Source organism: Dasypus novemcinctus, chromosome 30, assembly GCF_030445035.2.
Source record: "Dasypus novemcinctus isolate mDasNov1 chromosome 30, mDasNov1.1.hap2, whole genome shotgun sequence".
Lineage (NCBI taxonomy): Eukaryota > Metazoa > Chordata > Mammalia > Cingulata > Dasypodidae > Dasypus > Dasypus novemcinctus.
The window spans coordinates 32245260-32317348 of NC_080702.1; the positions used below are offsets into that span (position 1 = coordinate 32245260).

General features: G+C 39.1%; 1 pseudogene; it reads left to right on the forward strand.

The window, feature by feature from the left end:
• The first annotated feature begins 29502 nt into the window (after positions 1-29502).
• On the forward strand, positions 29503-42839 carry LOC101445928 (vomeronasal type-2 receptor 116-like; annotated as a pseudogene).
• The last annotated feature ends 29250 nt before the right edge of the window (positions 42840-72089 follow it).

The window sequence follows — 72089 nt, forward strand, 5'->3', positions numbered from 1 at the left end:
CACCTTTAATTGGGGCTCTGCAGGCTTGAGGGGACTAGGAATGGGAGGATGGGTAATATTGCCCAATAAATTAGGGGGAGGGTGGGGCAACATGCAAACAGAGATTGTCAGGTATTTGGTTGAGAGTATAATGCTGAGAAAACCTTTTCAAAAATATAATAAGGAAAGTTGCCTGTTAAGATACTTAAAGGGGTTAATCTGACTCAGGACAGACCCCTAGGGAATATGTGAATGCTCATTTTGCCAGAGTTGGTTATATCATGGGTAGAGACCATATAATGAGAGTAAAGGTATACCCACATCTTGGGGAGGACTGAGGCCATCAAATAGAGGGAACTATATATCTCAAGAGAAATGGTGGCTCCCAGGGCATTCGGGCACTTGAGCATGTCAAACCCTCAACACTGGTCCAAGTATCTCTGAACATGGCTCTTCAAGAAATGAACATTAACTGTCACTGTGGGCCCTAAAGGGAGGGGGAAATAGGTATTGAATAGATGGAATCAATGTAACTGTGAGGGCAAAAGGAAGTGTTTCACAAGAGTATGCAAGGATGGATATAAGGCATGTAAAATTACACCAAAAATATATAGGGGCTAATAAGCTAAAATGTAAATCATAATGTAAAACATAACTTAAAAATTTAGAAAATTATATAGTCTAAAATATAAACCACAATGTAAACAAATGTTACCTTGTTTGAAAGCTATTGTCTCAATATCTGTACATCAGGTTCAGTAAATATGGTATGAATATGTTTAAAGATTATTGCTGTGGAAGGGAAAAGGTTTTATGTTGGATATGTGGGAGTACTGTATATTGTATACATGAATTACTGTGATTTACGACTCTTGTGAAGATAAGCTTAATAATTAGAAAAAAGAAAGAAAAAAAGGATGTAGAATTTTTCCAAATTAATATGTATTCTATATCTAACCTTTAAACTCATCGCTATATTCCATTTTACTCTTAAGGGAACCTGGCAATATATTGGGCTTCACCTTTCAGGAAGTTTTGGATCACAGAGAGGTTCAACAATGGCAGTGGAGGAATATAGGTGGGGGATGTTATTGACAGGGGACACATGGTTGGCAGGGAGATCTACAGGGCATATATCCAGGGTACATAAAAATGTTTGGAAATTTTCATAGTGGAAACAATTAAAAAAACTGAGGGAGTTCTGAGATCCTAACCAGGGGAGCTCTATCACAGTCCCTAAAGGAACAACAATAATCCCCCAAGTGCAATGGCAAAGACCAAAAAAGAATGAAGGTCCAACAATGAGCCCCTGATACTAATGGCTATGCTTGTGAGCCTGTGCACCGCACCTGAAATAAGAACAAGGCCTAGAGTTGCAATGTGCCTAAGAGTTCCCTCCTGAGAGCCTCTGTTTTGCTTAAATGTGGCCAGTCTCGAAGTAAAACTCAGCATGTAATGCATTGCCTTTCCCCCAGCTTGGGACATGACTCCAGGGGATGAGCCTCCCTGGGCCAAGGGATCACTACCAAGTACCATCTGATGACATAACTAGAAAACGACCTTGAATAAAAGGTTCAATTTTTATTTGGACCAGGAGAATATCTCTATCTACATATAATAAGAGGAGTTAAAAATGCTTTTTGACCTAAATCAAGGGGAAAATGGAAGGAAAAATGAGTTTATGTGGCTATGAGTCCCTAAAAAAATTCAGGAGGTTAACAGAGGGGTTGCCCTTATGCACTCCTAAGCAGAGTCCCAGAGACAGATAAAGTAGATACAACCCCAGTTATTGGTTCTTCTGAGGGCTACAGAGACCCACAGGATTTATGGTCATGGCAGATGGAGTTCATTGCCATGTCAGTTGGCCCTTCTTTGGAGTTGGTGTTTCTGTGTGATAGAGCTGGCCTCAGATGTGATCTCTTTTCACAAGCCTTTCCTGTTTCTTTACCAGAATTGTAGTTGGTGCTGGGGTTTGACATATACTCAGGGGATCTGAATCTCTGTACTGACCATATGATAGCCGGGCCCTGGACCTCAACAGACATCAGCTCCTACACTCTGGTTTATTGAACTTACCCCACTTAGCTAATATGGAGTTGAAGAATGTCAACCACCACACCATGGAGCCAAGAGTGCCTACAACTTAAAGCAGGAGGATTGCAAAGAGCATCCATGTGGAATCTAAGCCCCCTCTTGACATAGATGTGGAGTGGACACAACCAATCCAAGATCCACAGGATGGAAGAATAGAATATGCATTAGAGTGGACTTACTGATATTCTATTCATGAAATAGTGTGGTTAGTAATTGAAGAAAATGTGATATTGGTGTGGGAAAAGTGGCCATGGTGGTTGCTGGGTGTGGGGAATGCGAGGAAGAGATGATATGTGGAAGCATTTTCGTGACTTGGAGTTATCCTGGGTGGTGCTGCAGGGACAATTACCGGGCATTGTAGATCCTCCCATGGCCCACTGGATGGAACGTGGGAGAGTGTGGGCGATGACATGGACCATTGACCATGAGGTGCAGCGATGCTCAGATACGTATTCACCAAATGCAAAGAATGTTTCATGATGACAGAGGAGAATGTTGCTATGGGGGGAATAGTGGGGTGAGGGGGTTGTGGGGTATATTGGGACCTCATATTTTTTAATATTATATTAAAAATGAATTAAAAAATAAGTAAATAAAAAATAAAAAATTGCAACTCAAAGAGAAACTTAGACATTGTGTTGTGCATTAAATAATATTAAGTATTGTACTTATATACTTGATGATTATGATAGTATTTTGTCTATTCTAAATAATATGCAAGGGGAAATTGAACATGTTAAATGTTCTAGTAATCTTCATTTTCTAAGTAGTTAATAAACATGCTTGTAAGATAGAGGAAGAGCCACCTTGCCTGAGAGCAGTAGGGGGAAAAATCCTTTAATTAGTAAGACCACCAAATTAATTCAGGGGTGACCTCTCACAGTCTTCACCCCACACCAGGTGAAAGACATGTTTAACCCAGGTCTCCTTCTTAGCTCTTATTCCTAAACCTGCCCACTCCATACCCTGGGAAGCAATGGCAGACCTACAAAACTAAGTGTTTTTTCCTACTACAACAGAAACAGCAAATGAGGTTGCTAGGACGCACTTCAGCTTTGTCCTTTAAGGTGGTCTATGTGTAATCTTCCCTCACCCAGTACCTGGAAACCAGGTTAAGATCAAATCCTAGGAGGAGAACAGACCTCAAGCTCAATGAGAGCCAAAATAGAAGGGAACTGATGTGACAGAGGAAGAGCTTTGCTAACACTTTGATATAATAACTCTTTGATATAATAACTCAACAATATGAAAGCAATACAAAGACATATTTATTTTATTAACATTTTATTAATAATTGGAAGAATATAAAATGAGGAAAGGATTGTCTACAAATAGGGGTGCAACTGCTACATCATAATTCTTTATGACATACATACATATAGTTATAAGCTCACCAAACTGGGAGACACAATGACATACTTGGCCCACTTGTGACCAGAGTCCTGTTTGGATGAAATGTAAATATATATAGCTAGATCTAGATAGTGAATCTTTGTTCATTGAAAGTATACAAAGTAAGTGAAGGATTTTCTATAAACAAGGGTTTAACTGCAATATCCCAGTCCCTCACGATATGCATACAAACATTCCTAAGCCCACCAAACTGGGGGACACATTGACATACCTAGCCCACCTCTGGCCAAATTCCCAATTGGATGCAGTATAAATAAATACATAAATAAGTAAATAAACAAACAAACATATCTAGCTTAAAAAGACTTTACTGATAATTAGTGTGAGAAACAAGAATTATATAATCATTTGGATGATTAAAGCAATATTGATCAGTCACAAAATGACATAAAAATAGAATAGTTGTATGTGCAAACTCACCACCATTCAGCTCACAGCTAGGAAGACCAGAAGAAGCAGCCAATGCCAATGTCTTGATTGGAAATAACACCTGTGCAGAGCATGCTCTCCCTGGGTGGGACTTCAACCTGCTCCATCAGAGATTAACTCCTTTACTGAGGTCATAATTAATGAACTGGATAATATGGATACCAACTTGAAAGTACTCCATCAATTCCCAAGGAAGTGGCCAGTCTCCTCAGGGAAGAACACAACACTCCCAGGGAGCACATTCCAAGGTTTATGCTTCATCCCCAAGATATGGCCAACCTTCCCAGGGAGGAGCACAATATTCCCCGAACGCATCTGTTCTTATCTGTTAGAGACATTCCCCAAATATGCCCACTACTTTAGTTCACATTATGCCTTCTGAAATATGAAAATTGCTGACCAGTAAAACATTGCTAATTAACAAAGTGTCATGCATGATATTTCACTTTTAGTTTTGAGCAATACTCTACTAATTTTTCCCAATATACATCTATCTCTCTATCTAGCCACCTATCTATCTATCTATCTATCTATCTATCTATCTATCTATCTATCTATCTATTATCTATCTATCTAATCTTCCTACTAGCTATCAGAAGAAATTATTAGCAAAATGTCATTACAAATCAGAGCATTTATGATAATTTGGAGACCACTGATTGTGGCTAAATTTGCATTGCTTTGGTCCCTTTTCCAGCTGTTTCATTAGCTACGTGGCGCCAGAAGGCCAAACAAAAACAAATGCTTCAGAATTTATCTTCCCAGACCTCTCAGAAGACACTGAAGTGCAGTGCCTCCTGCCCATGTACCTGGTCACCTTCATGGAGAACCTGCTCATCATCTTGGCCACCATCTCAGACTCCCACCTCCACGTTTCCACATATTTCTTCCTGTCTCACCTGTTTTTTACAGATATCATCACCTCCTTTACTGTCCCCAAAATGCTGCTGAATATCAAGAGAGAAAGAAAAATCATGGCTTATAAAAACTACCTCCACTAGATGTATTTTTATCTGTCACCCCCTGCACTACACAGTCACCATGAACCGCTGTCTCTGTGACCTCCTGCTGCTGGCATGCCTATTATTCAGAGTTCTGGACTCTCTTTTACATTGATTAATAGTTTTAAGATTGTCTTTTTCTGAAGATTTGGAATTCCCCCACTTTTTCTGTGAACTTAATCAAGTATTCCAATGTGCTTATTTTGACCGTTTCCACAATGACCAAGTGAGGTATTTTGCAGCTGGATTTCTTGGTGTTATCCAACTCATAAGGATCCTTTTCTCTTACTCTAAAGTTGTGTCTTTCCTTTTGAGAATTTCATCATTTGGGGGCCAGAATAAAGTATTTTCTACTTGTGGGTCTCATTTCTCAGTAGTCACCTTATTTTATGATACATGTTTTGGAGTGTATCTTAGTTCTGCTGCTACCCAAAACTCAAGGGCAAGTACAATACCCTCACTGACATATTGTGTGAACACTCCCATGCTGAATCCCTTAATCTACAGTCTTAGAAACAAGGATATAAAGCAGACCTTAAACAATCTCTCCTGCTGAGACAAGTTCTCTTTATAAAAGGATCATTTGCCTCCAAATTAGAAATTTTCTCATGATTAACAGAAATCAAATACTGAGAGAGATAAATCTAGATACTTTTATTCGTGCATAGAAAGATAATCTGCTACAGATCAAATTTCCAGAATTATTTCCCTTTAATTTTTGTCCATCAAAACACCTCTTTTTATGTAATTTCTTTTGAATAATTTGAATTTTCAGTTTTATTCCCTAATACAGTATTGGAGTGGAAATCTTCAGCCTTAAATTTCAGCAGTAAAATATTTACTACAGGTAATTGATATATTTAGAATTACAGTACGTGTTGGAGGAATGAATACAAACTGCAATATCAGCCAGATGAAAGCTATAGGTCATTTACTACATGAATTTGTTGAAAAAATCTGTTATATCAAAGTCTTTACAATTGTTGCTAGAATTTCTGTTAGTTGGTTCCAGAAAGAGATCACATACGGAACGTGACTTAGGATCTGATTATGTTTGCAACAATTCATATTGCATAAGCCACATGTGCCTTCTCCTGCACATTCAGCAAATGTTAGGTTAGGCTATACTAATACCTGATTATTCAAACCCTGATAATATCACTAATCACATTTTTATTCCAGAGATGCAGTTTTGATGTGTAACAATTTTTTGATAGGCAGGAAGTTTTCTGGAAAATTCTCTTGGTGCTTCCTGCAATAATTGTCCTCATTTCATTGTCATAAAAGGCAATGTGAGGGAATCAGACATTGCTCAACTGACAGAGTGTCCACCTACCATATGGAGGGTCCAGGGTTTGATACCCAGGGTCTCCTGTTCCATGTGGTAAGCTGGCCCTTGTGAACACTGCTGTGGGTAAGGAATACTGTGCCATGTATTAGAGCCCCATATGCAAAGAGTGCACTTTACAAGGAGAACAGCCCCACGTGATAAAAGGGCTGCCCCCTACCCCCCACGAGTGGCACCACGCAGATGGAGAGCAGACACAGCAAAATGATACAACAGAAAGAGACACAGATTCCTGGTGCTGCCTGACAAAAATGCAAGCAGACACAGAAGAGCACATAGTTAATAAGCACAGAGAGCAGACAATGGAGAGAAAGGAGAGAGAAATAAATAAAAATAAATAAATCTAAAAAAAGGCAATGTGAAAAGAAATCAAAGAAGACCTTAGCAATTAGTAGTATGTTCTTTGTTCATGGATTAGAGGATAAATACCATGAAGATATCAATTCTACCAAAACTGATTTATAGTTTCAACATAATCATATTAAAAAATTCCAACAGCATACTTTAAATAAATATAAAAGTCAATTACCAAATTTATTTAGAAGGAACAGTGGCACCAAAGAGCCAGGGACTTCCTAAAACAGAAGAATGAAGTAGGAGGGCTCATGCTTCTTGATGATGAATTGCATCACAAGGCTACAGGGGTCAGAACAGCATGGCATTGGCATAAAGACAGAAAAAATGATCACTGGAATAGAATTGATCATTCAGAAATAGGCTCCCTGCTTTATGTTCAACTGATTTTTGATAATCCTACCAAGTTCATGTTACTAAGAGAGAACAGGTTCTCCAGCCAGTGGTCATGGAAGAAATGACTATTACTAACAAAAATAATGAAACAGGAACCCTAAATCACTCCCCACAAAAGAATCAACTCAAAATGAATGAAATATCTAAATATAAAGTTCAGGAAATTTCCTGAAGATAATATAGGGAAACATCTTCAAGTCTTTAGGTATGTGAAGTTCTCTTAACCCTTTCTCCCCAAGCTGAGCAATGAGAGAAAATATAAATAAATGAGTCTTCCTCAAAACTAAACATGTTTGCACCTGAAGGACTTTGTGAGGGAGGTCAAAAGTCAGCCTGCTTAATGTGAGAAAATATTTGGAAGCCACACTTATGACAAGGCTTTAATATCCATGACATATAAAAACATCTGACAGCTCAACAATAAAAAGATAAATGGACACAAATTTTAAAAAGGGGGCAAATGACTTAAATGGACAGTTTTCTAAAGAAGAGATCCAATAGTGATAAAACATGAGAAAATGTTCAGTATCACTAGTTTTTTTGAAATGCTAATCAAAACTACAACAAGATGTCATTTCACACTTAATAGAAAGTCTTGATTTAAAAAAAAAAGGATTCCACCATTGTTGGAGAGAATTTGGAGAGATAAGAATGCTTATTCACTATTGATGGAACTGTAGCATGGCACAGCTCCTCTGTAATTCCATTTGCAAGTTTTTAAGGAGGTCAGATATAGATCTGCCATGTGACCTGACATTGCCATTACTAGGTTTATGACCCGGCCTGCAGGTCAAATGATCCAGCACCTGAAAGAGGGAGTGGGAATTGGGGGACAAGAGGTGAGAGAAATGGAGACAAGACAGGATTCTGATCAAGTCTCCATTTATTGAGGGCAGAGCATCAGAATATATACTAAGGGGAGGGTATTAGCAGGGGGTGTTAGGCTGATGAAGCGGCTCTTCCATATAAGGCAATAAAATGCTGTTACACCACTTGCTCTAGGTTGCGAGTCTTCAATGCTGGTCATGGCTTCAACATCTTGTTGTGCAGGTGTGACACTTTTTGCCCGGGAAACTGGGGAAAGGGGAAGAAGAAGGCGGAAGCACAGGGGTGGAGTAGGCGTACTTATGAAAACCGCCATGTTACTGGAGACCGCAAATGCACATAGCTCTGGGCGACTCCCCACAGGTTTATACCCAGAGGAACTGAGAGCTAGGATATGAACATATATCTGCACTGCAGTGTTCATAGCATCATTATTCACAATTATGGTAAGCAACTCATAAAAATATTGTGGTATATACACCTGATGGAATATTATTCAACTCTGAAAAGAAAGAAATCCTGAAGTATATTACAGCCTAGAGGAACCAAGGAAACATAATGCAGAGTAAAGCAAGTCAGACACAAAAACTGAAACATTATATGAGTTTGATATTATGAACTGAGCCTAAAGAGCAAATTCATGGAGTTAAAAAATAGAATATAAGTCATTAGAAAATAGAATGAGTTTATATATTTGAAAGGTGAGTTTTAATATGTGCAGACTTGGTAAAAGTGTATTTGTTAACATTTGGAAATGCATAAAAATGGTGAAAGCACATCATAGTGTTTGTAATTAGCAGCCCTGGTATATGAGTAAAGTAGTGTTTGAAAGGGAATTCCAAGGTCAATTATGTCAACTGAAGAAAATATAAAACTTAGAACTTTGTAGCATAGAGAACCTTCTTGTGAAAAATTAATATTGCTAGTAGTGCATATATAAGGATGTTTTCTATGAAATGTAAAAAATATATGTTGATGTTCTGAGATGTTTGTATCAGGATGATTTGGGGAAAAACAGAATAAAAAACCTATGAACTGTAAAGTATAATAATATATTTTATATTAATATTAATGATAAGTGAAAGAATGTAGGCAGAAATTACTACCTATTGTTACATTTGGTCTAAACAAAATGAAAATTCAAATAAAATCTAGTGACAGAAATAGAATAGCAATTATGTATGGCAGGAGATGGATAACATGATTGAGAGGTGACTACCAAGGGGTAGGCTTTTTGTGTGTTCTTTTGCTTGATTCTTTTGTGTGTTTTTTTGTAGTTGTTTATAGATATTTTTCTTTTTGGAGAAACAAAAAATCACTAAAATTGATTGAAGTGATGAATGCACAACTCTGTAATTATACCAAAGTCCATTGTAAATTTTAGAGGGATTTTATGTTTTATGGATATGTTTCATTAAAATTGATTTAGCAGAGCCATGTGTTAATTTTGTCCACTGCCAACCATTAGTTTTCCCTGATATTATGAAATAATACCAGAGTTTTTATATAACCAACTGTGTTCTCTGTGAACTAGAAAAAGGCCAATAACCCCTTCATCACCTGACTCCAGAGCCATCCATTCCTTTGACTTGAAAACCAGAGTGGCATTTTGAGATTAATAATTGCTGTGAGCTAGTGTCTAATCTTGATAAAAAATGTGATCTGCCTATTATTTAGTACTCACTTCACGTTCTTTGGCAAAGTTTGACTTCATCTTATTTTTTAATTTATCATCCCACATGATCAGACCCTGATTTTGAGTCATTCCCACAGTGAAATGTACTTTTCAGAGATTTTACATAGGAGAACTTTGGACTTCAACCCTTTATGAAACCACTTCACTAATATAGAATCTCAAGGACTTCAGTGTTGACAGTTCACTAGAACTGCAGCTGGCATATGAACTCCTCTACCCATCATGATCCTTACTATTATTTATTTTTCAGGTGATGAATTCCTTATGCTAGGTCATTCTAGGGGTGGATTTAAAAGTTGAAAGGAAATTTATAGCTATCAGTGTCTACATTTAAAAATAGAAAAGAACAGTCATTAGTCTTTCTACAGATCTGGGGGAACTATGAAAAGAAGGGAATACAGAAACTAAAGCTTGTAGATGGAAGGAAATAAGAAATACTTGAGTGGAGACACATGAAATGGAAAAACAATTGAGAGATCAAATAAAATAAAAAGTTGGTTCTTGGGAGAGATCAATAAAATTTCAAAGTGTTAGATACATTGAAAAAGAAAAAGGGAAGAGGCAAATTAATAAAATCTAAATAGAAACTGAGGACATTGCTAGAAATTGCAGATATTAAAGGATTATAAGTGAAAGCTTAGAAAATGGTATGGGAATAATCTAGAAAAAGAAATGTACAACTTCCTATCAACATACAACTTATGTAAACATACTCAAGAAGAAATAGGTCTCCACAGACTTATAACAAGTTAAGGGATTGCATCAGTAAGTAAAAACATTCCATAAAAGAAAAGTCCAGGATCAGCCAGCTTCAAAGATGAATTCTATCAAATATTCAAAGAAGAGGGAGGGGCCAAGATGGTGGCTGAGTGAACTTGCCTTGCGGTCTCTCATGGGAAAAGGAGGCTGGGCACCACTGGAGATTCTCCGAGGCCGGGCTTTTTCAGGATTTTTGCAGGGCAGGAAGTGTCTGGACATCGATTTGGTGGAAAGGTAATGGAGAGGATTGGTCTGTAAGATATAATTTGGCTTCTATTGCCCAGAGGTGAGACCGGGCTGACAGTTGCTCACTCCTTGGGGGGGCGGGGGAACCGCGGTATCGGCACTCCGGCTGCGCTTTTGGCGGCTCTGTGGTGCTAGGGAATTCACGAATCCTGGGTGGGCTGTTGGGAGGTTGAGGTAACGGACGCCTTTGCAAATCGATTTGGGGAGACAGACGGTGTTTTGTGAAGTGGGGGAATTTTTGATTGCGGACACAAATAATAGCGCTTCTGCCTGGAGCCCCAGCCCCCAGGCCCGGCTGCTGATATGCAACGAAATTAGATTCTTAGTAATTGGGATGTAGTTTCAGGGTGCGGTGAGGGAGGGGACACGTCAGGAAGTCGATAGGGGAATATTTCATGAAGCTTGGGAATTCTGGTTTTGGAATCCGTTTTTGGCATTTCCAACCGGAACCCAACCCACGGCGGGCTTCGGATCTGCTTCAGTAAATTGACTGTGGTGTAGAGGCTCCCTCAACTGGCCATTTTTTGGAATCACAGGGTGGGAGCTGTCCAAAAGCTGAATTGTTGATTTACCTACTTAAAAAAAACCCTACTGAGTAAGTGAATTGCAGGGTTCAGACATAATATAGAGTTTGCAGATCTGACTTCTCCTATAGGGCTGACACCCAGCTGTGGGGTTCCCTGAGGGCTGTGTTACACTGCAGGGATCCTAGGCTTCCTGTTGACCAGATTTGACGTTGCCAGGTCTGAATCCCCTAAATTTTGGTGGCCCATACCTGAGACTCACACCTCTTGAGTCTTCAATAACTCAGACTTTCCACCCCTGAATCCATCACGCCCTGAGGTCCATCTGAGATCCCTGAATGCCCTAGCCTTCAACGTTTGCGTTTTTTCTTTATTGTTTCATTTTGTTTTGTTTTTATTTTCATTTTACCTTATTTTTTTATTGTTTTTGATTGTCCTGATTGCTACTATTGCATTATCCCCTAGACTTTTCTCCCACCGTATCCCGTAAAGTCTTTTTCTATTCAGTTATTTAGGGTTTATAAATTTTTTTTTCTACTTATTTCATTTTAACTCAATTATACAATAAGTGCTGCAGGGAACACCTCACATTTGCTGGGTTTTCACATGCTCCACTGCCTCAATGCTGTGTGAACTGACTTAGGCTGCCAACACTATCCCCTTTCCCCTATATCTTGATATCAGCCATCATCTACTGTCTCTGCTATATTCCACCTCCCACCTCCCTTTCTTCGATCCACAAAGTGTCTAACTCTTAATTTCTAATACCTCTGTTTTGTGTTCTGTCTGTTATCCACTCTTGAAACTATTACCTTTCTTTTCTCTTTCCCTCTCTCACAAAAACAATAGCCTTTTAGCGCATACCATATTCCTCCCATATTCAGTCATCTACCTCATAATAGGTACTCTGCCTACTGCTATAACTCTACACAATTTACACGAATCTAACCTCCACCCTTCCAGATCTCATATTCTTGCTTTGTTAACAGATATCACCTTGCTTACACAATTGCCTTTCCCTGGCATTAACACTTTCCTCTAAAGTGAACTTAACCAGCAACAAGAAATTAGAATAAGAAGAACAAAGTGAAAAAGAGAAGATATAACGCTTACACAGAAACAACAGCTAACTAATCTCCAAGAGTAGACAAAGAAGCTAAGGAACTGAATAAACCCATCAAGATAACATGATGACCAGACAGCAAAAAAAACTACAAATCAAACCAGTAATCAGGAAAACATGGCTGAATCCAATCAACAAACTAAAAATCAGGAAGGGGAGCAAAAATTCGCACAAGCAATGAAAGATCCCAGAACATTTATGACTGACAAATTTGATGATGTAATGAAAGAGGTTAACAAAATGAAGACAACACTTGGAGGGGAAATTGCAGACATATGCAAAAAGATAACAGATATGATGGCAATGAACACCACAGTTCAAGAAATCAAAAATACACTTGCAGCCAATATCAGCAGACTAGAAGAGGCAGAGCAGAGAATTAGTGACATGGAAGACAGTATATCAGAAATCAGACAATGGAAGGAGTCAATAAAAAGATAGAAAAAATCCAGCTAGGACTCAGAGACCTGAATGACAATGCAAAACGCTCAAACATACGTATTATAGGCATTCCAGATGGAGAAGAGAATGGAAAGGGGTCAGAAGGAGTGTTGGAGGAAATAATGGCTGAGAACTTCCCAAATCTACTGAAAGAGACAGATGTACATGACCAAGAAGCACAGCGCACTCCACTAGTCATAAACCCCAACAGGCCCACCCCAAGACATATACTTGTCAATTTATCCAATGCTCAAGACAAAGAGAAAATCCTAAAAGCAGCAAGAGAAAAGAAAACCATCACATACAAGGGAAGCTCCATAAGATTAAGTGCTGATTTCTCATCTGAAACGATGGAGGCAAGAAGGTAGTGGTAAGATATAGTCAAGGTACTAAAGGAAAAAATTTCCAACCAAGAATACTCTATCCAGCTAAACTAGCATTCAAACATGATGGAGAATTCAAAATATTCGCAGATAAACAGAAACTGAAAGAGTATATCAACAAGAAACCTCCCCTTCAAGAAATTCTAAAGGGAGTTCTGCAGGAAGAATGGAAAAAACAGGACAGGCAGAGTTGGAGGAGAGTATAAGAGCAACAAAAAAAGACAAAAATAGAGGGAAAAAATACAAAATATGACAAACACAAATACAATCAAAATATGGCTAACACAAACAATTCCTTGAGAGTAATAACACTGAATGTCAATGGATTAAACTCACTTATCAAAAGATTCAGACTGCGACATTGGATAACGAAATATGACCCATCCGTATGCTGTCTACAAGAGACACATCTTAGACCCAGAGACTCATGGAGGTTGAAAGTGAATGGCTGGAAAACAATCATACAAGCAAATAATAACCAAAAAAAGGCAGAAGTAGCTATATTAATATCAGACAAAATAGACTTTAAATGTGAAACAATTGTGAGAGACAAAGAAGGATACTACATTTTAGTGAAAGGGAAAATCTGTCAAGAAGATCGAACAATCATAAATATTTATGTTCCTAACAAGGGCGCCTCTAAATACGTGAGGCAAATGCTGGAAAAAATAAGTGAAACAATAGATGCATCTACAATTATAGTGGGGGATTTTATTACACCACTTACAACTCTGGACAGAACATTTCAAAAGAGAAGCACTAAAGAAACAAAACATTTGAACAGTATATTAGAGGAGCTGGATCTAATAGACATATATAGATCATTACACCCAAACACAGCAGGATATACATTTTTCTCAAGTGCACATGGATCATTCTCAAAGATAGACCATATGCTAGGCCACAAAGAAAGGCTGAATGAATTCAGAAATATTGAAATCATACAAAAGAATATCTCTGACCACAGTGGAGTCAAGCTGGAAATTTGCAAGGGACAGAGGCCAAGATTTCACACCATGATTTGGAAATTAAACAGCACACTCTTAGAAAAACAATGGGTGAAAGAGGAAGTCTGAAAAGAAATCATTGACTACCTTGAAACAAATGATAATGATAACACAGCATACCAAAATTTATGGGATGCAGCAAAAGCAGTACTGAGAGGTAAATTTATAGCCATAAACTCATATGTCAAAAAAGAAGAAAGAGCAAAAATTGAAGAACTAACTGCACATTTGAAGGAATTAGCAAAACAACAACAAAGTAATCCAACAGGAAGAAGAAGGAGGGAAATAACAAAGATAAGAGCAGAACTAAATGAAAGAGAAAATAAGAAAGCACTTGAAAAAATTAACAAGACCAAGAGCTGGTTTTTTGAGAAGATCAACAAAATTGACAAACCATTAGCTAGACTAACAAAGAAAAAAAGAGAGAAGATGCAAATACACAAAATAAGAAATGAGAAAGACGATATCACCACTGACCCCACAGAAATAAGGACTATCATAAGAGGATACTTTGAAAAAATATATTCCAACAAAAATGACAATTTAGAGGAAATGGACAAATTCCTAGAAACACATAAGCAACCCATATTGATGAAAGAAGAAATTGATGATCTTAACAAACCAATCACAAGCAGAGATATAGATTCAGTCATTAAAAACCTTCCAACTAAGCAGAGCCTAGGGCCAGAGGGCTTCACAGGTGAATTCTACAAAACATTCCGGAAAGAACTAACACCAATCCTGCTGAAACTATTTAAAAAAATCGAAACAGAAGGAACATTGTCGAACTCTTTCTATGATGCCAAAATTATCCTAGTTTCAAATCCAAACAAAGACAGCACAATAAAGGAAAATTACAGACCGATTTCTCTAATGAACCTAAATGCAAAAATACTTAACAAAATACTTGCTAATCGTATTTCATAACACAGTAAATGAATTATACACCACGACCAAGTGGGATTTATTCCAGGTATGCAAGGATGGTTCAACATAAGAAAATCAATCAATGTAATACACCATATAAACAGACTGAAGGAAGAAAATCATGTGATTATATCTATAGATGCAGAAAAAGCATTTGACTAAATACAGCATCCTTTCTTGATAAAAACAGTTCAAAAGATCAGAATACAAGGAAATTTTTTAAACATGATAAAGAGTATATATGAACAACCCACAGCCAACATTGTTTACAATGGAGAAATCCTAAAATCCTTCCCTCTAAACTCAGGAACAAGACAAGGATGCCCATTGTCTCCACTCCTATTTAACATTGCCTTAGAAGTACTTGGTCGAACACTGAGGCAAGAACCAGATATAAAAGGCATTCAAATTGGAAAGGAAGAAGTCAAAATTTCATTATTTGCAGATGACATGATCCTATACATAGAAAATCCTGAGAGATCTACAACAAAGCTTCTAAAACTCATAAATGAGTTTAGTAAAGTCACAGGTTATAAGATCAATGCGCAAAAATCAGTAGCATTTCTGTACACCAATAATGAGCAAGATCAGGAGGAAATCAAGAAACAAATACCATTCACAATAGTAAGTAAAAAAATCTAATACTTAGGAATAAATTTAACTAAAGAGGTAAAAAACTTATACACCGAGAACTATACAAGACTATTCAAGGAAATCAAAGAAGACCTAAGTAAATGGAAGAATATTTCTTGTTCATGGATAGGAAGACTGAATATTATTAAGATGTCTATCCTACCAAAACTGATCTACACATTCAATGCAATCCCAATAAAAATCAACAGAGCCTTTTTAAGGAACTAGAAAAACTAACTATGAAATTTATTTGCAAATGAAAGAGGCCCCAAATAGCCAAAGACATACTGAAAAAGAAAAACGAAATTGGAGGAATCACACTACCTGACTTCAAAACATACTACAAAGCTATGGTCGTGAAAACAGCATGGTATTGGCATAAGGATAGACACACAGACCAATGGAATCAAATTGAAAGCACTGATATAGAACCTCACATATATAGCCACATAATATTCGATAAAGCCACCAAACCCTCTCAACTGGGAGAGAGTGGTCTATTCAACAAATGGTGTCTGGAGAACTGGATATCCATATGTAGAAGAATGAAAGAGGATTACGGTCTCACACCTTATACAAAGATCAACTCAAGATGGATCAAAGACCTAAATATGAGAGCCAAGACCATAAAAACCTTAGAAAGCAGTGTAGGGAAACATCTACAGGACCTTGTAATAGGAAATGGATTCATGAATATCACACCAAAAGCACGAGCAGCAAAAGAACTAATAGATAAATGGGACTTCCTCAAAATTAAAGCCTTCTGCACCTCAAAGGAGTTTGTCAAGAAAGTAAAAAGGGAGCCCACACAGTGGGAGAAAATATTTGGCAACCATATATCTGATAAGAAACTTATAATTTACATATATAAAGAACTCCTATATCTTGAAAATAAAAAGATAAACAACCCATTTAAAAAAATGGGAAAAAGATTTAAACAGACACTTCTCCAAAGAAGAAATACAAATGGCTAAAAAGCACATGAAAAAGTGCTCCAAATTTCTAGCTATCAAGGAAATACAAATCAAAATTACAATGAGATATCATCTTACATCCATAAGATTGGCAGCTATGGAAAAAAAAGAAGAATGCAAATGCTGGAGAGGACGTGAAGAAAGGGGAACACTCATCCACTGCTGGTGGGAATGAAGAAGGAGCCAACCATTCTGGAGGACAGTATGGCTGTTTCTCAAAAAACTAGCCATAGATTTGCCATATGACCCAGCAATACCACTGCTGGGTATATTCCTAGCAGAACTGAAAACAAGGACACAAACCGATATATGTACACCAATGTTCATAGCAGCATTGTTCACTGTTGCCAAAAGTTGGAATCAACCCAACTGCCCATCAACAGATGAGTGGATCAATAAAATGTGGTATACACACACAATGGAATACTACTCGGCTATAAGAACAAATACACTACAAACACACGTGATAACATGGATGAATCTTGAGAACCTTATGTTGAGTGAAGCAACCCAGGCATTGAAGGACAAATACTACATGACCTCAATGATATGAAATAAGCAAGCTGCCTCAGAGAGCAAGAGACTGAACGATAGGCTTACAGGAAATCGGGGGTGGAGGAAGGAAGTGAGCCGACGTCTGCAGGGGTGGAATTTATGATGAGCTGCTGGTAAGTATGAACACATAGAAGAGATAAAATGGGGGCAAGGGGTTGCCTTTCGGAGGGGCTTTGCGGGTTTGAGGGTGGCTGGGGATGGGCAGATGGGTAATATTGCCCAAAAGTGGGGGGAGAGAGGGGTAGCATACGACCATAGGAGAGTGTCAGGTGTTGGTGGAGAGTAAAATGGTGAGAAAATCATACCAAAATATAATTAAGAGGTTTACCTATTTAGAATGCTCGGAGGGGGTGATCCAATGTGGGACGGGCTCCTGGGGAATGTCTGAATGCTCATTTTGCCAGAGTGGGTGGCACCATTGGGTAGAGACCCAAGTAGTGAGAGTGGGGGTGGACCCACATCCTGGGGAGGACTAATGCCATCAAATAGAGGGAACTGTATCTCTCGAGAGAAAGGGTGGCTCCCAGGGCTTTGGGACAGTTGAGCAAGTTAGGCCCTGAACACTATTCCAACTATCTCTGGACATGGCTTCTCGGGAAACGGAGGTTGGCTGTCACCATGGGCACCAAGGTGGATGGGAAAATGGATGTTAAATGTGTGGAACCAAGGTAAATGGCGGGTAAGAGAGGAGTTTCGCGAGAGTACACAAGGATGGATATAAAACATGTAATATTACACCATAACATATAGGAGACAACAGACTGATAATGTAAACCATAATGTAAAACATAGGATAACTAAAAAATTAGAAAACTGTGTATCCTAAAGTATGCACCACAATGTAAGCAAAGATGTCACCTTGTTTGAAAGCTATTGTGTCAGACTCTGTACATCAATTTAAGTAAATATGATGTGAATAGGGTGTAAGAGTATCGCTGTGGAAGGGAAAAGGTTTTGTGATGGATGTGTGGGAGTGCTGTATATTATATATATGAATTGCTGTGGTCTAGGGCTCTTGTTAAGAGAAGTTCAATAATTGGGCGGGGAAAGAAAAAGATAGGATGTAGAATTTTTTCCAAGTCAACACGTATTCTATATCTAACCTTTAAACCCATTGCTATATGCCATTTTGCTACTAAGGGATCCTGACATTATATTGGGCTTCAATTTTCAGGAAGTTCTAGATCACAGAGTGGTTCAACGATGGCAATGGAGGAATACTGGTATAGGATACTATTGACAGATGATATATGGCTGACAGGGAGCTATACAGGACATATGTCCAGGGTGCATGGTAATGTTTGGATATACTCGTAGTGGCAACAATTAAAAACTACAGCTGGGGGGGGTACTGGGTTCCTGGCCGGTGGTGCTCTCTCATGGTCCCTATGGGAGCAGCAACAGTCTCCCAGGTGCAGCAGCAAGGACCGGGAAGGAATGAGTGTCCAACAGTGAGCCCCTGATGCTAATGACTATGCTTGTGAGCTGATATGCTTGAAATAAGAACAAGGCCTAGAGCAGCATTGTGCCAGGGAATTTCCTCCTGACAGCCTTCATGTTACTCAAATGTGGCCAGTCTCGAAGCCTAACTCAGCATCTAAATGCAATGCCTTCACCCCAGTGTGGGGCATGACACACGGGGATGAGCCTCCCTGGCACCGAGGGATCACTATCAACTATCAACTGATGATGCAACTGGAAAATGACCTGGAAAGGAAAGTTCAATGCAGATCAGCAGAATATCCCTGTCTACATAAAATAACATGTCTTTAAAATGCTGCTTGACCTAATGTAAGGGGGAAATGGAAAGGAGAAATGAATTTATATGGCTACGAGTCTCTAAAAAAAAAGATTCTGGAGGCTGTCAAAAGGATTGCCCTTATGCACAACTGAGCAGAGTCTAAGAGACAGATAAAGTAGATACAACCCCCAGGTATTGGTTCCTTTGAGGGCTAAAGAGATCCATCGGTGCTATGGTCATGGCAGATGGGGTTAACTGCCATGTCAGATGGCCCTTCTTTGGAGCTGGTGTTTATGCGTGATGAATCTGGACTCAGATGGGATCTCTCTTCATAAGACTTTCATGCTACTGTGCTGGAGTTGTATTTGGTATTGGGGTTTAAGATATATTTAGGGGATCTGAATCTCTGGACTGAAAATGTGATAGCCAGGTCCTGAGCCTCAACAGACTCCAGCACCTACAATCTGATTTATTGGACTCATCTCACTCAGCTAAGATGGAGTTGAAGAAGGACAACCACCACACCATGGAGCCTAGAGTGCCTACAACTGAAAGCGGGAGGATTGCATCCAGTATCCATGTGGAATCTGAGCCTCCTCTTGACATAGAGGTGCAATGGACACAACCAATCCAATGTCCACAGAGAAAAGGTGGCATTGGAGTGGGAAAAGTGGACATGGTGGCTAATGGGTATGGGGAATGGCAGGAAGAGACGAGATGTGGAGGCGTCTTTGAGACTTGGAGCTGCCCTGGATGGTGCTTCAGGGGCAATCACCGGACATTGTAAATCCTCACAGGGCCCACTGGATGTAATGGGGGAGAGTATGGGCAATGAAGTGGACCATTGACCATGAGGTGCAGAGGTGCCCAGAGATGTATTTACCAAATGCAATGGATGTGTCATGATGATGGGAATGAGTGTTGCTGGGGGGGGGGGGCAATGGTGGGGTGAGGGGGTGAGGGTGGGGGGGTTGAATGGGTCCTCATATATTTTTTTAATGTAATATTTTTACAGAATCAATAATAAAATAAATAAAAAAACAAACAAACAAAGACGAATTATTTCCAATACTTCACAAACTCTTCTAAATTGGGATCTCTTCATAATTTATTCTAAAGGCTAAAGTTATTGTGAACCCAAAGCTACTTTAAGATCTCACAAGTAAAGAAAACCAAGGGACAATTTCCCATTTGAATATAGATGCAAAAACCCTCAAAAAAAGCTAGCTTATCAAATTCAACAGATGATAAAAAGAATTATCCTTCATGAGCATGTGGTATTTATTCCAGGATGCATGATTGCTTAACATAAGAAAATTATTCAGACTTGCAAAGCCTACCCTCTGGTTTATTGGACTTACCGTGGTAAGTAGGCACTTATAAGAGTGTCTGCAACTGCAAACAGGAGAATTGCATCCATCATATATGTGGAATCTAAGACCCCTCCTGATATAGAAGTGGAGTGAACATAAACATCCCAGGGTCCACAGGATGGAGGAATAGAGTATGGGCTAGAGTGGACTTACTGATATTGTACTATGGAACTATTGTTATTAGTAATGTAAGAAATTGTAGCATCGATGTGGAGAAAGTGGCCATGGTAGCTGCTGAGGGTAGGGAGAAGAAGAAGAGATATGATGTGGGGACATTTTCCGAACTTGAAGTTGACCTGGGTACATGCAGGGTAAGAAAGGCATATTTGGAATCTGCATAGATGTTAACCTTGGCCACAGCCACAAGTTGTAGGGCTCAGGTAAGGGCAATTATTTTGGCTTTTTGTGCTGATGTGTTAGACGGGAGAAGCTGGGCCTCTACTGTGGTCTCAGATGTTATTACAGCATATCCCGCTTACTGATCACTGCTGTGAGTAAAACTACTCCCATCCATGAAGAACTCCATGTTGGCATTTGGTAGTGGCTGGTCTTGAATGTCCAGCTGGCTGAAATAAACTTCTCGCAATGTTTTCAAACAGTTTTCGGTTGGAATTCCCGGCTTGATGTGTAGCAGAATAGCAGAGTTCAGGGTTTTTACAAGTTCCAATTGGATGGATAGATTTTCACAAAATAGGGTTTGATATTTAATCAGGCCACTGTTGGTCAGCCAGTGTGTTCCTTTGGCTTATAAGTTTGTGATTAATGCATGTGGAAACTAAAAAAGTATAGGTTGCCCAAGAGTTAATTTTATGACTTCTAGTGTTAGTATTGCTGCAGCTGCTAAGCTTGCAGGCATGAGGGCCATCCTTGGGCTCCAGTGTCCAGTTGTTTGGATAGATAACCTACAGGTCTTTGCCAGGAACCCGAGTACTGAGTGAGTACTAGTGCAATTCTTCGGAGGTTATGAACATATATGTAGAAAGGTTTTCTGAGATCTGGAAGTCCAATGCTCGGTGCTTCCATCAGAGCTTGTTTAAGAGCATGGAAAGCATCCTTCTGTGGGATTAGTGAGAGCAGGTAGTCATTATCGCCCCCTCTTTTGGCTTCATATAAAGGGCATGTGAGGATCCCAAATTTGGGGATCCAAATGCGGCAGAATCCGGTTACTCCAAGGAATTCTTACAACTCTTGGTGGTTGTTGCATTCAGGGAGGCAACAGATTGATTACTTTCTTTCAAGTCCCCATTCATGGAGCCGCTGCACTCTTTTATAACCTAGATATTTGACCTGAGTTAGGCAGATTTGGGCTTTTTTCTTGGACACCTGATAGCCCTTTTGTTGCAGATGTTTTAAAAAGACATGGGTTCCACCAGCACAGTCTTCGTAGTTGGCACTTCCAAGGATGAGGTCATCTACATATTGGAGGAGAAAACAATTATGGCCTTCTGGTTTAAAGGATTTGAGATGACTGGCCAGGGCTTGTCCAAAAATAGTGGGTGCATTTTAAAATCCCTGAGGGAGTTGTGTGCAACTTAGGTGCTGGTTTTTGCTGGAGTTCAGATTGTCCCAGGTAAAGATGAAAATCATTTGACTCTGGAGCACTATCTGAATGCAGAAGAAGGTATCTTCAAGATTCAGTCATCAAAAGTAGATTTCCTTTGAGCATATCAAGCTGGGGAGAGTGTATGGATTAGGGACTGCAAGATATAGAGTTATTACTGCTGAGTTGACTGCTCACAAGTCCTGGACTGGGCAGTAATCCCCATCAGCCTTTTTAACTGGGAAGAGTGGAGTATTCCATGGAGATTTGCATGGTCTTAGGATGCCTTCATTCAGCAATCTCTAAATATGTACCAGACTTTTTCTTGCCCTTCAGGTGAAACTGGATATTTTTTTATGCCAATTGGACTGTGTGTGGGCTTTGTTTCAATAATAATTGGAGGAATGTCATGTGCCAACCACTTTGGGTTGCCCTCTGCCCATGTTTTGGACACATCTTTGAAGGGGAGCTGTGTGGCCATAGATTGGCGAGCTTCCCTGAGGCCAAACAGTCTCATTCCTCCTGCAGAGGGTGGGTTAGCACTATTTTTGGAGGGTTTGGTGGTCCAGTGTTACTGTGGATTGCCCCATGGCATTAAAGATAATTTGAGCCTGTAGCTTAGACAGCAAGTCTCAACACAGGAGGGGGCACTCTGGGAGATATAAGAATTCATGAATGATGTCCTAACCGCCAATGTTGCAGGTCCTGGTATGGAGAAATGGTTGCTGGGAACTTTTACCAATTGCCCCTATGATAGTGGCTTGTCTTTTTTATAATGCCTGGACTAGGTTGGGCATTACAGAGTGCTCAGTCCCAGGGTTGACCATCATATGTATGGAGAAATCCCCAATTTGTACTCCAACCATAGGCTCTGTGGGGCAGAGAAAATAGGAGCGTGGTCTGTCCTAATAATCACAATCAGAGTCTTGTATTCCTGCAAGTCCAATGAAGTGATTTGCAGGTCTTCCTTCTGAATTTTTGCTAACCGAATATTGTGACATTCCCCTAGCTCTCCTGGCTAATGCTTTGGCTGCTTATTTTTCAACAATGTGGTAGAGTGGCCAGCTTGGACATTCCTGCTACCAATCCCCCCTCCCCACAGTATGCACAGTGATTTCACCCTAGGGGTGGGCGCCTCTCTCTTCTTGAGGTAGGGGTTTCCCAGTTTATTTCGCTTGACACAGGATTGCATCCATTGACGATTGTTGCTGGGAGAAAGCCTACTTTGTTTTCATCATCCGGTTCACTTCCCTCCTGGTCTCTACATCACGGTTGATGCAAACCTTGGTGGCTATTTCCAAGAACTCAGAAATATTCTTTCCAGTGAAGCCATCCAACTTTTGTAGCTTCCTGGGATGGCAGCCAGTGATTGTGCAACAAATGATGCATTGACCATTGTTTGGCTTTTGGGAGCATCTGGGTTAAAGGCTGTGTAGACACAAAATGCCTACCACAGTCTCTCATAGATTTGAGCCAGACTTTCATTGAAAGTTTGTAGGACTTCAGTGGTTTTTGCCATGTTTACTGCTTTTTGACTCCCAGCTTTAAAAACTTCAACTATGGTCCTATGGAAAGTTTCTAGTCAGTTGAGGCCAGTCGTGTGATTGGGATCCCATTGGTGGTCCTTGACTGGGAACTGGGTGTGGGCATTTTGGTCACTGTCCAAGGTTCCCTCAGGTGGGTGCTCTTTGAGGCAGGTTATAGCCCCTTGTGTGACCCACATTCTTTGTTCAAAGTTAAGTAAGGTCATAATGAGTTGTTTACAATCAGCACAGGTGGGTTTGATGGACTGGACAAGGTCAGCCCTGAACTGAGGCTTCTCCAAGTATGGTGGGGTATGGCTTTTCCAGTTAAATTAGTCCATTGTAGTCCAGAGCTGGTACACATATATATGGTTTCCCCCTTGAATCTGGCCATCTGCATCATAATAAAAATGAGTTTGGGCTTCATGGAGTAGGAATGACCTTCTCCCTGCTCCTCCTTCCTCTGAGGCTCCCCATGATCTGAGTTGTTGTTTTTCAGGTACTCCTTCCTGACTGATGGTCAGCACTGGGCTGCCAGGGACAAATGTCTGTGTGGGCAGCTGTGCTGCATTTCTCAGTGCAGATGATGACAAAGACAGCTGTGATGATGGAGTGGGTGCACCTCCTGATGCAGATTGCAATAAAGGCGGCTGTGGGGATGGTGTAGGTGCATTCCCTGGTGTGGGTGGCGATAAAGGCACCTGTGGGAATGGTGTGGGGGGTGCACTTCTGAGCACAGATGAAAACAGGGGAGCATTACTTAGGGAAATTGGCTCACCTCATTCCTTATCATGGCCCATGTAGGAGCAATTGCATAGGGTGGCAGGAGGTAATTTTCATTTGGCCCTTCTAGAATGGGTGGGTTGGCACTGGATTTGGGGCATACTTCCTCTGGAAACTTTGCACAGTGCTTTTTTGGCTTGGTCCCTGGGACAGCTCTTCTGGGTTTTTGTATTAGGCAAATCCTGGCTTCTTTAGTTGTACCTTCCCTAACCAGAGTGGATTTTGACTTATAACATATTGCCAGGCATCAATGTAGGGGAACTGGTCAGGGTGCCCTGGTTTTCTGGTTACTGTGTTGTGAACTTTATGGATGATCTGGGGGTCAAAAGTGCCCTCCTGGAGCCAGCCCATGCCAAAAGTTGGCCATTCTAATTCAGAAACTATTTTAAGCTTTCCTGGCTGGAACTTTATGATAAATACTTCTCTATGGAATACTCGGGGAAAGTTTTTTAGCATACAACCTAATGTGATCCTACTTTGTGTGTTTCCCATGTTTCCACCTTGTGCCCATGCTGCACAACACTCACTCAGCCTAAAGCTTCATCCATTTCCAGCTACCGGCCTCTGAGGAACTTATGGTACCTCTTAGCCTTAGCAGGTCGGTATAAATCCCCAACTCAGAAGAGGGTCCCCTTGCAGGGAGGCCATCCAAACCACCCTTGAATAGATGAGTTCACCACAGAACCATGGATCAGGACTCTGTGATGGCCCTGCAGAAGTGTGTTTCTGCATCTCACTCAGCCTCCACAATCACACACACACAACCATCCCTTTCTTTTCTTGGACCTAGAGAAGATGGCTTCCTCTCTTTTCCTAAGGAGTACTGGGGTCTCCTTTCGAGAGCTGATCAGATTCCTGTCCTATTTTTTTCAGAGTGATGCTTTTCCTGGGTTTTGCCCCTGGGTGTCTTACATTTCTGGTGTGCAGAACTCTTTGCTTCATTCTCAAGTTCCCTTGAACTCTCCAGTGTCTCTTGGTTCTCCGGGAGCGCTCTAGTGGAGTCCCAATCTCTTTTGAAACTAAAGGAGAGTTCAGGGACACTCAGGGCAGGGTTCACCTGAGCTCTCCCAGGCTACTCAGAGATGTCCTGGGGGCCAATCAACTGTTGCTGCCTCTGACCTTCTCAGTGTATCCAAGATGAACCCCCAGAGATGTTGTAGTAGAGAGAAGTCGGGTGTGCATGATATTGAAGGCCAGGAGGCAAGAATTCTGAGAAGAAAGATGTGTTACAACTTGCCAAACTTGGAATACACTTGTCCTAATAAAAACTGAGCCCTGAATAAGAATTTTGGGTTCTTTTTATACAGAGGATGTAGGAGTGGGGAGTCAAATTGTGCTTATATGCAAAAGGAATTTTTGTTAGTTTCTTCAAGTGTTTTATCTGAGTATCATATAGGTTATATCCTCCAGGTGAACTTCAATTAACACATATTCTCCACATTCCAGGTAAGCTTTTAGCATGAACACTCCATATTCCAGTTAATCTTTAATTAACACCTCCCTGAATATCCAAAACCTCTAGAGTTTATTCTTTTCAGTTGGCTTTCCAGGGAACTAGGCATACTTGAATATAGAATAAGTTTGAATTTATGCACAGGCTATATTAATGTGAGGTTGAGTGTATAAATTAGGCCCAGGGTTGACTCAAGAACTGGCTTAAGTACCAGGGGTAGATACACCATTTTTATTAAGACTTGGGTTCATGCAGAGGAAAAGAGTCACTAGACTGGACCAGATCTTGAAGGTCTTTTAATGCTGGCCTAGGAGGCATGTATTTGCTCTGGAAGTCATTAAGTCATGACCTTCATCTGGTATCCATGTGTGGTTTAAAGCAGAATGATCACAGACCCTAGTAGAAAAGGTAAAAGGAAAGAGAAGTGATCTGAATTATTGGAAGTTTTGTGTAGAGGAATACTGGCTGGTGTTTGGCAGCTACTTCAGGGTTTTATCTCAAATAGAAGGCAAAAACAAACTATTTTGAAGCAGCATATGTGGGATCCAGCAGGGGAGGGAAAGGAACAAGAATTAAGGCAAAGCAAAATAGGATGATGCATTGACCATCATTTCAAGGAATAAAAAGGATTAGTGCCAGAAAAGTGACAAAGCCCAGGAATGTGTTACTTCTAACAATTAAGGGGAACAGCATCACATGATAATTTTCTTATATGCTACCTTCACAAGTGTTTCTGGAAATTCAATAAATCCTGAATTCAATGCTAATATTTTCTTGTTTGTTTTATTGTGTTATACTTTGGCACTTTGTCAGTAATCTGATCTTTATGGTTCCTGGAGAAACTAATAAATCCTTCATAGTCTACAAACTCACCACAATGTATTCATGGGTGACTTGATTCTTATTGGCTCTACCTATCACACATTGGCTATATTTTAAATGGAATAAAATTCTATCATATGTTTTGGAAATTTCTCCTACATTATTTCTTCAAATGTGGATTTTCAGTTATTCACTCTGCTTCTTCCAGCTCAAATATTTTTAGTGCTGGAACTACTCTAGAGAAAATCTGTAAATCTTATTTTCCTAAAATTTTTCATGTCTTTCATACTCTATTGTGAGGTCTTTTTTATTTTATTTTATTTTTTTATTGATTTTGTAAAAATATTACATTAAAAAAATATGAGGTCCCATTCAAACCTACCACCCCCACCCCACCACTCCCCCCAGCAACCCTCACTCCCATCATGATTCATCCATTGCACCTGGTAAGTACATCTCTGGGCATCTCTGCATCCCATGGTCAATGGTATACTTCATGGCCCACACTCTCCCACATTCCATCCAGTGGGCCCTGGGAGGATTTACAATGTCCGGTGATTGCCCCTGAAGCACCATCGTTCATTCTTAGAGCACTCTCATTATTCCAATAATAATAAAAAATAAAAAACAAAAAGCAAAATCATGACCTCTCCATCTCTCTATGCTTCCCGTCATACACAGCTACTCTTCTTTTTTATTCTTTCATTATATTTGTATTTGTTTTGTAAAACTGTCTTATAAATAAAATATACTGTTATCTTTTATGTATGTTTATATTTTGTTCTGTGTGGTCCCCCAGTGTCTTTTTTTTTTCACTTTATTTTCAATGAACTTTTAGGTTACAGAAAATTCTCTTTGAAAATATAGGAAATTCCCATTTCTTCCAACCCTTCCCTCTCTCACATTTTCCCCTATTATGAACATCTTGTAACACTGATATAAAGAGAATTGTCACCAGAGGTTCTGAAAGGAGGGAGAGGGAAGAATAGGTGCAACATTGGTCAATTTGAAGACATTGGAATTATTCTGCATGAATTTGCAATGACAGATACAAGCCATTATAAATGACAAAACCCATAAAATTGCATGGTGCAAAGTGTAAGCCATAATGCTGACTATAGCCTGTGGTTTGTAGCAATTCTTCAATACACATTCACCAATTGACACGTGTTCCACACTAATGAAAGGTGTTATTCATAGTTGAAAATATGAATGGGGGAGGTAGAAGAAGCCATTGATAACCCCTATGTTTTTGCTCTAACATTTCTATACTCTAAAACTTTTTAAAAAATAAAGTTAAAAAACTACAAGCTCATTGAAAACTGTATTTATACATGATTCAGAAGATTTCAATGCTTTCACCTTCCTCTCAGATTCTAGACTTATCACCTTTCTGAGCAAATGCATTGCTCTACATTCATAAACATTTTCCAAAGTCCCATGTTAAAAGTTGGAGTCTCAATTCCTGACCCCACATTATTCCACATTAGCCTCCTTATCATATCTAGAACCAAGCAACAATTTCTTGGAAAACTAGAATGATTGAAATTTCAGTTACAAAGCCAGGAATTAAGAAGAGAAAAATTATATTACAAGCTAGGTCTTCTTTAGTCCATCATGTATTGGAAAAGGGGATATTTTTCCTCAATATCACCAGGGAAGGGCCACCTGGATATGATTGCATTTACATTTTGATAGCTCTTTCTGCCAATTTTGAACCCTTGGACCAAAAACTTCCCATTAATCATTGGAATAATATTCATCCCTATATATCCTCAAATATTGAAAGGAACTTAACAGCATCTAAGACTGCAAAATAGCCACAGTGGAGCACAGTGACATGTGACCTTCACTCCTACCTGAAAGGGAAAGAATAAGTCCTTGTTGTCTGTTTAGGTTGTCTGTTTGTTTCTGGGGTAACTTGAGCTCTACCAACCATAGCCTAAGGGATCATTAACTATCTCTAGTCAGAGAAGGCAAACTTGAGTGTGGTAGACCATAAATTTATGTGTATTCCCACAACTTAGAATTCCTTGCTTTTAGCATTGATTCACTTGTAAGTGGATATGCCTGCCCAATGAGCACATCTTTAAATTCCCTTCATAATCAGTTGCCATAAGCACCCCTCCACTTTTTTTAATACCAGGGTAATAGAAATCTAGAGTTATTGAATGTGCCATAGATGTTCAATGTGCTAGAGTGTGTGAGGTGCTTTCCAGCTACTTTTCTTTGTCTTATGTTAAGAAAAGACAAGAGTTTCCAATATAAGGCCATGCTCCCACAAAAATGCAAATATTAGTGGAAAGCAATCTGGAGGTGGAGGAATGGATCAGTATAACTTGTTGATCTATGTGTTTAAGATGGTTTATAAGGACTGAGGTGTAAATACATGTGTCAATTTTAGTAATTCAAAATGCACATTTATTTCTACATTGTTCTTAAGGTACTGATTTGTGAGTTTTGATTTTAGCATGACTGTTTCTTATCCGGGCACAGACACTTCGACGTGTGGGTGACTGATCAAATGAAAGGCTTGCAGACTTGGGTCTGCCATATAGTATATGTTGCTACACTGGGACCTATGTATTTTACGATACCCATATCAATGGACTCTGGAGTCCATGATCCCAGGATGCTCTTCCTAAAACTTGACCAGCATAAGTCCTTCATGACACAGCATTTTTCTGATGGGATGGACACTAGTTCATTGACTACACCTGCTGCACTGACAAGGTTTAGGCTAAAACTTCCTGGAAAGGAGGTGGTCCCTGGAGCCTTATTGATGAAATCATAGCGCCTATGGGTGAAGAGGATAATCCAAACATGTTTTCAACCATTGATTTTCACCTGGGCACAGGACCTCAGATGCAGAGCCTAAGGGCAAAATATGTTCAGTTCCCCCTATTGTCTTTGAGGATATGGAAAAGCTTAGCAAAAAGAGATCATTGGAGAAATTAGACTCCCCTTTCCAGATCATAATAATATCCTGCACAAACACATACATGCACATATATATATATATATATCTATATATCTATATATCTATATCTATATCTATAGATACATCTGTTTGTGGCTACAGGTTCCATTTCATCTCTGTCTGATAAATACTTTGCACACATGTAAAGCTTTGGCTGTGATTCATGGAGACAGTTCTGCGATGTACCCACTGATTTTTATTTTCCTGCTCCTTCAGCTTCCCCTCTCTGCATGGCGATTAACAGATCCTACCTGCTTCCACAGAATGAAACCCAGTGTATTTAAGGATGGAGACCTGATTATAGGTGGATTTTTCCCCCTTTATACATTTCTAACAAATTTTTGGATCACCCAGCCTACCAAGGAAGTCTATTTACAGCAGTGATTTTTCATTCATTTTCTGCTTTATTATTAGGTTGAATGCTGCCTAGGCAATTTGCTGATGGCTTGATCAACATTCTCCACATTACCTGCCCTGCCATTCACACCTGCTACCCACATCCCAGGATGTGAGTAATTTATATTGTTTATTCCCACTGCTATTTTTTCTTTCAAAGGGGAACGAGAATATTCTAATTTTCTTTCTTTTAGTTTCCATGACTTTCCCTTTTCCAGTGCTGGAATCCAAGTGAGACAGCCCTCTCCAAAAAGCTCCACTTCTCCTTGCCTTTCCTCCTGAGTCTGCTGCCACAAGCAGTGGATCAAGTGATATGTCTTAGAAAACCTATCCTTTGGCATTAGAGCTTGGCTAAAAGGTTTCAGGTAAATAGCTGTTCCCCAAACAAGGGTTTGCTAATTATTCTTTCCCCATGAAGATAGTCACTAATATTCTTACCAAGATGACCCAGGTATATGTGTCCCCCACGCATGGTCAGATTTCTTACTGTAGGCATCTGGCTACTGTTTGAAATATCTCTGAGCATCACCTCTCAGGCTTCATTCGTGCCTCCTCGAACAGCCTGCCTGACCAGGTATAAGAGATGAAGCATTTGTGAGATATTTTCAACTCCAGCTTGATTCTGATTCATGGGGGCATTTAAATTACCTCCGTTTTTAGATTTCTGAGACTGCCAGTTCTATATCTGATGGTGTAATTAATGAATTGATGAAGTGAAACTTCAAGGGATCACGTTTCAAAAAAATTGATAAAAAAAAATTCAGGAGATTCCAGCAGATAGTTTCTGCTCATGTGAGAAGAGGGGATTTCACTCAGTAAAATGATGCGTTAATGCTTTTTGAAAGTGCCTGAAGCATATAATTTGCAAGCAGTTCCACAAAATTTTGACAGGGGATGGAAGGGTTAGAAATTTGGGACCTCTTTCTCCTTCGAAGGAGTTTGCAACTAAATTTTCTGTCTTCACATTTCTGGATATTTGCCTATCTCTTCCATTCTTTAATACTCCTCCAATGCTTCCCTGCTTATTTCCTCTCCATAATTTTCCAAAATATATTTGTCCCATTGTCATCAATGACTGATGCACACACCTCATTCTGAAGGATGCTGCTGGTTGCTGCCTTTTAATGCAAGAGTAGAGTTTGGCTCATTCAGGGACATTTCGAGCTGAATTTCCTGGGGTAGGAGGCCAGATTTTCTCATCTGTCCCAACTTGCTTTAAGAACCCGATAAGACCGAGGGAAAGAGAGGTGTAATGTCTGACAGAAGAGGAAGCACTAACTGCTTTTCTTCTTACACTCTGCTGTCCACTCAAACCACCTCAGGGTGTGGCGATTTGCCTTTCAGGGTTTTGGCCATTTTTCTATTCGCATCTGGGCCTTTTCACTTTTTAAGAATATTGTTGTTAGTGGAATTAACAAGAGCATTTTCATTAAAAATTCATTTCATCGTTATGTTGTTGCTAGCTTTAAATATTTTTCCATAACATATCTTTAAATATAAAACAACATGAAATTTCAGTTAAAGTAAAATTTAGCTATATTTTCTTTTATTTTGAGTGCCTTTCTGGCCATGTCTTCCTGATCTACAGGTTGATAAATAGATGTGCTTATTCTACTACTTTGTGTTTCCTTTGAGAACTGGAAAGATTTTGCCTCAAGTATGTAGTAGTTTACCTCATTTATATTCCAAAATTATATACTTTCATCACTAATGAAACAATTCATTATTCCAAGACCAGCTTGGTAATGCGTGAAATACTCAAACACAGATTGGTTCTCCATTTTCTGTTCTGTCCTGTTGATATATCCATATCTTCCAATGCCATTCCCATTCTGTTTAAAATATTGTGCCTAATTAATTGCAATTATTGGTTTCTCTGTTATATTCTCCCCTTAGTGTTCTCAATTATTTCAATAATTTCCTGAACTTACCATATTTCCAGAAACCTCAAACTGTATTAACATTAACTTTATAAATGTCTCAGTGATTTTTAAAAATAGTTTATAATAACATATATACCACTCAAATATTCCAAATGATTATTGTGCTGCCGTCAACAACATCCATTACCCAAATGTGTACATTACCTCTAAGAATGTATCCATGCCCACTAAAAAATAATTCCACCTTCTCCTTCACCTCATCCTCTGTGCCCTGGTTACTGGGAATCTACTAATTGTGCTAACTTTTTTTTAAACAATCAATTTTATTGATATTCATGAAGCATACAATTCATCAAAAGTGTGCAATCAATGATATTTGGTGTTATCACATATTTCTGCATTCATTACTTCAATCATTATTAGAAAACTTTCATTAATTCAATAATAATACTACTAAACTTTTATAGAACGTTTGTAGACTATTGACGTAGTTGTAATATTTTGGGGGATGTACGAGGGATTGAGTGTGGGACCTCTTACATGGAAAGCATGTGCTCAACCACTGAATTAGACCCACTTCCCTGTTTGTTATGCATTTACATTCCTCAGTAGAGCTTTGTGGTCTTGTTCACAGGGAACAGACAAATTGATTTATAGGTAAATTTACAGTGAATTTATTGTTAAAATATGTCTTAATGATATCAATTATGAATTATATTAATTTTTACTTGTATTAAAATATATAAATGAAATTTCCCAATATTATACCATTATTAATATTAAGAATTTATTATTCATCTATTGCTACCATATCTATTTCCCATAAAACTTAATAAATTATTGATATTATATTTAAACATTGTTAAGAGTTGTATATATTTGATTGACTACGTCCTTTTCAATTACAAATAGTTTTCACATTTTTTCTTGGGTTTCCCATGTGAACCATCTTGCTTCCAGCAAGACTGTGGTTTGCTCCTTTCTTTCCATTCTTTTTTGCCTGTTATTTTATTGCATTCTGTAATAGGCTAGTAAGGCCAGTAAGGTACAAGGCAATCCTGGAATTAACAGACCTCATTCTCCCCTTGATTTTAAAGAAATGCTTTTTGTTCAGGTATTCTTCAAGTACAGGGCATACCGCAATACATGAAGCATATGATATTCTGCATCAGCAAACTTGACTAATGGGTTTGGCTAATTCAGATCATGAATGGGGAGAGTATTAGACTGTGCAGATCAGCCCCTGTGTGGGGGTGATCCTTCCATGCCTGACCTTCAGCCACCTCCAATTTTGATTCACTATCTTTGCATTAAGCAAACTCTAATTTCTCAATTTAAGTGCATTTTTGTTTTTGTGTTTAATCATATTAAGAAAATACTCTTCTCCTAAACAAATGTATTCAGTTAGATGCTCAATGTTCTTTAATGCTTCATCTACTTATTTGAGTGTGCACTTTTTTATCATAGCAGAAAAGTGAAGACTGATAAACTATTATCTAATTCGCTAATAGTATTTCTTTACGATTATTTCATATTATTTTCTGCTTGGTGTTTGTCATGGCTATGGTGCTCCTTCTTTTTCTATAATGTGGAAGAGATTACTACTAGATAATTCATTTTTTTTTCCATAGGGACTATACCATCCTACTTCCTTGTAAAATGTGTTTATAAGACACATATAAAGAAAAATGAAAACTTGAAAGCCAAAGTGTGTAGCTCTAAAGATACCCTAGATTACGAAAGTTAAAAACCATAATTAACCAGAGGTAAGTATATTTATATATGGATGCGGATAAAATGCATCCTTAGGAATTGAGTGGTAGGTACATTCATAATAAAAAAAAGGTTCAAATCTTCACAATCGAATAGCAATTATTATAAATATATAATATCCTCAAACAAATAAAAAATGAAACAAGGTATAAACAAGGCATCATAGTGAGAAATTTCAATATTTCTCTCTAAAATGACAACATATATCTACTAAACATAAATTATATTTGAAAAATTTGACAGGTTTGATTGATTGAGCACATGTGGAAACCTGTGTCCAACTGTTGAAATGTACAGTAAGCAAAAGCTATTGGAGTGTTAATCAAGCCTGTGAAAAAGGATGTTTGAAATGGATGCAGGAGCCTTTTGTTCTTCTTGGAAATTCAGTTGCCAAGTAAAACTATGAAAGGAATTTCATTTGTCCTGCAAAAGGAGTTATTAATAAAGGAAGTGGAACTGTGCACAAATCAACAATAAAGATGAAAAGAGTAAGGGTCATATGAAGGGAGTACAAAGGAAGATCTTGGATTAATTGTTAATGTTATTAGGATTGTAATATTTTAATTAAGAAATGGTTAAGAGACTTTCTAGCCATCATGACACCTTTCCCTTTAGTATACTACAGTGATTCCAGTCCTGTTAGGTATAGGTATGGATCACCTTGCACTTCATCAGTTTTCTTCTCCGAAATATTCCTGCCTTGCATGATTCTTCCTATTCTGTGCTCTGATATTTTTCCCAGTATGTCACAGTTGGAAGAGGGCATGTCCACAACTTGATGGGGTAGAACCTAAGGCTAATTAATTATCAGTCTTCTTGTGGACAGTTCTCACCAAACAGATGTTATGCCCCTCTGCCTCTCTCGTCCTATTCTGCTTATGCTGTGGACACGAACTTTTGAAGAGATATATCCTTCAGTTGGAATTATTCTAAACTCATGATAATAATCCTGCTATTATATAAACCATTTAATAATGTGTTAATGTGAAAAAATAATTCTTGTTTCCTGATATAAAGAATAAATTAAAACTTCCTTTTGAATTTTTTCACTTATTACACTTTTCTTTGTATATAGGATCATCTTCCTCCAACAATGCAAAATTCAGTCATAGCCTTCAAATGTCTTTTAGATCTTTTAGGATTAGCTGATTTCCAAGGCTTCAAAAGTGCTAATCTAGAATGAGTCAATTTGTGCTTTCAGCCTTAATTTGGTCATTTTATTGAATTTGAATATAATCATGATTTGAGTCTTCTGCCTAAATATATCTTTGCATTCCATACAGGTTTCAGACCAAGAACTACCAGTATGTTCTGGCCTTGGTTTTTGCTATTGAAGAGATCAACAGGAACCCCCATCTTTTGCCCAACATTACTTTGGGATTTGATCTGTACAATTCATTACCCAGTGAACAGAGGACGTTGGAGAATCCCATCATATGGCAATCAGGACTGGGCAAGGACATTCCTAATTACACCTGTAGGAAAGAGAGCAAGTCTGTAGCAGCCCTTATAGGAACAACATGGGCAGTTTCTGCCCAGATTGGGACACTGCTGGAACTCTACAAAATTCCACAGGTCAGCCTCATTAGATGGGAGGGGTGATAAATTAATATTTCCTTTGCTAATTTCAGGGACCTTAAAAAGAAAAGGTCAAATGAAGGAATTGTGTTTACTCATGCCTCAAATGTTACAGCCAGTAAGCCAGTACACAGAGACATGGTGGGATGTTCACATGTCATTTTCTAGAACATTTGTGAAACCAAGTGAGTAAAAGCCAAAGCAGTTTCCTAGACCCTTGAAACTGAACAATTAGTTTCCATTATGGTTTCAGAGTTTGGGAGATGATTGGAAAATAAGAAGAGCAAATCTTCCCTTTTTCCTGTTTAAAACATTGTTTAATGAACCAGTGAGTAGGATTTACAACTCTGCTGAGGCTCAGGGCCCAGCTCCAATTTGGTCATTCTTGAGGTTCAAGTCTCCTGGATATACACAAATGCCAGTGCCAACCACAGGTCCAGTAAAAGTGACAGAAGAGGCATGTGTACAAAGGTCACATCTGAGTCCACCTCCATCACACTGAGGAACACAAATTCCAAAATAATATCCACTGACAACGCACTGAACTCCAGAGTCAGCTGCCATGATCATAGACCTGTGTGTCTCTGTAGCCCTCTGGAGCACCAGCACCTACGGTTGTATCTTCTTATCCAGGTCAGCTCACAGGGAGGTTGAAGTTGGTCAATCACCACAACAAGGAACTGAGAGTGCCTACAAAACAAAGTAGGAGAATCACATCCATCAACCATGTGGGATTTGAGTGCCCTCTTGATATAAAAGTGGAGTGGAAATCACCAATCCAGGGTCCACAGGATGGAGGAGTAAAAAGGATTAGAGTGAACTTACTGGTTTTCCACTAAAGAAATATTCTTACCAGTGATGGAAGAAACTGTAGCATTGATCTGGAGAAAGTGGGTACTATAGTTGCTGAGGGCAGGGAGAGGGGAAAACAGATGTGATGTAGGGGCATTTTGGGGACTTGGAGTTGCTCAAAATTATATTGCAGGGACAGATGCTGGACATTAATATCCTGCCATAAACACTGAATGTACTGGGGGGAGAGGGTAAACTACAATGTAAACTCTAATCCATGTGGTGCAGCAATACTCCAAAATTTATTCACCAAATGCAATGAATGTGCTACCCTGATGAAAGATGTTGTTGATGTAGGAGTAGAGGTGGAATGGGATGTTGGGTATCTGGGAACCTCATATTTTTTAAGGTAACATTCTATGTGATCTATGTATCTTAAAAACAAAAGACAATTTAATTAAAAAAATAAATAAAAATAATACATTGCTTAATTTTCATCAAAGCTGATTTTGTGCTTCTGACCCATCTTCTTTCCCATACTGGTTCTTACACTCCTACCTTTAGCTTGCATTTGGCCTCTAAGACCCACAACTGAGTGATGATGGCAAGTGGTCAACTCTTTATCAGATGGCTCCCAAGGACACAAGTTTGACACTTGCAATGGTCTCAATGATGCTCCATTTCAGCTGGAACTGGGTGGGACTAGTCATCTCAGAAGACAAGAGAGGTGTGAAGTTTCTATGGGACTTGAGAGCAGAAATGGATAAAAATGGAGTCTGTGCAGCCTTTTTGGAAATGATCCCTGTCACTGAGAGGACAATTAGCTCAAAAGACTGGCAATATCATTTACGCATCAGAGAATCATCAGTGAATGTGACTGTCATTTACGGTGATTCTGACCCCCTAATGGGATTGAGCTTTTGGAGATGGAGACTCTTCATTTTAGGGAAAGTTTGGGTTACAACCTCACAATGGGATTTTCCCACCAGTGAGAGAAACTTTTTATTTGATTCATTCCATGGGGCCCTCATTTTTTCACACCACCTTGCTGATATGCCTGGTTTCAAAACTTTCATCCAGACAGTTAAACCTTAAAAATACCTGGAAGACTTTTACCTCACTAAATTGTGGTACCTCTTTGTAACACTCTGGAGAATTGTCCCCCCAATGTCTCCTTGGAGTTGTTGCCTTGGTGGCTATTTGACAAGGACATGAATGAAGGAAGTTATAATGTTTATAATGCAGTGTATGCTGTGGCTCAGAGCTTTCATGAAATGCTTCTTCAAATAGTCCAAATGGAGTTAGTGGAAAATGGAGATGGACTGGTGGTTTCCCCTTGGCAGGTAATACCTCTTCCATTGAACAGCATGTGCAGTTCACAACATGTCATAATCATAAATTTCTTGGAACACAGCATATGCTCAAGTCAGGATGTTTAGGATTGTCTCTTGAAAACTGTAAGAGATGATATGCTTATTCACTGTCTATGAGGTAAATCTATCCCTATGCAGAAATGATAATGAACAGGCAGGTGCCAATGGCAGGGAGGGAAGGAGTTATTAATCAATGGCAATGCTTCTTGTTACTAAGGCCCTCAACATTCTGCCCACCTAAAGTTTTTAATATAAAATGCCTAGTCCTCTTCCTTTGAAAACTTGCATGAGAGCAGGAACAAATTAGTTTTTTAATTAGTTTTAGGCACAGTGTTAGATACTGTATATAAATTATATCATTTATTTCTACAACCTCTTCAGATATTGATGGCCTTGCTTGGGGAGAATTCTGTTAGCAATTGAGAGTGTTTAGATATGATTCTTCCAATAAGGTTTGTCTGTATCCCACACTCAGATTGTTTTGATATCATTGTACTTGAAGTTTTCTCCTGAAACTTAATATTTTATGCTATGAAATTTTAGCCTCCTTAAGGTTTCTCTTTTTTCTTAATTGAATGTTAATAATAAAATTGCCTTAGGAAGCAGGGATGACAGAGGATCAGGGATGTTCCGACCTCGGTGTTCTGTCCTTAATCAGAGGACACACTTCCTCACAGGTGTGTCTCTTTTAGTTGCACCCATTTCTGAAGAACATCCAATTTAACAATCCTGGTGGCGACCCAGTGTATTTTGATGATGAAAGGAAATTGGAAGCCAGTTATGACATTCTCAACTTTTGGAATTTTCCATAAGGTTTTGGACTTAAAGTTAAAGTAGGACATTTTGACTCAGCTGTGCCACGGGATCAACAATTGTCTACATCTGAGGAGGTGATAGAATGGGCCACAGGATTTTCAGAGGTGGGTAGGGCCCAATTACCATGCATAGTATTACAACAAAATATCAAAAATCTTGTCATGGAGATTGTAATAGGCAAGTTTCTCTAAGGAATCAGAATCAACAGGAGGTATCTGTGAATAGTATGAGATTCAATAAAAATTCTCTCATGTGGCCATGGGGAAGGCCAAGTCCAGATTCTGCAGGCAGGCTGAAAACAGGGGCTCCAATGAAGGTGCCATGAAGGCCCTTGATCAGTTCCCAGGAGACGCTGCCTGTCCAAACAGGAGCTGGGAAATTCTCTCCAAATCCTGAAATCAATTCCTGTTTTAAGGTAGTCTGATTGTAAAAAACCTTATTCATTGTTGACAGAAATCTCCCCGGTGGATTGTACATGTAATCAGCCATTTATGCAGTTTATTACATGATGATTAACATCCATAAATATCCTTTATAACAATTAGCCCAGAGTTTACTTGACCAAACAGTGACCGTGTTAATACATTAACCTAACCAACACAGAGGCTTTATACCCTCCTTCCAGCTAAGTACATGACCAGATTATTAGTTTAACCACTTACCATTTCACTTGATAAATTTTCTCACCTACTATCCAAACGGTGGAAAAAGAAAACATTTATTTAAAGATACATATCTAAGTTATTATATTTCATATCATGTAATAAACCTGATATCTTATCAATTAATTTGACTTAGGTATTTGAAATTTAAATTTGTTGGTGCTCCAATACTTCAACCTTCTAAATACTGGTGAATTAAATGTTCACTGTTAAGAGCATGTATCTGATTTCTTCCCAGACTCCCAAATCTGTGTTCAGTGAGGACTGTTCTCCTGGATTCAGGAAAACCTTTCAGGAGGGAAAGGCTGCCTGTTGTTTTCTTTGCACCCCCTGCCCAGAGAATGAGATTTCCAATGAGACAGGTAAGTTTATACCCACAAAAAGTCCCCAAATCTCCTTTATATCCCCAATTCATACAAGGTATTAGAAAGAATCTGGAGGACAACTACAGAGACAAAATTCTTCCTTCCTTTGTATAGTAATTTCATTTTTACAATAAAAAATATTTCCCTTTGAAATGACACCAATTCTCTGCCCAGAACTAGCTTATTTGAGTCATTGTTCAGACACATGTAAGGCCAAATAGTCTCTAGGAATCCCTTTTGTTGATGCCACCAAATTAATACACCTTTCCTCCCTCTCTTGGAATTTAGTACATGGTGTTACAAGTACCTGATTTCCATATTGAGTGAAAGCTTGTTTAGATTATATTTAAGTAATGTGTTTAGACCTTCCTCAGTTTCTGTGCCTAAAACTGTTCATGACATAGAGCAGCTGCTCAGAATGTTTGGGAATGATTTTAGAAATATTTATTTCTATTGTGTACAAAATGAGGATGATCTAACGTACCCTTAATGAGGAGTTTTAGTTTCCACTCTCCTCATGTTCCCAGGTAATTGGGGAGAAAAACATAGACTTTTTTTGTCCATGCTTAAAGCACGCAGTAAATGTTTGAACAGGAACCTATTGACCCGTACCTGCATTGAGAGGACGGGTCTCATGGGTTCTTCAGAGAGGTAGGAACTTAGTATTATATAAAATGAGTGAAGGGAGGAACAAAATCTTGGCCAAATTATTATAAATGAAGAAAAGGAAACCACCACTGCATATAATATTCAGAGATTCAGAGTACCCGAAAAGAGTTTCAATGTGACAGGATCACACAGAATATTGAGGATGGGGTTTGAGATATGATGTAGAATAGTCTTTAATATTCTTTTCATAATATAATTAACATCTTGAAATTATTCATATTCATGATATTAAGTTACAGAATCACTTCTATGGTGGTAAATTTCTACGTTTCTTTTGGTGATTAGTATGCAATTTAATTCCCTGAAATGGTTACTGTTGTTTCAGCTTTTTGAAACATGTTGTTCTAATGATATAACCTGGATTTAGTCAACTTGGGAAAATGATTCATGTACACATTGGTTATAAGCAAGTTTGAGTAAATGCTCCATGTGCACATGTAAAAGAATAGTATATCTACAAAGTCAATTCCCACACATTTGGAGATTAAGAAATACACTATTAAATAACCCATGGTTTAAAGTAAATAGTATGATAGGATTTATGAAATGTTTAAAATTGAAATAGCCACATTTCATGTCTTATATGATAAGGCTAAAAGTATCCTCAGAGAATGATGTTTAATGTTAAATTTTATATACCTATGTATATATTATTACTATGCATATTTAAATTTAAAAAAATCTGATGTTTAAGTATCACTTGCTAAAATAATAACATTAGAGTAAACATAAAGATAGTGGAAGACTGAAAATAATAAGTATAAAAAGAATATGTAATAAAAGACAAATACGAAAGAATAAAACTCAAAGCTAAATCTAATGAAAGACAAATTGTTAGATAATGATAAATTGATAGATAATGATTAAAAAAAGTTGCATAATAAATAGTGAAAAGACTTAAAAGTGGGATGTATGTACAGAAATATTAAATCATAAAGGATAGTAAAAATAACTTCATTTCAATATATTTGAAAATTTAAATGAAATTCTCAAATTTCCCCAAAAATAAAGGTTAAGTGTCCCAAGAAAAATGGAAAATCTGAAAATATTCGTATCTACTTAGGATATTAAACCATAGTTTAAAATGACATATCTACTAAAAAAATTGGGGGACCAATGACTTCACTGAAAAATGCATCCAAACTTTCAAGGAAAAAAGAATCCTTATCTACTCAAACTTTTCCAGATATTAGGAAAATGTGGAAAAATGCACATTTAATTATACTAGAAGAGCTTAACATTGGTACCAAAGTCTGATAACATTGCTGTAAGAAATAAAATATTTAGGTCAATTTTTCTCTTGACACTAAACTCACATTTGCCGTTAAGAAAAGCTGCAATCCAAATCCAGCTATATAACATAAAGAACTTATTGTGATGAAGTTTATTTTATGCAAATAAATCGGTACATGAGCACCTCGAAAAGGAGAAACCATCATTTCAAAAAAAATTCAGGAAAACATTGAATAAAAGTGAGCATCCATTCAATATTTAAAAATAAATAGCAAAACCATTGTTTACCAAATTAGAAATAGAAGGGAACAACTTAAGTTGGATAAAATCTGTAAAATAGATCTAGCCAGTGAGAAATCATTCCTAGCATATATAGAGTGCTTTTACTAAAGCACAAGAGAGACAGAAAATACAGCAATAAAAAGGGCATGGCTTGAGCACAAGCTCTTTCCTCAAAAACATCTTGAAATGTGCAATGAACATATGAGCTTGTGTTCAGATTAATTACTCTCCAAGAAATTCCAAACAAAAGTCATAGTGAAAAAGCTCCAAGCATCCCCCATAATAGCAAAAATTAAACAACATCCACGTCAAGGGTCTCAGAGAACATGGTAGAACTGGAAAGAATGTTGATTGCTGGAGTTTAAACTAGTGTAACTAGTTGGAAAAGTGGATGGCATTATTTACAAAGATGAATATTTAAGTAGCTTATGGCCCAGTAATGGAACATCATATTTGTACTGGAGTCTAAAGATGCCCTTATGAGTATATGTTATCCACCAGTGTACAAGTTTTAAGAAGAACTGAACGAAAACTCAACATTGAATGAAAAGAGCAACTCCTATCCAATTGAAGGTCTGAATGTCGAAAGAAGGTCAGAGCTCTAAGAGAAAGTTTGAGGGGAGAAAAATAAACAGATTATAACACACACTTTCTTGAAGTCAGTGCAAGTTGACAAAAATGGATAAAATTACCCAATGTGTTTCTTTTAGGGACTTATAAATAAGTTAAAATTACTGAACATGAGCTGATGACACATTGCTTTTCTCACCAGATATGGATGAGTGTGTGAAGTGTGCAGAACATGAGCATGCAAACAGTGAGAGAAATCACTGCCTCCAAAAATCTGTGACCTTCCTGGCTTATGGAGACCCTTTGGGGATGGCTCTGGTCTGCACAGCTCTTTGCTTCTCTTTTCTCACTGCTGTTATTCTTGGGGTCTTTGTGAAATACCGAGAAACTCCCATAGTCAAGGCCAATAACAGGATCCTCAGCTACATCCTTCTCATCTCCCTCAAGCTCTGCTTCCTCTGCTCCTTACACTTCATTGGTTGCCCAAACACAGCCATCTGCATCCTCCAACAAATCACATTTGGAATTGTGTTTACTGTGGCTGTGTCCACTGTTTTGGCCAAAACAATCACTGTGGTTCTGGCATTCAAAGTCACTGCTCCAGGGAGAAGAATGAGGCAGTGGCTGGTTTCAGGGGCATCTAACGTTGTTATTCCCATTTGCTCCCTGATCCAGATGACACTCTGTGGCATCTGGCTGGGAACCTCTCCCCCATTTGCTGATAAAGATGCACACTCTGAGCCTGGTTATATCATCATCGAGTGCAATAAGGGCTCAGCCATTGCCTTCTACTGTGTCCTGGGATACCTGGGCTGCCTGGCTTTTGTGAGCTTCATTGTAGCTTTCCTGGCCAGGAACCTGCCTGACACCTTTAATGAAGCCAAGTTCTTGACCTTCAGCATGTTGGTGTTCTGCAGTGTTTGGGTCACTTTCCTCCCTGTCTACCACAGCACCAAGGGGAAGGTCATGGCAGCTGTGGAGATCTTCTCCATCTTGGCCTCCAGTGCTGGATTACTAGGCTGCATCTTTGCCCCAAAGTGCTATATTATTTTCTTAAGGCCAGATAGGAACACTCAGCATGGGTTATGGAATAAAACACATTCTGGGGGAAATAAGTCTTCTTAAGTTTTATCTCATTTGGTTCCTAAAACAAATAGGGGGACTGATGAAAATCTATTCCATGCTTGCATTCAGGTATTAGATAAAAATATAATGTAATTTATCCTCAATTAACACATGAATTTCCTACATTCTCTCAAAGTGTTCAGGAACACATCTTTCAGCCATCTACATTTTTAACTTTAAATTATATTTTTGTTTCCTCATATCAAATACACTCATGAAGATGGGTACTTTGCATTCATTTTGTGTGTAATTACCTAATTTACACATATTCTCCCACTTTGTTTTGCACTTCTGTTTTCCTAATTTCCCTTATAAACACTATCAACATTTCCTTTCTTTCATCTCTTTATGGTAGTCTTAGTGATCCAATACCATTTATGGACTATTCCTTATTATCTCCCAGTTTTCCATGACCAGATTTTAAGAATAATAGATTCTTATATATAAACAACTCATTTTTCTGAACTTCCTAATGTATTTATTTGACTTTTCCCCTCTTGAACAAATACCACAATATTTTACTATGCTCAGTATGATTACCACTTGTATTTTATAATTGATAGTACATTTCCTTCATAATTACTGCACCATTTCTGGATTTGTTGGAGAGAATAACCTCAATATGTCTAAGCGACTCAAAAGCGTGTCTGGCAGAAATGCTGATTGTAGGGAGGAATGATCTAAAAAAAATGGGATTTGTGTTCTCCTTTCTAGCTTCTGTAGATTCCAGGTTTGATCGTATAGAGAATGCAGAAAGCTTTATGGGCTGAGCATTAGGTTCTGAAATGCAGTGTGTTTAATGGTTTACTCTGATTTCAAGAAATAATCATGGCATATTATTCCATTTTATTAGTTGTAAAACTTATGATTCACTTTGCAATTCAAAATCTTACTTAAATTAGAGGTCCTAATTGAGAACATATTTTAGAGATGATTTCTAAGAATATCTGGCATTTTTTTCTGAGAAAATAACATATTCTTCTTTTGCAATTATTGAGAATTGAATTACTTACTAGTATCAATTAACTCAGAATCAAATTTTATTCTCAGCCTTAGCAAGTAGATCAAAGGATTTGAATCATTTTCCACCCCATTGTGTTGAATTTCTCTTTCTCTTTTATTAGCCAAGTATGTAAATATTGAGGAAAGAAATGGAGAGAGAAGGAGGAAAGAGAAAGTCAGAAAGAAAGTGAGAAAAGAAGGGAGAGAGGGAGGGTGGGAGGGAGGGAGTAAGGAAGGAGGGAAGGAAGTAAGAAAGGAAGGAAGGAAAGAAGGATGAAAGGAAGGATGGAGGGAAGGAATGAAGGAGGGAAGGAAGGAAGGAAGGAGGGAAGGAATGAATGAGGGAAGGAAGGAAGGAAGGAAGGAAGGAAGGAAGGAAGGAAGGAAGGAAGGAAGGAAGGAAGGAAGGAAGGAAGGAAGGAAGGAAGGAAGGAAGGAAAGAGGTAATGTAGGGTAAGAACTCTTGTAAATAAAATCAAATTCATTTTTGGAGATGCAACTTTCTGCCCATTGGAAATACAGTGGTAATGATGATGTTCAAGATCCTTTCATCTTACTCAGATTGTTCATTTTCAAATAGCCTTTTTCAATATCTGTATCTCTGAGATTTCACATAAATGTAATGGGCCTGTTTTATAAGCCTAGACCCTATTTGGTCTTTGAAGATTCTCTTAATCTCCTAAACTTCAATATAATACCACCTGTCATGCTTATCTAATTTAAAGTGCTATGTGGATCCAACAAATTGATGACTGCCTTTTGAAGTGAGGTTCTTTGAAAAAGTCTTATGGATTAATTTTTCAAATTTACATAAATACTGCTTTATGAGAAAAAATGCAACTGGAAGAGGAAGGACAAGCACTAAAATTAATTACGTACTGTGCTGTATACTTTCTGTTTGCCCATCTGCATCCATTCTCCAGCCTTCTCCTCCAGGAAATCATGATGGGAAAAAACAACTCCTTAAGTAAGGAGGAATGGTGTTGGTACCTAAGACTGTTTTTGTTTATTTTCTTTCATTTGACCTTTGGAAATGACTTGTCAGAAGCTATATTAAAATACTATAGATTTGGGTTGGAAATATATTTAAGTTATTGATTAATTTGGGGAAAGCTCATATATTTGCAACGGGCAAGTTTTCTCTCTCAGGGTTTGGCTATCTCTTTCCATTCTCTCCTCTACTCATCACCATTCATTGATAATTTAGGTATATATGTGTATTTTGCATATATATATATAAATACATATAAGGGTAATAAATTCTCCTATTTGTTGTACGTAATATGAAGGTCTTTTTTATCTCTGCTACATTTTCAAAGGTTATTCATATTGTATACAAAAAGCATTATTTCTCTTACTTCTTGGTTCACATATTTCTTTAGGCAAATTCTCCTTTCCTTTTCTTTCCAATTCTTTATCTCTCTTGTTTCTTTATTTGTTTAATATGATGTGTAGTCTTAGAGTTGCTCATGGAACTCCATCTATTTCTCATGTCTTAAGTGGAAAATTTGTCAAAGATTTCATGATCACCTACGGTGACTATGGCAAATTGTTTTATCATAACCATTTAAGATAAAAAACTATTTCTTTCATTCTAGATTGTTCAGACGTTTATAATGATTTGGACAATATATTTTTGACTTTCCTCACAGTGTATATTTTTTCCTTTACCTGTTAACTTAAAAAATTTCATTAATAAGACTTAATATGAATTATTGAGAAAAACTTTAATGGGCCATTCTGTGATGTTCTTCTATTAGACTGGAGTAAATTTGCATGAAGTGTTATTGTATTTGTTTAAATTTACATTAGCCTATAATTTTTCTTTCTAGTGTTATCCTTATTGGATTTTTACGCATACAAATGAGAATAAAAATGTTTGTTAAATGAATGGATGGAAGAAATGACTGGATAGAGGGATGGATGAATGGAGAGAGAGAGTCAAAGGGAAAAAGTTGGAATGATTTGATGGATGAATGAATGGAGGAAAAGATGGAAAGAGAGAGGAATGGACAAAGGACTACATAGAGGAATAGAAGGAGATTAGTACAACTGATAAATAGAGAAACTGAATGAAGGTAGAGTGAGATGATAACACTGAACGGGTGAGCAAATAGAGGATGAAGATACAGAATATCTAAAATAAAATCAGTCTAACTGTTGACTGTCTTTATAAAGATAGACCCTGTGATGCTCTTATGCATGCTATCATAATTATATAAGGCCACTGCATAACTTGGATCTCTTTTGGTTTCAAACAATAGAAAACAGAACTTAAATTTGCTTTAGCAGAAGAATGAAGTTGATTGCATATATAAATTATATCTTCTCCATCAATCTTGAAATGTACTTACTCCCATTGCTAAAATTGGGTCACATGCTCATTTTTGACCCATGGACTGCACTAGGTAGAAAGGAATATTCTAATAGTTTAAGACAAAAGAGCTGATGCCAGGTGTGTAGGTCAGTTTGATAGCACCCAATCACCTATTTTCTGCACAATGAGAAAGAAACAATTCCCTCAAAATCTGTGGTTTTAGAATTGGAATAAGACTCACCTAGATATTGGGAGCTAGTCAACGATTTTTAAAAGCATATACATTATTTCATTTTAAAATTCCAACCATGGTGTTAATACCAATATGTTAATTGTACTGAAATGTTGTTGAAGAGCATGTCTGCATGTATCATATTATATCACACCCACAAATTAAATAACTTGTCTGTTTTATTAAGAACAAATCCTTATGGCAATAAGAGCTAAAAACAAAACAAAGAGCACTGTATAAAATAAAGTGTCCACAGTCTAGGAGAAAATATTCTTAATACATATACCTGGAAAACTCCCTGATGCATTAATATATGCTGAATACCTCCAAACAGCCCACATCAGAACTGGACAAAACTTGAAAAAAATTTGCAAGTTATCATATAAAATGACCAACAGTACTTATAAATTAGCTTAATATATTAAAAGCCTTGATGACCACAATATATTCTAACCCACTAGAATGGCTAAAAGTGAAATCTTTTCCTTTTCAAAATGAAGAAAAGAACCAGGTGATGACAATAAACAGCTTATAATTTTTAGACTGATCTATTACTTCTTTTTTCAAAGGAATTGGCTGTTTTATCCATCTCCATATGTGTGCTTCTGGGAAGAGAATAAAGAGAATTAAAAATGAAAGAGTAGAATGATATCTGAAATCATCTGGTAAACTTCTAAGATTCTCAGGAAGTATTGAGTTCAGGGAATATTTTAGTATATTTCCTCCTATATTTTATGTATTTAATTTACTTCCAGCAAGTATCAGGAACACTGGTCTGAATCTGAGCAAAAGGATGCTGTAATCTGTACCCTTTGTCTTACAGATGAGGTAACTGGTCCCCAAATCACAGCAAATTAGTTGTGGGAACAGTAAGCAATATCTACTCTTAAGTGAAATTTATTTATTAATCCCTTCATTTTTCCTTCATCATCATCATCAGTAAGAAGAGGTGGTTCAAAAGGTCTTATCACTTTCTTCATGTACTATTTTGCCTATACCAAAATGATAAACTATATTCTTTTGAGCACTGTTGTACAACGTGTGCCACAATGTGCAAAATGTTTTCTATGGGGGGAAAAATACAGAACTTTAAAAAAAAATAGGGCTCTTATTGAAGTCACAAATCATAAGCAAATATGTTCAAGGTCACCGTAATTTTAGAGCAAAGCATCCTGTCTGACACCTTTGGGGAATTTGTGAACCACTTATCAATGATATTCATCTCTGTTTCTATAACTGCAGGATTTGGACTCTGATAGAAACGAATAATCCCAGAAATGAAAAATCATTCCTAGTATAGATAGTGCATGGATAAGCACTCCAACACTCCTAGCACTGGAGGTTCTCACAGTTGAGATATAGACTAAGCTAATAAATAAACATTAATTAGTTTCTGCACCAAGAACCAGAGCAAGATCCCATCACTACAGGTAGGGTGATCAACTGCAGGCAGAAATCAGTAGCTCATCAACCCAGCATGGACTGGGTGAGTAAGTTGTTTTTCCACATGAATGTGGGTGGTGGAGGTGGCCAGTGTAAAGATCTCAGATTTATTCATTTTAGGTATCATGTTAATCCACTTTTGCACACCTCTCTCACCTGAAACATTTTTAAATGAATACATTTGCTTAGAAAAATTACTAAAATGGAAGTTGCGATCAGATTTCTTTTGAGTCTAATTTAAGTGAACATGATTATATTCCCAATACAGTATTATTGAATCATAAGGCATCACTCTCAAAAGTGAAATTATGAGTATAAATCCCCAAATCTTCAGAGGAAATGTTTTCTGAGCACATGGCCTGGTGAATAATAGACATCAATATATTAGTTGAATAAATTTGTAATGTGTAATAATTTTGTTATGTATGCATTTCGAGTGCATACATTCCTTCATTTACTCAACATATATGATATTAGTATCTTTAAAGTATTGTGTCTTGTGTATATGCATAAGTGAACACAATAGATCCTCAAGCTGTCCTCATGTATCTAGTTGAAAAGATAATGTATGGCATTGGACTGTGAAGGGAAATTGAGGGTGCAATGAGAGAATGGAGGGGAATGTATACACCTAGTTACAGCAAATAAAGGAAAAAGACAAACAAGAGAAGGTACCTGGAGAATGAGCTGGAGTAGGGCAGAAACTGGCACTTAGGAGTAGACAGGGGAAAGAGGAAGACAAGTAGAAAAGATAATTATAAACATCGGAATATCCTAAGCATAGGCCATGAGATTGTCATGTACAGGATGAAAATAAAATCGCTGGAAATTAATGAGGAGGGAGAAGAGGTGAGTTGAGATAGCCCCTGGTCAGATTGTACTGATGGTGTAGTTCATTTAAGGCTTTGATCTTTATGCTAAGAACAAGGAAGGCCATTGGAAAATTGACAAGAGGAGTGGGAGCTGTTTGTTAAAAAGGCTGTCATTTTGGTAGCAAATAATGATTTAGAGTATAATTAACAACAGTGAATTATATAGGTAAAAGGCAAAACGTTAGGTTGCATAGGCTATTCGAAAAAAAAAGTAAAAGATTTTCTGATAAAACATGGAACACAGTGAGCCTTTTTGTAGACAAAAGACTACAATTAATAGTGCAAGTATAAGAATGTTCTTTCATGAATTATAACTAATATATGGCATGTTTAATAAAAGGAAATTATAGGCTGCTAATAATAATAACCATGGGAAATATTTCACAGGCATTTTTTATTGGGTGGTTTTTTTTTAAGATTTATTTATTTATCTCCCCTCCACCCCCACCCCAGTTGTCTGTTCTCTGTGTCTATTTGCTACGCCTTCTTTGCCCACTTTTGTTGTTGTCAATGGCAAGGGAATCTGTGTTTCTTTTTGTTGCATCATCTTGTGGTGTCAGCTCTCCGCGTGTGCAGCACCATTCCTGGGCAGGCTGCACTTTCTTTCACGCTGGGTGGCTCTCCTTAGAGGGCACACTCCTTGCGCGTGGTGCTGCCCTACGCAAGGACACCCTGCGTGGCATGGCACTCCTTGTTCATATCAGCACTGCACATGGGCCAGCTCCACACGGGTCAAGGAGGCCCGGGGTTTGAACCATGGACCTCCCATGTGGTAGACGGATGTCCTAACCACTGGGCCAAGTCTGCCTCCCTATTGGGTGTTTTAAACGAAGTAATTCATGTAATTTTTTTTAGGTGTCTAGAACATAGACTCCCTCATTACTACTGTTAAAATACAGGACATTATAAAAAGGTGCTATCATCAGTTGTAATCAATGTTTCACACCAATGGGAGAGACTGGAGGTGGGTTGCTGTAGGGAAGTCCTGTATTTTCTGCATGAATGCTCTGAAAAATCACAATTTATTTATGAATTATTAAAAATCATCTTATATATTCCCCAAATGAAATGGATCTGCCACAATGATGAAGAAGGTTGTTGATATGGGAGGATTGGTGGTGATGAGGTGTGGGGTACGTGGGAACCTCTTACATTTTTTAATGTAACTTTTTTTGTGGTATATGTATTTTCAAAAAATACAATAAAAATACATGCATTTGCAAAATTTATCTTATTTGTTATATTTGGATTTTCATAGAATGTGAAGTCATATAATGCAGGGTTAGATATAAAATATCTCTTGAAATAAACCCTTGGTAACTCTTTAAAATTTTGTTAAAATATGGCAATATGAAATGTTATTATTTACAAGCAGCACCGTATACCATTTTGCCAGACTTTTACATACAGATGCAAGGAGTGAGTAGAAAATACTGCATCCAATTTTTCTAGATTCTTAATGCAGATTTAAATGAGAAACCAGAAAACTAAAAATGGTAAAACTAAACAAGAATTAAGGTTTCTGAATAAATTACATAAACAAACAAGTATATTTTGAGGAACGGTATGGTCAAAAGCATTTAATAGTGGCTGCAAATGTGTGAAAAGCCCAGAGCAAGGCTTTAAAAAAATACAAGGCCAGGAAAGGAAGTAGGGTCACAAGTGTACCTTCATGTAAAATAATTTTCATAGGTTTGATTGAATTTCTTACATAAACACTTTTATGTTTCCATTGTATGATTATATAAATATTTTCATTCTGTTATATTACTAGGAAGACAAATAGCTTAAATATTATTAAAAATTTGCTTTTTTTGGTAAAAAAAAATCATGAAATTAAGTTTTATTCAAGAAAAACCTACTCTGCCCTCCTCATAAGGGATGGAGAGGAAAAATACAAAGAAGAGCTTTTTATATAAATAGCTGATGAAAAATGCAAAGAGATACAAATTATATGCATTAGTGATATTCCAAGAATGTAAATTCTTGACATTTAAATTACATATTTAAATGCCAGAAGGAAGCTTGGAGCTGGCAGAAGAAAGCATCACAGAACTTAAAGATATTTAAAATGAGATAGTCTGAGAAGTACAAAGACATGAGAATTATTAAAAACTAAAATAACCCGACATCTCAGGGGCACTGTCAAGCATACTTATATTCAAAATGTGGGAATCCCAGAAGGAAAAGAGAGGATATTCAAAGAAATATGGACACAGAACTTCCTAAACTTAGCAAAAGCCCAGAGAACATCAAATAGGATAAATATGAATAAGAATACACCCCTTCATAGAGTGATCATGAAATCAAATGCTTAGGACAAGGAGAGAGTACTGAAAGCTGCAAGAAAAAAAACAACATCTTATGTACAAGGAAGTCCCAATTAGATGGAATGCCAATTTCTCATCAGAAACCTTGGAGGCAAGAATGGGGCAACCTGAAATAATTAATGTGTTTAAAGAAAAAAAACTGCTAGCCAAGGATTTTATCACTAGATAAAAAGTCCCTTACATCACACTTTCTACAAAAATCAGTCACAAATGCATCAAAGACCTAAATATAAGAGCTATACTTATCAAAATTCTAGAAGAAGAAATGGGGAAATATCTTCAAGACCTTATGTTAGGCAATGATTTCTTATACTTTCCACCCAAAGCACAAGGAACAAAAGAAAAAATATGTATCAGGACCACATCAAAATTTAAAAAGAAAATAACATTTGTGCTTCAAAGTATTTTTATCATGTAAATCAAATGACAACTTATGCATTGGATGAAAATATTTAGAAACCACATCTCCAAAAAGGGCTTAATAGCCAGAATATATAAAGAAATCCCTCAACTTACCAACCAAAAGTTCAATTAAAAATGGGGCCACACAACTCTCCAAAGAATATACACAAAGGTCCAGAAAGCACCTGAAAAGATGCTCAATGTCATTAGTTGATCACAAATTCAAATCAAAACCAAAAAGATATAATATTCACATCTATTGGAAGGGCTGATTTGGGGCAAAAAACACAGAATGTAACAAGTGTTGGAGAGGATGTGAAGAAATAGGAATATTCAATCATTGCTGGGGGGAATGTAAGATGGGGCAGCTGTTGTGGAAGACAGACTTTGGATGTCCTTGCAATCCCACTACTCTGCATATACTTAAAATAATAAGAAAAAAAAGGCACTTGAAGAGATGTTCACACACTGCTGCAAGCTGTTGGCAGTGGGGTGGTATAGTTTTTTACCCAATTCTTCTGGCTTAGTTTTTTCAGCTTGAGAAAAAATGAATATGAGATAAAGAGTATGGAGATAATATTTTAATTTGAGGGAAACATGACATTCTGAAAGAGGATTTTATGTCTGCTTATTAAATATATGTTTGTGTCTCACTTTCTTTATCAAGAACTCAACTCTGCTGTTAAGGCAGAAGTGGAAATCTTGCGTCTCAAAGGTTCTAATTGAACTTTGCTGAATCATGGTTTATATATGTTGGTAGAAAGTATGCAGAGATAGGCCCAATTTTCAAAAATTCCCAGAATTCATTTTTTTCAATAAGACTCTAGCTCTCCTACTTTTGTATCTAAGCTTGACTCAGAAAAATTAACATTTATTTTAGCAAAGAGAATGTATGGTGAGTATCAGCAAGCTTCAAGACACCTTGAAGTGTTTCTACTGCTCTTTCTGGAACCCTGATATTGTATTTGAACAATTCCAGGCAGGTGATGATACAAGTGCAGTAATAGCTCACTGATATCATCAGAAGAATCAGCAGCTTCTTATTTCTAGGATTTCTTCAGATATTTGAAAACAGCCTTCATGATCACACTGCTTTTACAGGTGATTTAAAGGAAGTGTATGAAAAATTGATTATTTCTGAGTCTCCATTATGGGTAAGCAGTAGTTCTTGGATGGACATGTAGGTTTGTTTTTGAATAAATTGTGCCATGACTCAGGATATACCATTCCTAGGAAAAAATCAGCAGGATTCTAAACTCTTTTTTAAGTCATCCTTTTGCCATGAAATTTGAAAGTTCTTGTAAAAATTAAGTCTAGAAATTTAATCATAGCATCAGTATACAAGTTACCCACTAACAGTACCTTCAATGTTTAAGAAATTTAGAAAAAAAAAGGCAGTCATTTTTTACAGGAATAGAGTCTTATTTATTTCCCATTAACATAATACAGAACACGCAACTCATTCCTGTACTCCATTGCATAAAATAACTTGCAAATGGAAATCATTAGTGTAAAATATAAGATGTTGCGGTCACCCCTCAGGCTGAAGTGTGGTTTGCTGGCCTGGCGGGGGAGCAGCCACGGCAGGCCAAGCCGCTGCCCCCATAATAGGGTGGCTGGTCGGACTCACCGCCACCCCTGAAGGAAGCTCGGCATGGGCGCAGAGTGCCCTCGGGTCTCCCCTTCTCGGCAGCCATGCTTCCGCGGCCGCCCCTCCTCCCGGATAGCGCCACACAATGCCTTGTGGGGCAGCACCCTTCTTCTTTCTCCCTGCGCAGGCGCAGGGCAGAAAGTTCCAGTCTGCCCTTTTCCCCTCCCCCAACAGCAGCAACAGCCAGGTGTGGGCGGAAAAATCCAGCCCGCCCTTTTCCCTTCCCCCAACAGCAGCAACAGCCAGGCGTGGGCGGAAAAATCCAGTCTGCCCTCCACCCCAGCAGCAGCAGCCACCAATCCCTAAACCCTGCCCCTTCCCCCAGCAACAGCGACAGCCAATCTCTAACCACCACCCCTCCCCCGTCCAGTACCGCCCACTGACCTTTCGCCGGCAACCAATCAGAACAGGGCATGGCTTCGACCAATCAGCCTTCCCCAGCCCCTATAAAACTGTTGCCTCTCCCTCAGTAAAGTGGACTTGCGTGTTTACCTTGTCTCCGCGGTAGTTCTTCTGCCGTGCGCCCTCCAGTCCTGAGAGCCCCCGACAAGGGCCTGGCCTCCCTTGTCCCCAGTTCGTCGCCTGCTTCTCCGGGTGACCCCTTCGTCGCCGGCTTCTCCGGGCGACCCCTTCGTCGCCGGCTTCTCCGGGCGACCCCTTCATCGCCGGCTTCGCCGGGCGACCCCGTCAGCCGAACCGCGCAACCCCTTGTGAGACCGATCCCTCGTCTGCTGCCGGACCGACCCCTCGTCCCAAGTGGGACCGACCCCTCGTCCCAAGCGGGACCGACCCCTCGTCCAGAGCTGGACCGACCCCTCGTCCGCAGCCAGACCCCACCTCTACCGACCGAGCAAGCCGCCGCAGTTGGCGCCCAACGTGGGGCAAAGCAACCCCACCACAGCACAACGTGGGGCAAGGCAACTCCACCACAGCCTCACTCCATAACCTGGTGCCCCCCCCTCCTCTCTTCTCACCGTGGGACTTCTCTCGTGCAACATTGCTGCTACCTGAGCCTTGGCTACCTCATACGATCCACGGCGGTCTGGGAGAATCGCTGGATGGCTTTCTCCTTCCATGTCGGGGGTTTATACCGACCCGCTATGATTAAGAGGAGCCTTGGATTTCTCGGGAGCGCGCGCTTGCACGTCTGAAGTAATCCTACCACAGCCCTACGCCTTCCTCTCTTCTCACCTTGGGACTTCTCTCGTGCAACATTGCTGCTACCTGAGCCTTGGCTACCTCATACGATCCACGGCGGTCTGGGAGAATCGCTGGATGGCTTTCTCCTTCCATGTCGGGGGCTTATACCGACCCGCTATGATTAAGAGGAGCCTTGGATTTCTCGGGAGCGTGCGCTTGCACGTCTGAAGTAATCCTACCATAGCCCTACGCTCTCCTCTCTTCTCACCCCTATCTTTTCACTCTGCATTGCTGCTCCTGAACCTTGGTGACCTCATATGATCCACGGCAGTCTGGGAGAATCGCTGGATGGCTTTCTCCTTCCATGTCGGGGGCTTATACCGACCCGCTATGATTAAGAGGCGCCAATAAAACTCTCAGGAGCGCGTGCCTGAGCACCTCCTCTCCTGCCTTCACCTCTGCCTCCTCCCCTCCACGCTTGCTCCCCTTTGCCTTGCTCCACTGCTCGTCGTCCCGCCCTCCCCTCGTCGGGGCCTTCTCTTGGCCCGCGACCACCGTCGGAGCCCCACCGGCTCCGACCCCTCGTCTCACCGCGCACCTCGGCTCCCATCGCCGCGCTCTCAAGGTAAGGGCCCCTTTTCTTATCGGCTCCAAAAGGCCATTAGCAATGGGTAACATCCTATCTGCTAAGCAAGCCCCACAAGTTCGGGCCCTCACCGGTCTCCTAGACACTCACCGGTGTAAGATCTCTTTCAAAGAGCTTCAAGTATATTGGGACCTTCTTCTCCCCTTTAATCCGTGGCTTACCACGTGTCAGCTTTGGGACCCGGACACCTATACTCGCCTTATAGATAGGGTCACTTTTGCTGTGGAGCAGGAAGGTAAAAGATTCCCTCCTGGCTTATTACAGGCAACATGAAGTCCAGAAATCTTGAAGGGTATAATCTATGATATGCTATATAAAAAAGGATTTAAAAGCAGCTATACCAAGAAAGTAAGAATTATGAGTCAACTGTAAATAAATTATATATTTCTGTTAATGTGTTGTAATTGTTCTGTGTTTGTCTGTCTGTTCGTTCAATGTCAACGTATATTGTGATACCTCCGGATGGTAAATATAAATTACTAGAAATCTTTAAAAGAGCTCTATTCAAATGGCCAAAAATTAAATAAGCGCTTATATTAATACTTAAGTTTATTATATTAATACATAAGTTTAAATGTTAATAAGATATCTACAATTTAAAAAAAAATTGTAAGTCTTAATTAACAAAATTAACTGTACGTCTTCATAAAAAGTTGTTCTTGCCTAGATTAAAATGAATAACTTATTTTTCTTCACAGGATAATATAAAGAATGTAAAACTTATATGAATATTAAAAAGGTTAAAAGTTTGTAAAAATGCTAACGGAAATGTAATAAGTTTTGCAAAAAGACATATTTTGTCCTAAAGTAAGATGGCTAATTTTTCATAAACTCTTGAAACTTAATTTGCATGCGGCAAGTGTAAAAGGTATTGTGATAACTTTACGTGGGGGAATGTGTTCTGTAAAGATAAAATTTATCTTCAATAGTTTACATTGAGGTATTAAATGGCTAATTCCAGAAGGTCATTCTTAAATATATATATATAAAACTAAATTGATGATAATAATAATAAAAGGTAATTTTATAACAGGAAAGATTAACAGCAACCAAGCTCCCCTGCCAACTTGCTTTTAGGAAACGGTTTCTAATATTGCATGCTACTAAGTATTTAAAGAAAAGTTATTCTTAAGGAAACAGAAGATGATTTTGTCTTTGCAGCCATTGTCTATTTAGCAACACCCCTCGCTATAGGCCTAGCCACTGTTGTGCCGGACGATTGGAACCTTAAACAAAGACTCCTCCTCACTGTCATCTTCCTATCTATCGTTACTATATTTACTGCCCTCATTCTCCTTCGTTTATAAAGCAGTCTCCTACAAACCACAAAGCTTCTGTCTTAAACATACCATTCTCAACCCTATCCTCTAAATGATCTTCTCACTTCCCCCACAGCCTTTAATACTCTATTTCTTCCTCATAACCTTTGCTTTCTTGATAATATTTTCCGCCATCTGTCTAGCCGCTACCACCCCAGAAGGTTGTAACCACGGCCCCCCATGCCGCCATCGCTCTCAAGCAGCTCCAGCCCTGCTAAACGGCCCGCAACCCGCTTTCCCCGGCCCGCGGCCTGCTTTCTAGCATCCAATAACGCTTCTGCTCTTGCCTCCCCATACTTCTGCGGAGCTTCCTCCTGTCTCGACCTCACTCCTCTTCTCAGCCATCCAAAGCGTCCTTTCTCGTGCCCCGCCCCCCTCCTTTTTTCGCTTGAACCCCTACTGCGTTGCAGATTGGGCCGCCCCATGTCAGCCCGCCCCATTAACATTGGCCTCTCTCGCACCCGTGAAGACCTTGGCCTTCTTGTCCTCGCCTACGTCTCCACCACTCCCGACGCTGGTGCCCTGACGCGACTTGTCCTCACCGCTGCAATCTTCCAGACCATCACACAGTCTGCCTCTGCCGCTCTTCGCCACCAAGAAGAGATCAACCACCTGTAACGCGCTATCATCCTGGACTTTTAACAGCACATGGACCTTATAGCCGCCGAGATTAACGAGAATTGGACATTGGCCACCCTTGCTTGCAACGGCAAGATACCGCCCCCCCAATTGTACATTTGTATCCCCGTCATACTCACCTCCCTCTTCAGCCCCGCTTCCCTCATTGCTTACTGCCTCTTGGGCCTCAGCTACTTGTTGCTGCTGCCATCCTGGTGCTTATTTGAAAAGAAGGGGGAAATGCGGTCACCCCTCAGGCTGAAGTGTGGTTTGCTGGCCTGGCGGGGGAGCAGCCACGGCAGGCCAAGCCGCTGCCCCCATAATAGGGTGGCTGGTCGGACTCACCGCCACCCCTGAAGGAAGCTCGGCATGGGCGCAGAGTGCCCTCGGGTCTCCCCTTCTCGGCAGCCATGCTTCCGCGGCCGCCCCTCCTCCCGGATAGCGCCACACAATGCCTTGTGGGGCAGCACCCTTCTTCTTTCTCCCTGCGCAGGCGCAGGGCAGAAAGTTCCAGTCTGCCCTTTTCCCCTCCCCCAACAGCAGCAACAGCCAGGTGTGGGCGGAAAAATCCAGCCCGCCCTTTTCCCTTCCCCCAACAGCAGCAACAGCCAGGCGTGGGCGGAAAAATCCAGTCTGCCCTCCACCCCAGCAGCAGCAGCCACCAATCCCTAAACCCTGCCCCTTCCCCCAGCAACAGCGACAGCCAATCTCTAACCACCACCCCTCCCCCGTCCAGTACCGCCCACTGACCTTTCGCCGGCAACCAATCAGAACAGGGCATGGCTTCGACCAATCAGCCTTCCCCAGCCCCTATAAAACTGTTGCCTCTCCCTCAGTAAAGTGGACTTGCGTGTTTACCTTGTCTCCGCGGTAGTTCTTCTGCCGTGCGCCCTCCAGTCCTGAGAGCCCCCGACAAGGGCCTGGCCTCCCTTGTCCCCAGTTCGTCGCCTGCTTCTCCGGGTGACCCCTTCGTCGCCGGCTTCTCCGGGCGACCCCTTCGTCGCCGGCTTCTCCGGGCGACCCCTTCATCGCCGGCTTCGCCGGGCGACCCCGTCAGCCGAACCGCGCAACCCCTTGTGAGACCGATCCCTCGTCTGCTGCCGGACCGACCCCTCGTCCCAAGTGGGACCGACCCCTCGTCCCAAGCGGGACCGACCCCTCGTCCAGAGCTGGACCGACCCCTCGTCCGCAGCCAGACCCCACCTCTACCGACCGAGCAAGCCGCCGCAAGATGTCAAAAGCAACTATTTTCTTTAGTAATAAAATGAATGACTTCAACTTTTCCTTCAACATATTTATTAGGGTTATATGTGACACTTCTTATGTAGGTCTTAGTATCAGAAAGTTTAAAGAATCATGATTTCTATCTCTGAGTGTTTGAGCCCTGAAATCACAGCATTTCTTCAATCCAGGACCAAGAAAAAGTTTTGGCATTCCGCTCAGAAATAATTTCAAAGCCCCTTTATGTCTTTATTCATAAGACTGTAGATGAAGGTGTTCAACATGGGTGTGAACACAGCATACGTCACTGAGCCTGCTGCACTTGCATGTGCTTTATGCAGCACAAAAGCACTAAGATACGCTCCTAGACTCATACAGTAAAATAAGGAGAAAATTCTTAGATGAGATGCACAGGTGGAAAATGTTTATATTTCTGCAGAAACGATGAGATTACACATATGAAGGGAACAATCTTAGAATAGGAGTAAATGATGCCAATCAATGGTCCTCCGCCCAGCAGCCCAGCTGCAAAAAACATCACTACATCATTGATGAAGGTGTCAGATCAGGCAAGTTAGGTCATCTGATTATATACTCAGAAAAAGTGGTGGATTTCCAAGTGTTACAAAATGATAGTCACAAGACTATTAAGCTTTCTATCAAGAAATGCAGGCACTCACTATCCAGGAACCCAGAATAAGGAGGATACAGAGCTGGGTTTGAGTGATGACCATGTATTGCAGGGGTTGACAGATGGCCTTGAAGCTTTCACAGGCCATTGTATTAATAAGCATATTGTCCAACCCTCCACAGAAAATGAACAAGTATATCTTGGTGAGCAACTTTCATAGGTTATCACACTTCTGTGCTTCTTGATACTCAGCAGCATCTTCGTGGTGGTAGAAGAATAAAACAAATGCCAGAAAAAGTCAGGTTAGAGAGGAAGAAGTACATGGGTGTGCAGAGGTGGGAGACTTTGACAGTGGCCAGGACGATGAACACATGCCCAAAGATAGTGGCAACAAACATGGACAAGAAGAGGCCAAAGACAAAGCCAAAGGACTGGAATTCTGGTTACTCTGAGAATCCCAAAGAAGAAATTCTAGAATTCGTGTTACATTTCCTGTCTCCATCTGCTTGGTGTGACTATCCAGAAATAGAGAAAGGACATGACTAACATTTTTTTTAAAATGTGAGGGGACTGGGGGGTGGGGGTGGGGTACATAGGAATCTCATGCTTTTTAATGTATCATTTTTTGTGATCTATGTATCTTCAAAAAATACAATTAAAATAAATGAATTAATGAAAAAAAAGACTAACATATTCATAATTCATATTTTGTAGAGAAGTAATTAATTTCTAGATTTTGTTTATGAAACTGATCCCCTTTTAGAGGATCCCATGAGCACTATTTAACTAAAAATCCCTGACCCACTTTCAGTTAATTTCCCAGTTCTACATTGTATGGATTTTAAGTGAAATTCATCCATTCATTGGAGGAATCCATATTGGGTTCTGCATTGGTGCCCTTCACTGTCTAGCAAAGGGTATAGACTATAAAAACAAAAGTGTCTACAATCTTTTTTTGGGTAAAGAATATAAGGAAATAAAAAAAAATCATGGCATTCCTCATTGTTAAAACTGCTGCAAGGAAAAGACAGAAGGAAAAAAAAGAAAGTAGTGAAGTCATGTTATTTATCACAAGATGTTCAGGCAAAATCATCATACAAAGCCTTAATTTTACAGAGACTTCATATAAAAGAAAGTGTGATAACTGGTTGCTAGGGGCATATGGAGGGGCAGAAGGGTTGAATCAGTAAGGCACAGGGAAATTTTTAGAGCAATGAAACTATTCTACATTATGCTGTAATTGTAGGCACATGACATGCATTTGTCAAAACCCATTGAAATTGACAACAAAAAGAGGGAACATTAATGTATGAAAATAAAAATTAATTTACAAGATATGCAGTGTTCTAAAATGATTTGACTCTCTGAAAATGCATGAAATGTCCTCACTGAAGGTAATGGGGGGACATTTACTGAAATAACAATATTGGATATGAACCGAGTCTGTAAAATGAAGTCAGTGGACACTGTACATAAATACAGTACTCTAGTTGATACAGTTGTCTCCCATTTCAGTATGAGTTAAGAATTCTTTTACTCCTATACATTTACACTGTTATCATTCAATGAAGTCAATGGAGGGAAGATGGGGGAATATGATTCTCCCTGTGTTGTGGAAGTTTACAAATAAACAAGGGCAGGACACTGGACTGTTTTAATAGTTTACAGTTAGACACATTGGTATTAACTTATATGGAGGTGAAATTAGATACAGAAGTTTGCGTGTAGACATATTTACAGGTATGTGCATATATACATGGCAGTGAACACAAATGCATTTGCTTACAATTTCCATGGAAAGGGCCCAGTAGAAAGACATATATATATATATATATATATATGACTATCTGTCTTACTCATTACTTTATTCCTAAAATAATATTTTGTGACTACCATGAGGTATTTGATGACTAAATATTGGTTAATGACTGAAATAAAAAAATGAATGAATGTGGTTAAACAGATGCTTCCAAGAGCTTTAGACAAAGAAGAAGTAGTCAAGTGAGGGAAAATGCTGCCAAGAGAGGAAAGCCCCATGAATGAGAGCTAACACCAGAGGAGTCACATTGGAGAATGAAGACAGTTTGTTGTATCTGTTATCTCCCTCCACATCAGGCTGTTTAAAATAGCAGGACATTGTATTTTAAATTTTCTTTATGTGCATAACCTTTTGGTGTCCCTAAAGATTCTACCATTAAGAGGGGACCCTGGAGTTTGAATACATGCCCCCCAGCACCTGTGAAGATTCTGTGACTCACCCAGAAATTATCAAGGCAGGATCTAGTCCAGCAATGCAGATTGTTCCTTGAATGATGGATGGAAATGAATGTTCTCCTTCCAGGAAGAAAAGTGAGTCTGAACCACCCACAAGGTCTATAGAAGACAAAATTGCCTTTCTCTGCACCAGAGATTACTAAAATAAATTTGAAACAGTGCAAGGGAACAACTGAGTTTCCATGCCTTGAGGGATTCCATTCCCATAAGCATCATTAATCTGTGCTCTTTTGTCTCTCTTACCACTGACACATTCTTCTCTACAAAGAAAGAAAAACTCAATGAATACTTGTGCTGATTTTGACCCTTGAGAGACAGCTTTGGAGCTCCATGTTCATCTCTTATCCCAGTGAACTCCTTCCTTCCTAGGAGGTCACCTCTCTTTAGATGTGAGTCTAATATTGCAAAAGGTTTCCCAAAATGATTTCCCAATCACTCATTCTGGGAGATATTCAGAGTACTCTAAAATATCTTACCTCCAAACTCTGTCCTCTGGAGTTGGCTCTCATATATGGGGCTTTCATCTCTCTACAGAATTACTTCTTGTCTCACTGCATTTCTCCCTCATATTGACCAATATTTGTTTAGTTCACTTAAACATTTGTTTCCTCAGTCATTCAACAGGTATTTATGCAGCAATACTGTATGGTAAACACTAAAATATGTGCTGTAAATGTGAATGTGTGTCAGCTATTTTGCTTCCTCTCAAATGTCTCACAGACATTGTGTTGTGGAATTTAAGAGAAGTTCAATTATTTGATATAGAGAGGCCAGGACTCAGGAATGATTTTGAGAAGGAAAAATGGTTTATTGATGGCTGGCTGGACTCAGGAACTTCTGTTTGAATCCCGAGCCCCGAACAAGCTTTTCAAATGTCTTTTATACAGAGAGGAAAGGCCAAATGGTCCCTTTGTTTCAGTTCTCAATAGGCTTCAATTAGCATATATCTTCCACCTCTTAGGTAAGCTTTTAGCATGGACTCCAGATATTCTAGATAAGCTTTTAGCATATTTACTTTTTGCATTTCCCCTAAATACTTAAAGTTTATAGCCCTTGCATTGTTAAACATTTCCTGGGACTGGAGCCTGTTGCCATTTTCCCTAAGGGCAGGACTGCAGCCTCTTACCGTTCCACACTCACAAGTCAAACAGCTTAGCTATCTCTGAAGAGACAAAGAGCCTTCCACCCATATCCCACATCATTCCTCCCCTTTTGCCAAAGTTTAACTTGCTAAGCTTTGGCATAATTATTGTTGGAGCTATGAGGTGGATGGCTGTTTGTTGTTTTGATTGATTATTTATCAGTCTTTAGTACAGCATCCAGGACTGTTTTTAGAAGGTTAGAACTTTTCATTCTGGACAGCAGAATCTTGGACAGGGGCCTTCTGCAGTTATTCTGCTGCCACTGGCACTCACGTGGATTTCCACTCAGGTTCCAGATCCATCTATTAATTTTATTATACCCTTGAAGAGTGTACACCTTTAATTTAAAAGGGGTGCTGAAGGGAGATGGATCTCTTTTCTGTAACCGCTTCCTGCTGGCCATGGGCTGTAGTCATTGCCTAATAAGGTGTAAAACTCTTAATTTATTCTAACTGGAGGAAGATGGATCTGGCCTTCTGTACGAAGTTGGATGAAGTTTTCATATGGTTAATAAGATGTTCACTCTGAAAGAAACAAACTTAATTAAAAATTTGGAATACCTGTTTTTAAAAGAGGACACATTGGATTACAGGGGTAGACAAGATTAGGTGCCTATAAAGATGTCATTCCTTAAAAGCTGGTGGGAACAGCATATATATATTCTTTTTTAAGTTATTCATCTTTAGAGAGAAATTGCAACAGACACTTAGCTTTGTCTGAAGACACATTCCAAGCTGTTCAATGATTGACACTCATTCACTCTGTCAGATGCTCCTGGTGAACTGGCACTCCTTGGGCAACTGGCTTCACTCAGGATTAGAATGCTAATTTGGAAATACTCTTAGTTTTCACCTGTGGGAGTGATCAGAACTACAGAATAAAGATTTTTACACCTTGATTTTCATTGTACAATTTCTAGCAATTTTGACTTGTTCAATAGGTGACTCACCATCAGCAAGCAAGCCTCACTTTTGCTACACAGCAGAGTAGAGCAGAATATAGAAGTTGACTGAGACTGGCTGAGACTGCCACCTTATTCTATAGACATGTTATTGACTGTTTAGAAAATGATTTTACCAGGAATTTAACATGTCTAATATACTTCTGCACTTGATCCAAAATAGAAAAGATAACATTACAATTATTAGGCATATATTTAGTACAGGATAAAAGTACAGCACTTAATATTAACTAATGTATTACTTAATGCATAAGAATTCAAAGTCGCAATTATTAGTTTTGAGTTTCAGGTTTGTAATACCTTACATGTTATCTCTCCATGAGAGCAGGCCATAATGCCAATTGTGTTTAGGTTTCACTTACAGTATCCTGGTATCATGGCTTCACTTAGCATGTTCTTCAACGCAGTGAGCAAGTTGCTGCATCCTTCATCTTAGAGAGATTTTCCAGGATTCCACTAGCCTGGTGCATAGTGCTCTCTGGCACTATGGAACAGTGCCAGTCTGGAGGCGATATCCATTGTACACTTGGCTGTACCGAGTCATTATTGGCTGCTGCAGGAGCTTGAAACTGCAATATAGTTTCCATCGACTTCAGGAGCAGAACCAGAGACTGATATAGCACATATTTTAATTGAGGGGTCAGTGACCAGCCTAGCCAATAACTCACATGGAGAGGCCACCTGTAATGTATTCAAGGCCTGGTTTGAATGCACGAGAGTTTGACAATGTTAAAGTTTATTCCTTGTTTTATATATATTTTAAACAACTTAATGCAATACATATATCAAATGACTATTTACTTACACAATTTTACTATGAAGATAACAGTAGGTACTTTACTTTAGTAATAGAGGAAAATATTATTTTTCATTGTTAGAATGAAAACAGAATATTTCCAATAGAATCAAGACAACTTTTTATTACCATTTACTTAAATGTGTATTTTGCGGTGGCCTTCAGACAGGTTTATTATCATGAAGTTATTTCTGCTACCCATACCAATCTAAGTTTTTTTAGTTAACAATGACTTCTACAACTAGAACTATTTAAACATTTTCAGTTTGGAAGATGTTTTACAAACTCTTTATAATGGACTATAACCACATTGACTAGCCACCTCAAGTTTAAATAAACTTACTAAATTACAATTAGCAATGAAAAAATTTACTCTTTATTTAAGAGAGCATATCTACAATCTTTTTCCTTTAGTCTAATTTCACCAATGTGAACTTACAATTTTCATTACTGTAAAGATTTTGTACATATAATGTTAATTTAGTTTATAAATTAACTATGGGAGATTACACTCAAGTTAAATAAAATTGAAACCATAATAGTTTATGCAAGGAATGTTCTTTTTCCCTTACAGGAAGCTAAAAACTTCTTTTCTTTGTTTAAGTTATGAAAATTAATAATTTAAAAGCATACTGACTACCAGGTTTTAAAACACATGCATACTGACTACCAGGTTTTAAAACACATTACACAATTACTTAATATTTTTAAATCATAACCCAGGAAAGATCTCTCCATAGTTTTTATGGACTTTTCTTTACTTACTGAAATTTGTTAATAGAGCCACTAATTACCTTTATTTCGTTGGAAAGAAATCTTCTGGAAGAAATTAAGGCTCACCAGAATGTGGAGAAGAAAATAATTTATTCTCAATCTTGCAAGAAGGGGCGCAGAGCCAGATATGGCTGGTGCCCCGAACAAAGAAAAATGACACAATTTATACCCCTAAGCCTAGCATGCAAGCTCTTCCTCTGTTTTTCCATAGATGGATACTTCAGAAGTTACAGCTTATCTCAACCCAGACATTGAAGGACAAATACTACATGACCTCAATGATATGAAATAAACAAGCTGCCCTAGATAGCAAGAGACTGAACGATAGGCTTACAGGAAATCGGAGGGTGGAGGAAGGATATAAGCCGATGTCTGCAGGGGTGGAATTTAAGACGAGATGGTGGTAAGTATGAACACAAAGAAGAGATAAAAGGGGGGCAAGGGGTTGCCTTTGCTTGGGGCTTTGCGGGTTTGAGGGTGGCTGGGGAGGGACGGATGGGTAACGTTGCCTAAAAGTGGGGGGAGGGAGGGGTAGCATACGAACACAGGAGAGGGTCAGGTGTTGGTGGAGAGTAAAATGCCGAGAAAATCATATCAAAATATAATAAAGAGGGTTACCTGTTTAGAATGCTCGGAGGGGAGGGTCTGATGCAGGACGGGCTCCTGGGGAATGTCTAAATGCTCATTCTGCCAGAGTGGGTGACACCATGGGGTAGAAACCCAAGTAGTGAGAGTGGGGGTGGACCCACATCCTGGGGAGGACTAATGCCATCAAATACAGGGAACTGTATCCCTCGAGAGAAAGGGTGGCTCCCAGGGCATTGGGGCAGTTGAGTAAGTTAGGACCTGAACACTATTCCATCTATCTCTGGAAGTGGCTCCTCAGGAAACGGAGGTTGGCTATCACTGAGTACACCAAGGTGGAAGGGAAAATGGACGTTAAATGTGTGGAACCAAAGTAAATGGGGGGTAAGAGAGGAGTTTCTTGAGAGTACACAAGGATGGATATAAAACATGTAATATTACACTATAACATATAGGAGATAACAGACTGATAATGTAAACCATAATGTAAAACATAGGATAACTAAAAATGTAAAGAACTGTGTATCCTAAAGTATGCACCACAATGTAAGCACAGATGTCACCTTGTTAGAGAGCTAATGTCTCAGACTCTGTACATCACTTTAAGTAAATATGATATGAATAGCGCGTAAGAGTATCACTGTGGAAGGGAAAAGGTTTTCTGGTGGATGTGTGGGAGTGCTGTATATTATATATATACATTGCTGTGGTCTAGGACTCCTGTGAAGAAAAGCTGAATAATTAGGGGGGGGGGGGAAGAAAAAGATAGGATGTGGAATTTTTTCAAGTCAACATTCTTTATCTAAGTTCTTTATCTAACTTTATCCAAGTTCTTTATCTATCCTTTAAGCTCATCGCTATATGCCATTCCCTAGTAAGGGACCATGAAATTATATTGGGCTTCAAATTTCAGGGAGTTCTGGATCACAGAGTGTTTCAACAATGGCAATGGAGGGATACTGGTATGGGGTACCAATGACAGGTGATATATGGCTGACAGGGAGCTGTAAAGAACTTATGTCCAGGGTGCATGGTAATGTTTGGATATACTCATAGTGGCAACAATTAAAAACCACAGTAGGGGGGGTACTGGGTTCCTGGCCAGTGGTGCTCTGTCGTGGTCCCTAGGGGAGCAGCGACAGTCTCCCAGGTACAGTGGCGGGGACCGGGAGGGAGTGAGGGTTCAACAGTGAGCCCCTGATGCTAATGACTATGCTTGTGAGCTGATAAACCCAAAATAAGAACAAGGCCTAGAACAACTTTGTGCCTGGGAATTTCCTCCTGTCAGCCTTCATGTTATTCAAATGTGGCCAGTCTCGAAGCCAAACTCAGCATGTAAATGCAATGCCTTCCCCCCAGCGTGGGACATGACACCCGGGGATGAGCCTCCCTGGCAACGAGGGACCACTATCAACTACCAACTGATGATGCAACTGGAAAATGACCTTATACGGAAGGTTCAATGCGGATCAGCAGAATATCCATGTCTACATAAAATACCATGACTTTAAAATGCTGTTTGACCTAAAGTAAGGGGGAAATGGAAAGGAGAAATGAGTTTATATGGCTACGAGTTTCTAAAAAAGAGTCTGGAGGCTGGCAGAAGGTTTGCCCTCATGCACAACTGAGCGGAGTCAGAGAGACAGATAAAGCAGATACAACCCCCAGATATTGGTTCCTTTGAGGGCTAAAGAGACCCACGGAAGTTATGGTCATGGCCGATGGGGTTAACTACCAGGTCAGATGGCCCCTCTTTGGAAATGGTGTTTATGTGTGATGAATCTGGACTCAGATGGGATCTCCCTTCATAAGACTTTCATGCCAATGTGCTGGAGGTGCAGTTAATGTTGGGGTTTAAGATATATTTAGGGGATTTGAATCTCTGGACTGACAATGTGATAGCCAGATCCTGAGCCTCAACAGACTCCAGCACCTACAATCTGATTTATTGGACTTATCACACTCAGCTAAGATGGAGTTGAAGAAGGACAACCACCACACCATGGAGCCTAGAGTGATTACAACTGAAAATGGGAGGATTGCATCCAGCATCCAGGTGGAATCTGACCCTCCTCTTGACATAGAGATGCAATGGACACAACCAATCCAATGTCCACATAGAAGAGGTGGCATGGGAATGGGAAAAGTGGACATAGTGGACGAAGGGTATGGGGAAAGGCAGGAAGAGATGAGAGGTGGAGGCGTCTTTGGGACATGGAGCGGCCCTGGATGGTACTTCAGAGGCAATCACCGGACAGTGTAAATCCTCACAGGGCCCACTGGATGGAATGCAGGAGATTATGGGCTATGATGTGAACCTATGTATATGAGGTGCAGAGGTGCCCAAAGATGTACTTACAAAATCCAATGGATGTGTCATGATGATGGGAACGAGTGTTGTTGGGGGGGGGGAGAGGGGGGGTGGGGGGATGGGGTTGAATGGGACCTCACATATATATTTTTAATGTAATATTATTACAAAGTCAATAAAAAATAAAAAAATTAAAAAAAAAAAAAGAAGTTACAGCTTATCTGAGATTTAACTTTCCCACGCAAAAGTTTGATTTAACTGCTTCTTCTATCACATTCCAACCATTTTAGTTTTTACCTGCTCCCCCCTTTGTCAAATAAGGAATAGAATTTAGTGCTGAAATGGCACCGAATTAGTTAGCTCCTTCTTGGGCCTCCTTCCACTGCCCTTAGGACTGGCCTAAACTGGTCGCCTCCACTGCTGTCCAACCCGGGAGTGGGAGACTGAGGCTGCAGGCCGCCAGGTTACATCAACATTTTTCTTATGTGAAAATTAACCTAATCTTTGTGTTTTTTTTTTTTTTTGCATTTTATGGCTGACAAAGGTTTAAACTGGGAAATTACCAGGCAAACTGATTCTTAATTCCCTAGCCTAGTAGATAGGTTTAATCTGCTACACCTAGTCTTGTCTTTAAAGCTCTTGCAAAGGAGGCCCTTTCCCAATTGTTTCTATAATCAGATTTCTATGACTTTTTCATTCTGCTTAGTTTAATTTGGGCTTTAAGAATATTTATAAATATAACTGCATATTTAATTTTTAACAATTTGAATAGACTTTTTTTTAAGAATTTTTATTTGTTAATTTGATATTATCCTGATGTATGAAGACATACATTGAGCATTTTTTTTAAATGGGCAGACACAAAGAGTTAGACACAAACACAACTCACTGATATTACTTATAATTTGCATAATTTTATATACTGTTTAGCTTAATTAATTAGGGGTCCAGAAATACATATTACTTATATAACTGCATATTTAACCTCAACAATTTGAGCAAATAGGCAGATATAAATAGTTTGAGACAAAAACATAACTTTAATTACTTTGAACTTCTAATCTTTACAAAACAAGTGTGACTGCAAACATTTCAAAGACTTTTGAAACTCTTCTTAATTTGCACTATGACCATGCAGTTTACCACAAGAATTTTCTTTCTTACTTAATGGATTGTAATAACCAACATGTTCTCAATGCCTTAGCACCATTTTGTTTTAGAACTTTATATTTTACTTTGAAATTAGCAGAATTTTGGATAAGCAACAAGATTAATTTTATATATATTTACTGAGGCTATTTGAAGCCTCAGGGAGACAGACTGCTTTCTCTCATGAATTGCCACTCTTAGGAACACTGACTGTTAAGGCAGGAGACTTCTCCCCCTCCACCCCCCTTTTTGATTTTGGAGATAATAAAACTCCAGTGGCCATTTAACCTTATTCTATCAGGCAGCAATTTATTTAGTTTACACTTGAATTCATGAGAGAAAGGGTTACTAATACCAGGAGAGGAGACAGTGATGTCCCAGCTCTTCTCAATTATGAAATAACCATAGGCAAAGGCAAAGGGTGAGGTTAGGCTTGAAGTAACCATAAACAAAGGAAAGGTTAGTGTAGAATTTACACTTAAATAATAGTTTCAGGCTAAATTCACCCAGCTATAATCTCAGTTATTGTCTTTCCACTGTTTTATAATATAAATGCATTTATAAATGATTTTAACTCTTAGTTACAGTTTTTATTAATTTTTTTAAAACCTATTAATTTTATAACACCTTTAAATACCTTTCATTCAACTTATAACATATTAAATGAACTTAACCACTACTTTAATTTTTCCTTTAAAGTAAAAGAATAAATCTCTTGCAGTTAGTATGAAATAAAAGGCTACTTTTCAGGATTTGATTTCTAGAACATAAAATGTTCTTTTAAAAGAGGTAAGACTCTTCTTCAAACACTGAGGAAATGATGAGGTTAAAGCACAAGAAGCTATTGATAAAAGATATTCTTTGTATATTGATTTTATTCAATTTTAATCATAAAAATTTTCCTTCCACAAACCTTCTACACTTTCAGTATTCATTCAGGTTCTGTCCCACACTCTACTCTTTCCAATAATCAATTATTTTATCTTAGGACAAAATCATCTTCTGTTTCCTTAACAATAAAAACACACTCCATATATCCCACATACTAAGTTACCAGGCAAACTTCTTACAACATATAATTGCCATTAATACTAAACAAGTTTGTTAAAATAATGAACTTTTCTTCACTTTAAATACTTAGTAGCATGTAATACCAGAAACAGTTTTTTGGAAGCAATTTGGCAGGGGAGACTGGCTGCCGAATATGTTTGTTATAAAATTGCCTTTTATTATTATTATTATTAATTCAGTTTGTTAAATAATGACCTTCTGAAATTAGCCATTTAAATACCTTAATTTAAACAATGCTTTGTAAAACTTTTATAATTATTTATACCCTTAAGACAAATTTTACCTTCACAGAACACATTCTCTTACTTAAAGTTACTACAATACCTTCTAAGAACCTGAGCAGAATGCAAAGGTATTTTGGCTTTGACACCCTAAGGAGGGAAATTTACTGCATTTATTCTGATTCTGCTTTTCACCCTCTTCACTTCCCCCCCTTCCAGGCAGTCAGGGGCACAACAAACAGGAATGCGGCTTATGAATAGAAGGGTGGACTCACTGGAATGGGGCAAGCCACTCCCCCCTTTCCAGCTTTCAGCCAAAACGGGCAGACAGAACTTACTCAAATTTGGCAACTCTCCCAGGAACCCAGCCACCTGACTGGGACATTCCCAACAAACTTGGGTGCTTGGCGCGGACACAGATGGCCTCCAAGCCCCGGCAAAGGGCCACACCAGAGACAAGACAGCAGAGCATGCACAAACATCTGGACTCCGCAAATATCCAGACTCTTCAATTTGCCCCATAATCATTTCACTCCTTTGCCAATGGCAAGGGAGGGCTCCAGCTCAGCTGTAATTCTACTTTACATAAAGACACAACTCCAACACTAGCAATGAGCTGACACAGACAGAAGCACAAAGGTCACTAATCTGACCCACAAGTTTATATATATTTTCACCATGGCTGCCCCCACAGCCATCACAAACCTCAGAACACTTAACATTTGGTATAAAGCAAATTCATTCACAATTTAGCACCATAACAAAAGATTCCAGCTAGACTTTTCCACTGTTTAAACTTTACACGCTGACCAAGCTCCACCAGAAAAGCCAATCCATTTTCCTGTAACCAAGTTTTGTTTTTCTTAATCTAGACCAATTTCCAGGACATTAGGACTTGAACCTATAAATAGCCCTTTTTACTAAAATCAAGACTCCACTCCTTTAGTGGATATAAGACTAGACAATTCCAAAACACCAGGGCTTTTTCCCGGTTTTTCTCCTTTTCCGAAGCCTAGAGAGAATGGCTTCCCCCCAATTTTCTGGGGCTACTAGGGTTCTCTCGGGAGGTGATCAGCCTCCCCTTCCTAGCAATTAAAGCTAGGGCCTTCCAGACTGCTCACCCGGGGAGTCTTACCTTCTTCCATGTTCGGAGTTCTTTTTCGTTCCCAGAATCTTTCTCTTCACACCTTTCATTGCCCTCCATTTTTGTGAGGAAGATTCTGGTGGAGCCCACATCTTTTCTGGATTAAATTTAATCCAGGGGTGCCCAGATTTGGGGTTCACCCAAGTCCTCCCAGCTTCCTTGGTGATTTGGAAGGGGCAGCAAAATGCTACCGTCTCTGGCCTTCGTTTGTTATCCCACCAGAGTCACCAAAAATGTTGTAGAATTTGAGAGAGGCTCAATTATTTGTTTATAGAGAGGCCAGGACTCAGGAATGATTTTGAGATGGAAAAATGGTTTATTGACGGCCGGCCAGACTCGGGAGCTTTCAGTTTGAATCCCAAGCCCTGAACAAGATTTTCAAATGTCTTTTATACCTCGAGGAAAGGCCAAATGGTCACTTTGTTTCAGTTCTCAATAGGCTTCAATTAGTATATATATCTTCCACATCTTAGGTAAGCTTTTAGCATGGACTCCAGACATTCTAGATAAGCCTTTAGCATATTTGGTTTGCATTTCCCCTGAATACTTAAAGTTTATAGCCCTTGCATTGTTAAACTGTTTCCTGCTCCCCAAGGGCAGGACTGCAGCCTTTCATCATCCCACACCCACAAGTCACAGATAGTTTAGATTATCTCTGAAGAGACAAACAGCCTGCCACCCATAGCCCACATCAGTTTACCCTCTCTCCCATTCAGTTCTGTTAGGTTATGGCAAAATATATTATGACCTGTGTCTGTCATTGTAAAGTAATTCAGGAAAATTCCAGAAGTCACAAAAATTCCCCCTTGTTACACCTGTTTTTCCCTCTCCTTGCCCTCAGAAACGCCAGTGGCTACTGCATCCATGTCATTGGTATTCCTTCCATTCTCTCTCTTAGCATACTTTTCTCCCTCTTTCTGGCTAGTGGTCCTATACTCCAGGGAAGGGAAACTAGCAGGTATGGTCCCTATTAACTAGTACTTAAGGCAAGAGCCTCT